Source organism: Anopheles arabiensis, chromosome 3 (assembly GCF_016920715.1).
Source record: "Anopheles arabiensis isolate DONGOLA chromosome 3, AaraD3, whole genome shotgun sequence".
NCBI lineage: Eukaryota > Metazoa > Arthropoda > Insecta > Diptera > Culicidae > Anopheles > Anopheles arabiensis.
Window position 1 is genome coordinate 83,246,058 of NC_053518.1, and position 72,089 is coordinate 83,318,146.

The 72,089-nt window shown below is 43.7% G+C and overlaps 1 protein-coding gene and 1 long non-coding RNA gene across 3 annotated transcripts; one reads left to right on the plus strand and one right to left on the minus strand.

Moving 5' to 3' along the window:
- Window positions 1-30,053: 30,053 nt before the first annotated feature.
- LOC120904292 lies at window positions 30,054-35,614 on the minus strand. Its single transcript, XR_005739737.1, has 4 exons — window positions 35,038-35,614; window positions 33,843-34,948; window positions 30,801-31,242; window positions 30,054-30,718 (listed from the first exon to the last, which is right to left on the minus strand). It is a non-coding gene; the product is annotated as an uncharacterized LOC120904292 (long non-coding RNA).
- Window positions 35,615-39,009: 3,395 nt separating this feature from the next.
- LOC120902699 (trithorax group protein osa-like) lies at window positions 39,010-42,951 on the plus strand. 2 transcript variants are annotated; one of them, XM_040311673.1, is made up of 3 exons: window positions 39,010-40,021; window positions 40,085-40,159; window positions 40,321-42,951. In XM_040311673.1, the coding sequence occupies exons 2-3, from the start codon at window positions 40,102-40,104 to the stop codon at window positions 42,759-42,761; spliced, it is 2,499 nt and encodes an 832-aa protein (XP_040167607.1). In that variant the 5' UTR covers window positions 39,010-40,021; window positions 40,085-40,101; the 3' UTR covers window positions 42,762-42,951. The 2 variants fall into 2 exon arrangements, with proteins under 2 accessions (XP_040167607.1, XP_040167606.1); XM_040311672.1 differs by having other exon boundaries at window positions 39,010-40,002.
- Window positions 42,952-72,089: the final 29,138 nt, after the last annotated feature.

Sequence of the window (72,089 nt, forward strand, 5' to 3'; positions counted from 1 at the left end):
TTCGTTGATCTCACAGCAGGATAGTCAATCTTGCAATTAAATGGATAGTTCACAAGTAATCCTTGAATCGTTCCTGATCAAATTCAAGTTAATAAAGCTAATAGTAAATAAGCACATTCCCGGGAAGGCAGTCAATATTCAACCATACAAAAAAACAAAACTTTACCCACTTCAATCCTTGTGCGATGAATACAGCACTGTAAGTCTCCAAATGGAGTACTATTGAATCAGAGTGAGTTGATCTCAGTTGATTAAATATGATCATGTTGGAGATTAATGTGTTGAATTTGTGTATCAATGAATTCGATGACAAGCACGCTGTCAACAGTTTAATAAGTTTTAGCAATAAGTTTCATTTGTAACTATCAAATTGCTGTTTTTAAAAGTGTTTTCTATTAAATTAATTACTCAATACAAACTCACAGTAAATTAATTCCTCTATTTATAAACTAAGCTTCAAAATGTCAGTCCGTTTCTGCTTATTCTAAAATCTAAATCCACCTAAACACTGCCAGCCACACAAATCTCGCAAGTCAGTCGCAAAAGCTGCCTCCCGCCCCCGGGAAAACTCCCCAGGCTGATGATTAAAACTTACCCTGGCCACGACGATGGCGCGGCAAATGAATTAATTTCACTGCAAGCACGAAACCCGAGGCAAAACGAAGTTACGGAGCCGCTGCCAGTGTGTCACACAGATTAAGTTAAGCGTGTTATCGCAGATAAACACCGAAACCCGAGAAAACCCACCGCACACAGGGCCACCGGGAATTTCCGGTAACGCCAGGAAACAGATCCATCTTCCTGCTGTCACCTGTCCCATCTCCCGGCGTGCAAGAGCAGTTCGTGTTCGACTTTATTTGTTTCTACCTTTGGCTGACCAAAGAACTCTCCTCGGCGAAGCAATCACACCACGTTTGTGTTGTACTGTTTCCTGGCTGCAAATTATCGCTACCGGCGATACCGATGTGTGTGTGTGTAAGTTGGTGACCTAGTCATTACCTCAAAGTAGTAGCTCGACCCCAGTGGAGTGTCCCGGCATGGAATGAAATTAACTCGTGCACAGGTTTGGCCGGAAAACGGTTGTGTCCACCACCAGTGGCGCTCCTGCGCTTGTTCTGGGTTCGGTCGCGTTAAGTTTGATTCATTTCCAGCACCAAAAGCACGTCCCACTTTGCAAGAGCTGGGGTGGAGAGCGGCGGTAGGGGGAACAGGCTGAAAGAACCACACACTCGACGACCGCACCGAAAAACCGCTATCGTTGACAACAATCTGGCAGCAACGAAATTAGCCAGTTGAGTAAACGACAAACGTTTTTCGGTGAATAAAAGCCGAGCAAAGGGATTGATAGAGAGTACGGGGTACGGGCAATGGGGTTGCCCATGCTCGGGCAGGCTCAGTGGCATTGCAAAAGACACGAAGTCTGCGTCCTCGGACCGGGCGAATGTGCATGCTGTGCTCCAAAAACTAACCGACCCGGGCGTCGTGTTTAATTAATAATTTAAACTTTGAAATGTTATGTTTGATATAATTTTTGCACCGTGTTTGCTTAGTTCGTGCCCGGCAACGCTCGCATCGGCAGGGCAGAGGTGTCCGGAGGTCAAATCTGCACCAGCAAAAGGAGCACACCTGGACCACGGTTCGACTGACGCCTGCCGGTATGGGTGTGAGTGTGTATGTGCTACGCTTCAATTAGAGAAAATTGCTCTGTTTGTACATTATCGTGCTTTATCCTTTATTTCACCTGCACATACCTGGATGTAGGACCTTTGCCGCCACCAAACGAAACATTCAGGGTCCCGTAGGGGTACTTTTTGGGGGAGATCTTTGAGGGTCTTTTTGGGTGAGGAGTCACAGGCAGCAACCGTTATGTGCAAGCGCAGGCATCAGTGTTGCGTGGTGGTTGCAGCTGCAGAAAAGGGAGCACAGTGAGTGCCATTCCACTAGCGTGACGTCCAAATAACGAAGGTAAAGCCATCGGTAAGAACACCGTAAGCAGGATGCTTACGGGTGCTGCTTTGCAGCAATAAATCAGAAAATAATTTGAATCCGCTAGCAAATGCTCAACTGTGCGCCAGCTTAAGAGGCGGGCAAAAGCGGCCCAAATGGAGACTGAACGGAGCCGAACAGGATTATGGCATTGTGCTGCGGTGTTTCCGCGGGGCCGGAAGTGGGGCCTAACTTTGTTCCACGTTGTCGTTGGTCAGTGTTGTAATGAACGGGTGGTTCGTCTCCTAAGTGGCATACACCACCACATGATTACAGCCGGTCGATGGACGACTTGCGTTTGTGCCGTGCTGCATGCAACCTGACGTAAGCAGCGTAAGCAACTGAGCCGTTTTAGCATCCTTTTGAACGGCCAAGTACAAACTGCATGCATGAACAATCAACACTCATCGACATTTTAATGAGCCGGTTGGGCTACTAACTTCTCCTGCGGGTTCATGGTTTGAGTGCACACAACAAACTTTGCCTACGAACACATCTCAAAATGGTACATTAGTTTCGACGGAAGAATTTCAACACACTAGGGATTATTGATGAGGCGTTATGCGTCTTGAGGGAATGCGAAATACAGCAGCAGCGCCATGGGTCTTCCGAAACACGTGACAAGGCAGAATTAATCACACACGCGCACTTGACTGCGGCGTCGCACTTTCGCGTGGCTCTAATTATTGGGCGAACAAATGGATTCGTGAGCGTGCGAAGCGTTTGGTTCTGCGCGACGGGGAGTAATTAAATTCAACAAATTAGTAACAAGTTTATTAAATTTACTAACGGGCGTATGTAAGGTGGGCTCGCAGTGGCAGACGCTTGCACTCATTACAAGTATTGATTTTGTAAAAAGAATTAGAAGAACGGTTGCTAACCGCCGATGATCATTTATTTCATTAATTTGATTTAAAAATAAAACCTATTGTTTCGTTTTTCGGCTGAATGGAAAAGAATTATTAGATTAAAGTTATTCAATTTAACAGTAAATGTGTCTTTTGTGTACTAATATCTAAAAACCTTGGCTTGTGGAGAGTATGTGTTGTATAGGTTCAAATAATTAACTAATTTGGAACTATTTCCTTGATTGTTGATGTACTTTGACAATCGTTTTTAAAGTAGTTGATTCCCTGGCTTTGTGCATACATCCTTCTTTGAAGCCAATCATTACAAAGGTACGAAGCTCACTGTACTCTTATTGGACTCCTATCGAACGGTTCGATAAAGTAAGCATCTGGGAAAATTAATAATTACGAAAAATTCCAATCAGCTTTCATAGGAAAGAGGTAAAATTTTGTTTTCACTTTAACCAATGTGGATTACATTAATTAGAGATTTTAATAATGAAATAGGTTAATCTCAATAAAAAAACAAGAAGTTCGGAGAACTGTTTACTTTTATGCAAAATGTGAAATCGGAGCAAAATCGCAGTCTGTCCTACTTATGGAGGGCACGAAGCCCACGGGGGCTGAACCCATGACGTGTATTGAATTTAAGATGATTCCTGCTGCTCTATTCTCCAGGCAAATTTCCCTTTTACTTTTTGATCTTAAGTTTTAAAAGCTGTTTGTTGGCGGCAATTATAAGCACCATTACGATCGATGTTGGATCGCTGTATGTGTTTAGAATCAGTTTGGTAGTATAATCAGCAACTCAATCAAAAAATATAAGATGAACTACATGTTTTGAATGCGTTTCAAATACGCCTTTAATTATGCAATGCGCATAGCAAAATATGAGTGTTATAATGCGGTAGGTAAGAACAATTCTGATAAGCATATAGTTTGGTGATACAGAGAATCACCATTTCGCCACTAGAGTATCTCAATCATTGCTATGCACTCACATTTTACGACACAATTCACTTCAAACTACTATCAAATAAACGCGCTCAACCCGCAGAACTATCGAACAAGTACTATTATCATTATTCTTCCATCGTTCATGTATCAAGTGTTCCGATGCACTAAGAGGGCCATCGGGAAGAACTGCAATTTCCTTCCAAGAACCTCCCTAATCACACTTCCTCTCCAGCTTTTGCATCGTTAGCGCTCGCTGGTCAAGCAACAATTGATCAACTCTCTTAGTCCACGAACGCACGGCTAAGGATCGACCGCACTGTCTGGACCCAGGCTTCGGGCAGTTTTTGTCCAGCTCGGGGTGACAGTGCGCTCATAATGCTTGGCGAAAATGCTGTCCGCTGTCCTTCTTGCTGCCCTGGACAGGAAACCACTCTGCGCCGACAAGCAAGGAAGTAGAAAAATGTAAATAAGGACGCAATTGTAAGAACGCGCGGACCCGTGCTTCAGAGGTCCTTCCCGAAGGCTCTCTCTTCTACTATTTTCTTTCGCTTCATTTTGTCCTATCCATCCCGAGACACTCTACACGCTTCGTTAGAAGTTGTGCATCATCATCGTCATCGTTTCGGAATTGCTTCCAGTGTGAGAGCAATTGCTTCAGAAAATCGCCCGCAGCTCGTAAACCACAACGCTCCCCTGCTGCTACTTGGTTAAGCCACACACAACCCTCTCTGTACCCCTTTTTAAGAGCAAAATCAGTCATCTGCAAAGAAGCAGATAATCTTCTTCCAACGACTTTCCTTATCCTGAAGGGATTGTGTGAGGGCATCCTTTTTTTTGTTGTACTTCGGACGCTAAAAACTTACGCGACCGACCTCCAACCGACTTTTTGTAAAAGATATCCCCCTGAACTTCTTGTTAACCTTCTTAAGAAAAAGGATACCCGGCCCGGCCATCGAACGGGGATCGTCTTCGTAACGCATCGAAGAGGCAGCAACGTCACACTCCACATGCTCACAGTGTGCGACTGGGGCGATGCACAATCTTGAAATCAATTTACATAAAACAAGAAATCCATTTTCCCATTCCCCAATGCGTGCCCCATTCGATACTGCAACCGCATCAGAGTTCCCTTCTTTTCCTCCCTTCCCTATTGCTTCTGCAAAAGGCCATCGAATGGGAGATAGGACGCAAGTGAAACTTCTCTACCCACCAGATAAAGCCACAGGTTTCTTTTTTGTGTGCTCAACTATCTTCTATTTCTGTAAGGAAAGTCCCTCAAAGCTGCCGCCACACACACAGACAGACAGCGTGTAGTGTGTGGCGCACGCTACGGGAGTAAATCTTTCCACTCTGGCCCCGTGGAGCAGAGTTTCTTCGGAAACATTCGAGGCAAAACTCATCCACCGTATGATCCACCGCCCGCAAGAGATATAAGACCCAATATAATCAAACGCGTGTGCATCGACGAACGGACGGACGGATGGCCGGATGGCATTCGAAATGGCTGAGCGCGCTCTTATCACTCCGAACCCTCCCGCTCACTATTGGAAGTGGTTTACTGGTGGAATTTCTAAACCATTTTGTTGATCCCATATCCATACACATACCCCTTGCTGGTCGCAAATAACTTCCAGAAGCTTTTACCCGTACGGAGCCGAGTAACGGATTTTTATTGGATGCATTTTAGCGCCAGGTTTGGGAAGAAAAGAACACCCTGGCCACACTCCCTTTGGCAGCCAACAGACATCTCGGAAAGCTTCTTCTGGGAGAGAATGAGAGAAAATGGGGAGAGAGTTTTCTTACAACGGATTTATTTTTTTCCGTCACTCACCGCCATACGTGCACGGGTATTGGTATCTAGGAGAAATATTGCAAACCCCATCCATCCCGGCGATAGGCAACGGACCTGGCCAAAGAGTGTACTGCAAAGTGAGTACTTTATCTAGCCATCAATTCAAATTTATTTCAAGCGGTAGGAATTGCTCCGCCCGCCTTCGGTGTGTCTCTGTACGAGGGCTTCTCACTCGCTGCGCATCGGCCACTCTGCTTTACACGGGTGGTAATAACCCGGGAGCGTATTATGCAATGCATACGAAAGTATGGTAACTAAATCACTTACGCCGCTGGATCGATCCCGATCTGATGAAATCGAGCCCGAAGATGAGATGCACAATCAGAGCGAATCGAGTTTGTGGTGCGCGCAGGGAGAGCGGAAGGATTTTTGACAGGTAAAGGGGGATATGGAGATTTTACGATCGACCGATACACTTGTCGGTTGAGGTAAGGGAAATGGGGGTGGAATATTTCAATTTATTTGATTGAAATAGGTAGTTGATGGGGTTTTCACTTAGTTTTAGAATAAAGTGATGAACGACAGAAAGTATGTTCAATGAAGTAAAGAGCTTTTGTGTTATTGCTATTGGTTTGCCTAATATTTTGGGACACTGATGTATTATTCGCAAAAACATCAAATCCAAAATTACGTTGCTTTGGAATTGCTTTCTTTTCTAGTTAAAACTGGCAAGAATATTACATTTAAAATAACTTGAAAACCAGTGTTGCATATTCCCTGAAGGTGTCAAATTATCAAATGTTGAATGTTCAAGGTAGCCCAAAATATCCTTAGCCAAGAGAAACTTTATTTGTATATAAAAGATAAATAAGTTAAATATTGCCTAAAACTGCTCCCAATGTTATCCTGGCCCAGAAACTGTAACTTATCCTGATGTTAATAAACGCTGTACGCTTGAAAGTTAGAGCCTAGAAAGTGTATACTATGCGAAGGATCTAGGCGTCCTCCTAGATGATAAACTCTACTTCTAAAAACAGATCGACCAAGTAGTTGCAATCGTCTTCTTGTTTTGGTCATAAACATGGCGCGTGAGCTTCTTGGTCCTATGTGTTTCAAGACACTGCGTACTACGCACTTATCAGACCGCTGCTGTAATACGCTAGCAATGTATGGTGGCCCGCATCTAATCGGACACTTGCGCGGCTAGAGCCCATTTAACAGAAGGCAACGCGCTTCGTCCTCCGTGATTGGCCGCATTGTTTCGACTACAGAACTGGGTGTTTGCTGCATGGGATCACACTCCTCGCCGAACATGTTGAGCACGCCAGGCTGGCATTTGTCACCGGAATCTTGAACGGAACCATGGACTATCCCGAGTTGCTTTCGCGAAACCCAAACAACCTTCGTAGCTCTCGCAACCCCTTTCTCAGTATGTGCAGTTTATTAAATTCAGCTGACGATCTCTATGAACCTGGAATGACGATAGCAGAGCTGACTTAACGTGTTCACAATGTGAACAATCATAACAACGTACAAATGCTCTGTTTAATATATGTTGTATATTGTGAACACAATTTGTCTCGAGAGGGCTTTGTAGTTCGAGAACGATTAATAAACACTAAACTAAACAAAAACATTCCGGCCAAACGTCAGAGTCAAACGTTAAACAAACTCATGCAATATATAGGGAAATTTTAAACGTGTATGAGACAAGGTTGTTGGCAAGGATTCAAGCCTCGTTGAATTTCTCTACCGTAGCATTTTAGTCGTTGCTTCCCAAAAAAATCTGTCAATGATTTTGCCTTTTTTTTTTTAACTAACACAAACGTGAAGCACAATCAGTGTTCTGTTTTTACTTGTTTTGTGGCTAGTTTATTTTGACTTACCGAATCTTACCGAAAGCTGTTTGACAGAAGCTGATATCCGTTTGAATCAGGCGAAGCAAACTTGTCACAAAATCTTACTTTCAGCTAGAGATGTCAAACGAGAGACAAATAGAGTCGCCTGAATACAAAATTTCGATCCATTTTCCCTCCAACATTTAAGTCACAGTCTTTATTGTTTACAATTCTGCAAACAAAAACTGGAACGTGAATGTTTTTAAACGAGCTTCGTTCGTATAAATACCAAGCAACTACTCATTTTCATTAAAACATGTAAAAACAACAGTTTCCTGAGCTTTCCCCGGTTGATAATAAACAAGCTGCGTTAGGCAAACCATGTACCCAAATCCCATCGACTAATGACCGACCGAGCTTGCGATACAGTATTAATGTTTCATCACGCACAAGCATCCGACCTCAGACCGCCCAGAGCCCTGACGCTTTTACCCTTTCACAAACCAGCACCAGCCAGCCGCCCAAGTAACGCTTGCTTCTAAAAGCACTATCTGTGCCCAGCCATTCCATTCCGGCGATAGTGACCAAGGTGTGCCGAATGTGCGGTCACGGGGGGAAATTCCCCGCGCGCAGGGTCACACGACGTTCACCAGGCACACGGAGCTTCAGTACGCTCCGGAAGGCACACACATCCACTCCGTCCATTTTGTCAAACCGTTTGATGTGCGCTAAATGTATGCTCCGGCACACAGCCTCATTAAAATAACAAAGAAGAAAAACATAAACAATGATGCGCGCACACACACTCACACACCCACCTGGTGCAACTGGACCTTACAGACGTCGCGCGCCGACCCCTATTACGACGGCCGTTCGCGGAATGATCCTTACATCTCATTATCTCCGGTACATGTGGCCACCGGTCGACGGGGACCGGCTTGCGAACGTCAGCGAAAATCGCTTCCTTGCGGAGCGCGAACGGCAGGCCCGGGTCGGGTCATAATCAAATCATCATTCGCGCGCGCGTCCGGGGATGGATTGTGCTGCCCCGTTGTGTGAGTGGGAGTGTGTCTGTTTTTTTCCTTCCTTCCTTCCTTTCTTTCGCCGTGCGGCTGAACCGTGCGGAAATTGTGCTCGCTGTGTCGTTTCATCGGATTCAATCAACAGTGCGGTCACGCTGACCGGCTGGTGTGCGCTGCTGGCTGGGCCGGAACAGCGATACTCTACAGGCACACTCGTTAGCACCGGTGGACCGGTGGACGATGTCAACGGACGGGAGGGAGCGTAGGGAGGTAGCTGCAAACAAGAGAAGATGCTATGCAAAATGTTTACAGAAAACAGGAGGGACGGAACTGAGGCAGCTCAAAGCGCAGCGTACGCTTACCCTGGCTGGCTGCGGTTCTGATGATGATGCTGGTGGATTTTCGGTTTGCTGTAGTTTATTTTCGTTTCTTCTCTACGCGGTGTGGCGTATCCGTATCCGCCCCTCGGGGAAGGGGCTGGCATGGAATGGAGATTTTACGGCTGGCTCAGTCAGTGTTGGGCAAGGATGGCCCGGTCAGCTAACCGGGATTGCCGTTGTTCCACGGTGTGGTTTATATGGTTATCATTTGCAAACGAGCTGGCCGCTATCTTTCTTGGTGCCGTTTGTGTGTTTGCGTGGTGGAAAAGTATGAGGCAAGCGAATGCGTGTCCACTGAGGGAAAGTGGATAATTTGTAATGATTGCGTAGAAAAATATAACATGAATGTGTTGTTTTTTATCATTTCAGTTTTTTTAATCAACGAAATTAAACATAGTAAGAATCAAACAAAGCTTCCAGGTTTATGTTGAACGACAAAAGAGAATTGAAAGTATTAAATAATCATAAAATACAAAATGTGGTCTAAACGTTGAAACATATTCAATGCGTAGAAACCCTAAAACACATGTTTAAAGATATCTTTGCAGCAAAACGTAAGACACATTAACAAAGTGGCGAAGAATGAGAACATAATAAAAAGCATTATACAAAAAAACACAAAAGAAATGACAAATTTAACAAAAAATATGAACTTACTTTAAAGAGACATAAAGCACAAATAAAAGGTTAAAAAACAAAATACAGACAGAATAATAAAAACAAACATGAAACAACAAAACCACGAGATATAACACCAATCAAGCAAAAGAAGAAGAATAAGAAGAAGAAAAAGAAGAAAAAGAAGAAGAAGAAGAAGAAAAAGAAAAAGAAGAAGAAAAAGAAAAAGAAGAAAGAGAAAAAGAAGAAGAAGAAGAAGAAGAAAAAGAAGAAGAAGAAGAAGGAGAAGAAGAAGAAGAAAAAGAAGAAGAAAAGGAAGAAGAAAAAGAAGAAGAATACGAAGAAGAAAAAGAAGAAGAAGAAGAAGAAAAAGAAAAAGAAGAAGAAGAAGAAGAAAAAGAAAAAGAAGAAGAAGAAGAAGAAAAAGAAGAAGAAAAAGAAAAATAAGAAGAAGAAGAAAAAGAAGAAGAAGAAGAAGAAGAAGAAGAAGAAGAAGAAGAAAAAAGAAGAAGAAGAAGAGGAGGAGGAGGAGGATAGGGAAGATGAAAGTATAATATTTAAAGATAATATTTAATAATAATATTTGTTTGTGATAAGTGAGGAACATATTTGCTTCAAACTATCAAAAAGCAGTGAATTCAAAATGTATTCAACGATAGCCTTTAGGGGGATAGGAATGCTCTCATTTTTGCGTACAATACCAACAATGCACCGACCTTTTTGTTTCCTTTCTTCTCAGTAGCAGCTCCCCAGTTATCCTTCTCCTCTCCCCACCCCACCACCAACTTCTTTTGCATTGTTTTGCTTTGCATGTGCAATTTATGCATGCCCTTCTCGGCTTAACAATGGCAGGGCTTATGATTTTACTCTCAAATACTGCGTCCAATCCACGCCAACTTCTAGCCGCCCTCCCCTGGGGGGACCAGGTAGATGAACACAGAGGCTTATCCCGAAAAAATAAAAGTTCTACTACCCCGTCCCTCCCAACAATCCGAAAGCTCATTGGCTACTAATGGGTTGACTGCAAGGGCGAGACTGGCAGGGACGGTGTTGAGGCTACACAGCATGCCTTATTATTATTTTATTTATAAATATGCTTATCGGCTTGGGACGACGCGAGTCGCTCTACCGTGTACCACACGGGGGAACGCTGGCGTGCGATGGCCTTGGTGGGTGGGCAACATAAAAGCAACCAGGCAGGGATGACATTTGCTCCATTCATATCACATGGCCCGTTGGTTGCTTATGCTTCCGTTTGCTCCCTTTTCGCACATTTTCGCTCGTGAGAAAAGAACCGCCCAAGACAGTGTTCTTTGCGCGGGGCAGCTGCGGACGAACAAAACCAAGCGAGCAGCGAGTAACGAGCATGCATCCTTACGACTCATGGAATGGCAGGGGCAGGAGAGAAACGCGCGCGTGAAAACCAGTGGCCAGCCAAAGCAGCCAAGGCGAGCGGGAATAAAAATGATATTATTAACGAGTTATGCAAATATTATGATTATAATTTAGCTTCTGGTTTGATTGTTTCGCTCTCGGGTTTGTGCATCTCTGTTTTTATGTGCTGCCGGTGCTGGAGCTTGTTTTCCATCCCGCTTTTTGCTCTTGTTTCTGTTGCTTGTTGTTGTTCATGTTCCACACTTTCCGCCTGCAGTCGTTTGCAGTCGCATTCGGTGCGGTAAGGTTTACCAATTGAAGAGAAGGTCCGCCGCGAATGCCATGCAAAACGAGCAGACTCGGCAAAACTCAAGGTTCGGTAGTGTGTCGCAGCAGCTCCCGGTTTGAAGCGATGCCACACTAGCATCAGAGGACGCATGCAAATGCAAGTCAAACAAACAGACGCACACACACACAGTCCCGGGTGGTACCAACTGGAGATGATAGCTTTTGAAGGGAAACCGATGCAAACGCACCGGGAGGGAAATGTCGTTTACACAGCTGGTGCCGCTGCTACGCTGGGGCGGTTTTCTTTGCGTTTGAATTTTTGCGCTTTCTACTTCCTCTATTTCCCGATGTGTGTATGTGTGGGTGTGCGTGTAAAAAGGGTTGCTTTTTCATAATTAAGGCACCCAAGCTTCTGTGAGCTCCGGATAATTGTTGCACCGGTGTGCAAACACGTTCGAGCGGGGCCAAATTTGTTCGGTTGTTGTTAAGATAGCTGTTCGCGATTGGCAGGCTGCTGGAGCTTACCTTGGTTGCGTTGGATTTAGAGGACTAAAAAGAAAGTGGTAGGGTGTTGTGCATTAGTAGGGCGATAAAATTGTAATAGTCCTTCATTATCGTAGCGCATCTCATGGGGGTGTAATGGCAAAAGTGAAGATAACTTTAGCAAAACGGGTTGAATCGAACATTTAACCAAAAAAGCGATTGAACCAATATAGTAATGAAAAGACAAAAAAATATTGTATAAATAGGAAAAAACTTCTGTCTAATTTTTGTTGACAAAATGTGAACAAAGTATGTTTAATTTTTTATATTTTATTAAAACATCCCTTTCTGCCATCTTGCCAGCGCTGAGTTTAAAGTTTTGTGCTACCGCTTGAAATAAAGTAGAAACAACAGCCAGCTGACGGGCAGCTTCCGTTGCTGTGTTACAAAAGCTTGTTCGTGTATATTCCACTCAAAACCACCCACTCACCACCGCTGATCATTAAGCGCGTCATTATTATTTCAGCGGCTGCGATTCCGAATGGAAATCTAATAACAACAACGCGCTCTCCCGGTCTCGGTACCCATCCAGTGACAAGTGACAATTTGCATGCACAGCGGAGGAAGGAAGGAAGAGACGGCGGACACACGGCGCACGACGGGCGGTACAAAGTTTCCACTCACGGTAAGAATTTTTCGAGCGGCTTTTCTTTTTATCATAAAATAATTAAAATATATGACGGAAGTATCAGCCGCGTTGCCGTCGGAGGTTTTCTTAGCCATTTTTACCACCCGGTCGATGTTACAGTGCTAGAACTTCTGAAACGGAAACGAGACCTTGGGCAAAATATTTCCCTCCCCCAAAGCCATCTGATTCAATTAACACTTGTCGCGGGGAGAGAGAGTTGTGTCTCCGGCTTCGACACGGAAGCGACAACTGCGACGACGATTTCGCATGGTGCTGACTGACTGACTGAGGCTGACTGTACGTTTGGCCCACAACTGAATACATTTTTCATCTAAGATTTTTGCCATCTTTCTCCGGAAGTGCTGCCCTGCTGCCTTATTCTTTGGCATTGCTCTCGCTACCGGAAGGGAAGTTCAGTAATTTAATTAAATTATTTCCACTGTCGAAATGTGACATGGCTTACCTGCGCTGGGGAGGGATGGAAGAAACTTTCTTGCATGGTTCCGTAGTTTGCATTTGCGATAAATTAAGGAATATTTCGTTCATTTCAGAATTTATTCTTTAGTCTCAGAAAGTATGTGTTGATGTTTAATTAACTATATCCTAAATATCATTGAATAATTATGAGTTTCTCATATTCACGTAATAACGTAGTAAACATGTGAATTATGCAATTGAATATGAGTCCATATGAAATATGTAAAACACAATAAAACCATTCAAAACACTTATATTACTCTTAAAGACCTCAAAGTGTATTTAGATAATTAATCATTTTAGCTTATTAAAGTACTTTTGCTATGGAATAAAAACACAAAAAATTTAAATTTTAAGCCAAATAAAATATGTAAAACACGATAAAAATATCTAAAACATTTAACTTTCTTATAAACACATTAAACGGTATTTAAACAATTAAAGGATCTTTCTCATGAAAAAAAAAACAATAAATTTAAACTACATCTCTTACCATATATGTACTTACCAAAAGATGCAAAACACCCAATACCATCTCGAACATGTTCAAAATTGCCTTATATGATTTGATTTAATTAAAATTATCTTAATAATGTAGGCAATGAAAGGAGGTATAAGATACTCAAGAATGTGTTTTTATTTCTCTATGATTTTGATTTTGTTTTCAATTATGATTGATTTTATAATACATTTGTGGAAGCTCAATTACTTTTGAGACCATCATTTTCGTCAAAAAACATTACAGATTAATGATCAAATGCAAGATTGAACTCATAACACTGCCTTGATTATATTACGAGAGGTTCGAAAAAATCCTTTTAATCGTGCAACTTAAGTGAATGATAGCATTTAACAGAAAAAAGTTAAATGTGACCATAAATTTATTGTTTGAAATTATTAGAAGCACATTTAACAACTTGTATTTCTCTGATTAAACCATGTATTAGGCAACTCTTTTCTTACAGAACCATTTTTGTAACTATAATTGCATACTTTGAGGCTGATAATAATAAACATACGTCACAGTAGCATCCACGCCTAAAGTTATGCTGAGTGTAATACAACAAAGTACATTCGGTATGCATGCCATCATCTTCCAAAGCACATAGAACGCTCGCAAGTCTTTTCATAGCTGCCTTTTCACACTGAGTGTACCATTAAGTGCAGTGAAACTGTTCAGCAGACAATTTGCATCCGAAAAGCATACCATCTCAACCAGTGCTGTATCACGCACACACAAACACACAACCACACTGTTCCATCAATAACCGCACACAAAAACTATCCATCCAGAGACGCCTGCCAAGCTGCGTGCGTGATTTGCGTCAAATAACTGCCACAAATCGCGCGATAGAAAAATCACCCAAATACAGAAATAAATTGAATTTGATACACTGAAGCAACGCCATAGCGAAATTAGATCGAGCGAGCACGTGAAACCAATTTGGTGACAAATGTGGCACCATTTTGGCAACCGAAATGGGTACAGCAGCAGCAGCACCAGCACGCAACAGCACACGGACGGGGCGTGCATTTTGGGTGCAACATTATTCGCTTCTCCCCTGTCTTATTCTTTCGTTGAATGAATCGTGCTGTGCTGTGGCTGTACGTGCGAAACTGAAAAGCTTTTACTGCTGAAAACAACCTGAGCTGATGAACCGCGCACTTGGCTGGTGGGACAGAACGGTAGTCTCAAAGTCTTAAGACAGCTCCCAGTAATGGCGGGCGGTGGCAAGCGATGCGAAACCGGGCTGTGAATGATTACGATCCTTTTACATCTGCACCACGAACGCAATCTTTCTGGTGCCCTGGGTTTCCCCCTCGCATCTCCCAACCAAGAGAGAGAAAGAGAGAGAGAGAGCTGAAACTTTTCACCGAGCTTCACCGTTGTGAGATGCTTCATCTGGTAAATGGTGTTGCCAGAACACGACACGAAATAAATCTGAAATATGTTCCAGGTGCACGAACATGCGCCTCCGCCAGCAGTGCCTCTGCTCGCAGGCGCTTCCCATTCTACTAGACGCGAATGGGTGAAGCTTAGGTTCGCGCCTTGGAGTTGAATTATTTAACGTTTCAATCATTTTCCCACCCCGTGATGGGTGGTAGATGCAACGCCAGAAAGAAAGCGCTCCCATCGCTCATCGTCCAGAAGCGAACGCAACTGCGAAAGCAGCTCCGAGAAGAAGGCACCGATCGCGTGTTCATTTAAGCTTCCGGGCTGCACCGAATCATTTATGAGCGTCATCATGGAAATGGGCTGAGCGGACGAAAAACTAATGCACTTTGGCTACAGGAGATAGGGTGACCGGGTTGGACGGTTGCGACTCGCAACAGTTGGCCATCCCAGGACTGTTTGCTGTCCTTTTTCCGGCCCAACCGGATTACACATTTTCTCGCGTTAGTTTATCAAAAACCGGGCGTCGAATCGCTTTTTTCCCCGTTCGTTTTGGGGGTTTTCACACAATTTTATGGCTATGTTGCGCTGTGTTTTCCGATTTCCATTTTGCCCCATTTTGTTTTTCCACTTTGATTGTAAGCAATCGGCCACTGTAATTGTTTCCCTATCGAGGCAGCATAAAACGCTCGTTTATCAACCGCTGCTTTTAGTACCAAATCGGCAATAATCGTTTATTTGCACCGACCTAGGGAAGCCGTTTGGGGGAAAGACAAAAACACCGGGCAAATAAATACAACAATCTACTGCTGTGTTCCCATTCAGGATTCCTCACCATCAAACGAAATGAATGAGTGGCGATCGAAAAAAGAAAGAAACTTGATTCTCAAATATTGTACCGCGGTCCGCCGTGCAAAGTTTCACAGTTTGCTCGGGGTTTTTATTACAAGTGCCATTTTTTTTTTTGGTTTGGTTTGGTTCCCCTCCAGTGGTGGTTTTGTTGATTTTTTGATACATCGATCAACACATACACGCACACCGTTTTATTTACCTTGGTTCAATACGTTTGTATGAGAGTGTATATTTTTCTTTTGCCAAAGCCTTCCGTTTGCTTATATTCTGGCGCCCAAACTCCAACTCTGGAAAGGAATACAACTGAACTGAACGGTGGACGGGCGAGGGATGATGTTTATCCGTTGGTTTGGTAATTTATTTAATTTCAGTCAACAGGCTGGTATTGCACAAACAGCCACACACACACACACTTGGGTTTGGAAAATATTGCACCGTGGATATTGGAGCTCAGTACGCCCTGGCGTCGAGGATACGAGCTTTATTTGACGGGTGAATGCGAAAAAAAAAGGAAATATCTATCCCCATGACAACGACTGGGGTCCCACACTTGTTGGAGTTCGGTCAGCCTGATCGATAGTTTGTAACGATGGTCGGGTTGGGGAGATAACAGCTATAAAAAGTAGGATGCAAAATGGTACACTTTTTGAGTTTAGCTTTTTTTCTAGGGACTCTGTTATTAAAATGGAAAATGATTGCATTTCGGGCAGTGCAGCTCAACTGTTTCTGAGGCCAAAACAATGTTTTATGTTAAGTTTTTCCTTCTTTTCATTTCCTTAGCATGAAGATATTATAGAACTTTAGTGCAACTTAGGATGAGAAAACTATTATAAAAAAATAATTTTATTGGAGTTACGATGGACTCTCCTATGACAAGAATCTCTTATAACATATTTTTTGCAAAACGAGCTGAAAGTCTGAAAGCTCCTCAAATACCACTTTTAATGGAGAAAATCTCACACAACAAGCTACATTTATTTGTCAAAAGGTAGTATTAATTAGAAGAATTATTAGAACGAATATGAGATTTGCAAACAAAAGTGTTTTTGAAGAGACGCTAGGTAATTTCACATCTCAAATACTGTGCATAGCTCAAAGTTTGTTTTTTTAATTATGTTTTTTACCCATTTACGTGTTGATTCTCCAATAGCAAGACTGTCCCAGGCCTCACTTCCTATTTCATCAGCCTGAAAGTATGCAATTTTCGTATCAAAATGATCTTCTTGGCAGATTTTCAACATACTATTTAAGTTTGTGACTATATCATGTAAATACCTTGTAAAGCTCTATGCACAGCCTGTAAAAAAAATCAAGTAGAAAAATTCTGCAATCTTGCATTAATGCACTTTTTTTAGTATCGAATTTATTAATTTGTAAAAAATATACACAAAATTCCAAAAATTGGTTTCTCTGCTTGTGTACCTCTGACCAGCTTCCAAATTTGGCTGACGATGTGATGATGCGGACAGTTTGCGCATCGATAAATTCAAACTACAGCTTGTGGGCATCTCCACAGGCACGCACACACACACATATCCAAAATTTGAATCAATTTTTGCAATCCTTGCTCAATATACACACCAAATGCGTTACATTGCAAACACAATCGCTTTTTCCCGCGCAAAAACACACACACGCTCCACCGAAGCTCCATCGTTACTGGCAGGGGGCAGTGTGCGAACGTCAATCCTTTCATGTTGTGCAATGTGTTTAACAAACTTGGCTTTTTTTTGTTCGTTTATCTCCAGACCCTGGCGGGCAAAAATTGAAACTTTTTACGCGCAAGCACCATGCAAAGCGTGCGCGCCCGGTAGCCAAAGTAATTTTAATACATTTGCTACAACCACTTTGGGAAAACTGTACTACTACAGAAGCAATAAGCGGAAAGCTCTGCATTCGAGTGGATGCTGCGTGCGTTGAGAAGCGGCTAGTGAAGGAAGGAGCGCCACACAAAAAAGCGCTGCACGAGCACCTCGTGATTAGCAAAGTTTTCTTCAAGCGTTTTCTGAACCTCCGCGGGAGTTAGGGAAGAAGAAGGGGGACGGGAGAGGATGGGAGTCAAAAGTGCAAGGTGCAAGGTGCAGAAACGTTTACCTCCATTACGGTGGAACTATTTCATGAACTATGTTCATTAATTATTCTTACGCTCATAACCATCCACGAAAAGCGTATCCCCGAGGATCGCTGCACCAGCGTCGTCCCAGGCAATCGGGCCTTGGGTGTAGAATTTTGTTCCGTGTTATTTTGCAGTGAAGGGCTACATTTTTTTTTTTTCCTGTTGGCGTCTGAGTGTGTAGGTGTGTTTTTTTTTTCAACCCCTTGGCCAGAGTTTTCGCTGCCAAAGCGATGCGATTTTTAAGCGAACACAAGCGTTGTTTTATGCTACTTGAAGATGCATAAAATATTTTTTCCCCGCATGTTTCCATCACAAAGCCGGAACGGGATCGGGATCAAGGGGAAGTGAAATTAAGGACAAGCTAAGATTATGAATTTCAAAAATGCAATCTCTTAGAAGCTCGAGACGGGAATATAAGTGAGCGGGGGGAGGTTGAGATTTTCTCAGCTGCTTGCTAATATCGAGCTGCTGCACTTGGTGGAAGTTTTTCCTCAAGTTGATGCACAGTGAGGGAGTGTGTAAGGGAAAGAGGTGGTGGGTGTTTTCAAACGGAAGGAATATCTTCCAGAAGGAATAACTGTCTAAATAACAGTCAATCATGGAAGGTGCAAGAACGGTAGGAATGTTGCTCGAGTTTCATTAAATTACGGTATGAATCTTTCGGGATATAATATTAAATTCACAGAAGAAAAGGATGTTTTTTTACAATAAGTTACCTACTTCAAATGCCGAGTGAGTATGTAAATAACTACAGCAGTCGGCGAGAGAGCAATTATATTGGTGAAAAATTCAATTATAATAAATATGTTTCAAAAATGTATTTGCAATTCCATGAAAACTACATGAAAGTTCGATTTCACACAACAAACAGAACATAACCTGTGTGCTGTTTTGCAATAATCTTGCACACAAAAAATCTTGGAAGACCACCGGTGTGGCTGCTATCATATATGCTTCCTCAAAATCCAATAAAGATGAAATACTCGAGTATAGCATTTTAAAATTTTGAGCCAAAATTACTAAGAATAACAAAACGGAATAAAACCCGAAGTATATCTGAAAAATGTATAAGCAAAATAACACACATTTATTTAAAAATAAATGAAACATTACACAAGGATCTCATTGGAACAGTATTGCTTTAAATCACGGTGACTTAGGGTAGTTTTGTCATTTGATATTTTCTTACTAATTCAATTTTCATCAGTCAAACTTTTGTTTAACTCACAAGCAACTTTCAACATTTGAGAAAAAATAAAAATTTCCAATAATTTTACTCGAAACAATGCCAACAAAAAATAATTTTTAATGATATCTGGTCCTTGGCGGTGTACTTATCGCCAGAAAATACTTATTTCATTTTTATATTAATTGATCCCAGTACCTCATGTCAATCATGTAAAATTCAAAAGCGGTGTGACCAGGGACTTGATATGAGGAAATTTATTTGAAAACTGTTGAATGTGCGGAATTTGAAGCTGTCTGGAATTTGAATCATAATGGTAAATCAAACATACGCACCATGCAAACATGAAAAGACAGTGAATGTTTTAGTAGTGTGGTAATAATGACATGTAATATTATTAAATAAATATGTAAATAACAATAAATCGTTGTGGAATCAGTTTCTGAATTCTTCTTCTTCTTCTTCTTTGGCTCAACAACCGATGTCGGTCAAGGCCTGCCTGTACCCACTCGTGGGCTTGGCTTTCAGTGACTAATTGATTCCCCCCCATAGCAGGATAGTCAATCCTACGTATGGCGGCGCGGTCTATTTGGGGATTGAACCCATGACGGGCATGTTGTTAAGTCGTACGAGCTGACGACTGTACTACGAGACCGGCTTATCAAAGTAAATACTTTATCAGATTCTGAACCAAGATAGGTTTGCAATAAGATAACAGAGACACACCCAGGAGCAGTTATTGGACCAGTACAAGAAGAGAGCTGTTTCCCGGCTTGAATTCGGATTTGGAATCAAGACTGGTATAAGTACCATTATGCGTTCAGTATCAGTTCCAAAAGTGGTAAGAGATTATGAACAGTTCCACAACAGATAATGCATAATTTCATCTTCATGTACTCTTTTTATTAATGGAACAACTGAAAGTCGATACGTTATCCTGCATGCGGGTCATAACGGGTCAGTATAAACGTTATTTTATGAACAAAAGGAAGAACGATACATGCAAAGTTAAGAATAATGTTAAAGTAACATAAGTTTAATAAGCAGTTTGTAATAATAAAACATAAATAAGAAACAGATGTAGAAGAAATCAGAAAAAAATTAAATCAGTGCGGATTGAAATGGAAACAAGAAATACATGTACAAATTACTAAAATACACGAACAAAAACATAAACGAAAGTTCGGTTATGTCCTACTACAAACAATAATAAAAACTGTAATCAATATTGCTTGTCTTAGTAATCTTAATCATCTGCAAATGGTCTCTCATAGCTGGTTACAAATGGTTACAACCTAGATTACTCGTAACAACCGACCACCGTTCACCAGGTTCATTTCACTTGAACTCCCCATTAAATGTAGATTACACAAAACGATTCCCTAATCAACTGGCAGAGGAAAATATTGCTCCCTCAAAAGAATTACACCCTCCGGACGCATAACTCATTCATTAACAGCGTATAAAAGCGACACAAATTAACGTTCGATACCTCTAACACCGCCACCACAATCACCATACCACCAGCAACAAAAGCATGCCGAGCCGTGCTCGCGTAAACTACACGATGAAAAATGAAGTGTCGTGTAAGTTTAATTTGTTTTGGAAACGGCGCACACACGCCACCACTCACTGATTCGCGCACCAAGGCACAGGACCGGCGGCCGCTGCTCCATGTACCGACCCAGTACCGTACCATACACGTCCATTGTGCTCGAACTTTGATTGAATTAATCTGATACAATTTACCAAACTGTCGACCCGCATAAGGACGGGGGCTCGAACCAGCCGACTGCCCGTACCAACCGCCGGCATACTCTCCACGACTCTCGACTTGATTTTCTTCGCTTACGCGAAAACAAACAACACAAGTCCGGGAAAGATCGGGAAAGAAAGCCTGTCCGGCCGGGACGCAGGGCCATAAATTAGAGGGAAAAATGAATTCCTCATTGTTGTTTCCGATCGACCGCAGCGAGCATTTTCCTCCGCGCCGTTTGCCGTTGATGTTTTGCGCGGTGGAGAAGGAGGAGGAGGAAAAACTTTCACACAAACTGTGGTTGATGCTGTGTGTGAGTACTTCGGGAGTTCCAGAGCGATGGAGAAGGAGAGACTGTGTGTATGTGTGCAATACGGGGTGAAGCTGACACGTCCGTAACACTACGGCACAATAATTTATAGTTCGTAATTACAACGTGACATCACACCAGCAGCCAGTAGCAGCAGCAGCAGCAGTAGAGTTAGTCAGCGAACACCCGGTAGCGTTTGGAAGGTTTTTTCTGCGGTTTTGTTGCGGGGTAAGAATTTTGACTTGGAACTGCTGCTGCTGTGGCGAAGGTTTCCGAGAGATGCTGCCACACACGCCCAGCTGACGTCGGGGCAAAAGTTGTGTCACCGACACCGGAGGCATTTCTGGAACAAGGCAAAAAGCATTCCTTTCTACTTCCTGCTCCCTGCCCTGGGTCATAAGAGGACCTGCCACAAAATTAACAGTGTGACAGGCCAGTCCCACACACCGATCTGATGGTCAGATGCTTGAACAGTAAAGAGGGAGAGAAAATTCTGGAGTGGTATGGCGTGCTATTTAAAACACATAATCAACTACACTTCGCGCCGTTGATCGTTGCTCGTTGTGAATATTTAATTTAAATTTATCGACTTCCGGAGCTGACGTTTTTCAAACTTCCGGATGGACGAGCGATCCATGCCAAGTCTCGTTTAGTTATGTGACGATTCTCGCTTTTGACCAGTGTGTCTTGGCGCTAGACCAGTAACACTTGCAGCATCAATTACGATCCAATAAACAAACAACACCTCAGTATTGGACAAGTGGCGCTTTACAACCGTTTTGAGGTTAACTCTCCCGATGCTGCTCACCGAACCAAACACGAAAACAGATGTTTTCTGTACCCAGCAGCGTCAGTGGGGAATCGCGCGCACCGCAACGCAAATAATAAATCAATTAATTATTAATAAATAAGACCAGTCGCTGCTTAATTGGTTTTCAATTGAAACAAATTGATGTTTATCGGGTACCGCTTAGACATCATAGGGCCGAGGCGGCCAGCAGCAATGCGCCCGCCTTTTAGGATGGTGAATTGGAAGGAACGACGATCGGTTGCCGTTCCGCCGCTCGAACGGAGCGAAGAATAAATCAAACCCAGTGTATTACACGCTGGCTGGGAGGAATGTTCCCTTCGTTCTCTCCGTTTGAAAGTTATGAACCTAAAGACGATAAACTTTGGTACGTCACCGGCAGAGACAGTTTCATGTGCGTGTGTATGTGTGTGTTTTTTTATTGTTAGCCAATAAACCTTTAGCCGATCTTGTCCAATGCCGATCCAGCTGCAAGGGGAACGTGCTGGGACTAATAAAAAAACGATTTGTTAGTTTTTGTAACGACAAGCTGTCAAATAGGAGCCACATTTTGGGTATCTTAAAATGTTGTCAGCTTCTTAAATTAAGAAGTATTTCTGGAAGTTAAGAAAAATACGTTTTATGTGTACGCTATTGTAAAATAAATTTCCAATTGATATTTCAAAACGGTACCTAAATAACGATGTTAGAATTACTAATTTAACTTATCCTATCACCTATCATCATAGTCAGGTTTCATCGGTTTCAGCGCGAGATGTTTGTCCACACTTGCCATATGTTTGTGGCAGCTATGCTGTGGTGTAACATCTCGCGAGCGATGAGCTCACAATGGAAATTAACTCTGAGAACAATGCGGATTTGAAGAACATTTCTTCTCGCTTGGTGTTACAAATTATGGGCCTGCTTGGCTCTGTATGACTCATTGGTAAACCCATAAATTTATTTTTATAAGTAAATAATAAAGAATGTTTGAACAGCTTAATGTAAAAGAAAATAACATAATATTGTTTTGCATTCTTTGAGGCGCCTGAGGACTCGTACTTAACGGACGCAGAAGTCCTTGGGAAGCTTCATTATACAAATATCCTCCTAGGAACTTTAAAACCCTGGCTTGCTAGGCCCTGTGTGGATTTTTTAACAAAACAATCAACAAAGTTAGGTGAATATTACTTAATCAGCTATTTTTCCGGTCACTTCCAAAGTACCTTAAGACTTTTACATTCACAGAGATCTTATTTCAATCCATGAAAACGTAAAAAAGGCACCCTATTAACGCTCGGGATTTAATCCTCGAGATCTAGTATATTTTGTCAGGAAGTTAGTATACTAAACAGTTGTGAGGCAAAACAACAAGATCTTCAGTTAATCAGGTAATATCACCTGTCCATAAAGCATGGAAAATGGACTATTGTCCTAATGATCCCTTCCACTTATACATAGTTCAATGTTAGCTCATAGTACCTGAACCCATAAAACAAAGGTCAATCCATACGCTTCACACAGACAAATTGAGGACAGAATAAGCACGAAAAGACTAAATTTTATTCCCAAAGGATGGAAAAAAAAGATCTGAGCAAGTACTTCAAGTTAATGTAAAAATACCACCTATATTTCTAAATTCTTGCAACACTTTCATAACAACCTAACGGTAGGCAAACGTCTGCATCTCTTCCCTCGATCGAGGCACGACCATTCAATAGCAGTTTTAATCGAATAGTTGGTTTACCAACCGAGCCAAACGTTTTACGATTTATGTTCGCGACCCTATCCATATCCCCCTTCATTCGCAGTTCGAAGTTTTGTTGGGTCATAAAAACTGCTCAAAAACCGTCTAGCAGTGACTTCTTGTGACAAGTGCTTAACCGGGTAGCGAGTGCTGTTGGTAGTAATTTTCACTTCCAAACAAACAAACAAAAAAGCCCACCCATTCGACGAAATTCCCCCATTTAAGCCCAAGCACCAATTGGACTGGCCCAAAGCCGGGGACAAAAACGGGCCAAAATGTTCAGGAAGCGCAAGTTATTGCACATTAAAATCTTCGCCAAATCATCACAGCTTCAGTAAAAGTAAAAAAAAACACGGGAAAACTGAACAGAAAACAGCCCTACCGCTATTACCACCACCGGGGCTGCAGGTTCATTACGCGAGTGCTAGGAGCTTTGTGCGCTTGTTACACTCTGGATCTCTTCTTTGCGTTAACTTCAACAAAACTATACCAGCAGAAAATTCGCTCTGAAGAGGTCGCATTGCAGTGGGGTTTTATGCTTTTTCATCGACTTTTCTTTGCCAATTTTGTTTTTTGCTTTCTTTCTTCCTTTTATCACTCACCCGGGCGGTGTACTGCTGCGCACTGCACTGTTGTGATGAGATGCTGCAGATTTGCAGGAAGAAATAATAAAATCTTTATTGCAGACACTCGTGCCACTAGACGAGAGGTCGGATCTGACCGGAGGACTATGACTCAGGGTGTGAGGTATGAAAAGTAATAAATTTTTGTTTTATTCTCGCTGAATAAACTTATTATAATTCTCATTACGCGTTACTTCGTTGGAGGGACGCTACTAGCGCGCAGCAATACAAGCTTTTCGTTTCGTTCTCCGCAAGACAAGCCGATGTCAAAGGACGATGTGGATGAAAGATTTGTCTTTATTTGTCGACGCGATTAACCTGGAATTTGCAAGGCTACGCTATGTTTCTGGTCTTTCAGGAAAGGGAGAATGTAAACCTTGAACATCTAATTTGGTAATGTTCATGAAGACATCAATATTATAAAAAAATGAATCTACTTCGATAAAACCAAAATCAAATCAATTATTAAAGAAACATTTTTTGTTCAAATTGTTTTATTCATTCAAATATAATTATCTTTCCATTAAAAATAACATTACAAGACAAATTACACAAACAATCAACGTGTCAGTTGCAATTTAAAGTACCACAAACAGAGGCAAACAAAAACAAACAAAAAACTGGGCAAATTAAACCGAATCATTCACCGAATCAGTACCTGTGTGTGATTGCAGTTGAAATCAATCTTCGTTAAATTACATCGCATTCGCTACCTAGCCCGTGCACATTCGTCGAAAAATTAAACCAATAAAAACATCATCAATGACATCCGATACATACACGCAAAAAAAAAAAAAAATGCACAACATACCATCACACACATCCACAAACCAATACAAACCGATTGGCGCAAAAATCAAATAACAAATTGCAATTAATGATATTTTATTTCACGTTTCACTTGCGATCGTGGCCGCGCGCGAGGCTGAACGTGATTGAAACAAAACGGCGGAAAACAGCGGTAGCTTTACACACAGTAATCAATTCCGTTCGCGTTGCGCACTGTGTTCTCACTGTTTCACCAACCTCAACCCGAACCCTTTCCTTCGGGGTTAATTTCATTTATTCCATGTTTTGTGCTTGGTCCCGGGTGCAGAACCGTTTTCGATTATGGTTCGACGATACACCCCTCCCCCGCTCGGGGTGGTGGAAAAATCAGAAAAATTACATCAAGTTGATGGAAGAATCAGCATTCAGAAGAAGAGAGGGCACAAAAAAAGGAAAAAAAAGGAAAAACAAACCGAAAATGGTCTCGCACGATTGACGGAAGCGCATCGAAAAAGAGTTCCAAACGCTCTCACTATTTCTTCTTTTTTTTTTGACTCTGTTTGGTATCATTTGAATGAAGGCATCCGGTAGGTAGTGTAATGCGTAATAGTAGGTATTCGGGAAAATTACACCCAAACGTGTTTATTCCCGAGCGCCGGTTGTTACTGTAGGCGGATGAATGAAAACGCGGCAAAAAACATAAACCCAACGCGCGGAAGGAAGAGCCTGTGTGTGTGTGTGTGTGTGTGTGTGTGTGTGCAAGTGATATTATTTTTAACGAAACGGAAAAATCATTAAAATTCAATAACAACATTACCAAAACAGTGGTTCGATTCGAGCAAAAAGCATAAACGACGGACGGGCACACACGCATCCACCAGTGAACAAAAAGAAATAAATGGTGATTTTTCCGGTGACTTCCCAGTTTTTTTTTTTTCCTTTCCATTCTACCATCGGCATCATCATCATTTATTTATCGCAGAAATTGGTCGTTTTTCGCCGCCTTTTTTCCAGCAAGCCGCACGCGTGTGAGTGAGTGGATTGAGTTAATTCAAACCGTTTAATTGGGAAAATATTAAGGTCGTCATGGATTGACGACTGCTGGTGCATTTGTGTGCAATTGTACGGTATGTAGTGTGAGAATTATATTATTTTCTGTTCGTCCGTTTTTGTTCTGATGGGTGACATCGCACGAGTGATTATAAAAATTGCAAATTATGGAGGTTGGAATAGATTTGATCAGTATTAATTTAAGTTAATTTAAGTATGGACAAGATTAAAACAATGATAAAAAATATCCAACAAATATATGAAAGACTTAAACAAACACAATAAATCGAAGGATATAACCTTATTGCTGGATGTAATAGTTAAAATAGGTGACCTAGAATTGATAAAATAGATCAACACAGATGTCTTTAGATAAAGCCGATGCTAAGCAAACAAAACACAATTACCTGGAAATTATTTTAACTTTACACATTTCTTAACTAGCAGTTTATATTATATTTATTTATGATATGAATATTTTTAACAATCATTTAGTTTCAAAAATGAAAAGGCTCTGTTGATTAAATTTAACGAAAACTTTCACCCACCAAAGAACTTTTTGCACTAGGAAACAACGTTGCACCAGACTTCAATCAACGTGCACCATCGATGAAAAGCCGTGCATCAGGCCGTTGTTTGATGCGATTTCCCCCCAAATGTTCCTCCCCATGGTGCGTTGCTTTTCGTGGGGCTTTAATGATGTTGCCGAATTGATGTTTCTCACTCATCCCGCGATAGACACATGAGTTGCATTCAGTGGGATGGCTTTTTATACTGCTTGATGGATACGTCCACTGTGTGAAGGGGGGAGGTGGGGGAAAATGCGCGGGAAAAGAGATTATCCACGCTGCAGCTCATCATTGACGCGCTGGCGGGCTGGCAACAAAGTGAGAAGACAGACAATTTACGCAGAAATTCATTCATCGTTGTAAAATCACCGTGAACCTTTTGCAAGGACACACAATGGTGGAGCGACTCGTTATTTTTTTTTGGCATAGTAGTGACGAGCGGTTTAAAATCAAAATGCAATAATACACACATCGTGGCGAGGAATGATGAGGAACGCGACGGTGCACACACAGGGGCACACAAAATCCGTTGGTCCGAGAATGGGGAATAAAAGAAAGCCCGCCCTGTACGATATGTTAAATTGCTTACAATAATAGAGTTTAATTAAAAATATTCATAATGCATGAGCTTCGCGCACAATTTTCACAGCATTAAGCCGCGGGTGGCGTTGTGGTGGAAGCCACGCGGAAATGAATCTGGATTTTCGGTGAAATAAAATGCAATCAGGGATAACCGAAACGAAAGAAAAAAAAAACAAAATGGTTACGGACGCGCGGCCCATTGTTACCTGTGTCCCGTACCTGGAAGAGTGGTATTGAAAATGTAATTTTCACCAGACTGCTTCAAAAACGAATCCTTACTGAATTTTGTGCAACATGGCACAGGGAGGAGAGAACACAAAGGATGAGCACAAACATCCTACAGGATGGTGCTGCGATTTTCGCTTGACTTTCTTTTGCTGCAACTGTGCTTTATTGTTATTATCATAATCATTCCCCCGAACGTTGAGGTACAGGGAAAACAAACACACACCCAACGGCTTCCACGTATTAATGGTCGAACACGGGCAAATGTTTCCATCCGGCTTTTGCATAATGAATGCTCCAAACTCATACTGCTTTGGTTGCTGGTTTTTGGGGTAAATTTGGGTAAAAGGTGGTGAATATGTTGGTGGAAATTTTGTTTTATGCCAATGCTGAGCTGTCTGTACAGAGGTGGCATTTGTAAAACACATGTTACTGTGCAACTATCAAGAATACATCACAAAACTGAGGAATAACGTTTTCAATTGCAGTACATTGTACAAAAATGTGGAGTATTTTTAATTTTTCGAATTTTACTTTTTCATGCAAACAGTGTTTTGGCCAAGAAAGAAACAAATCCATTGAAGATTAGATTCCAGTTTCTCAACTTTAAATGATCTACATTAACGAAATTTTTAAAACCGTTACAAGCTGAAAATCGATCTGTTAAATAGCACAAGAAGGAGGTCGCTTTCAGTATAATTGATCATCGTGTTTGTCAACAAAATACAAACGTTACTAACTTAATGGAGACAATCATTTTTAAACATATAACCCGGAACCAAACTTACGAAACCCACATCTTCATTTGAGTATAAATAAAACCGACTCCGACCATGGCAAGTCAGATTCGTTCGGACTGTCAGGAAATGACTATACCTTTTCTGCATCTATTGACTTCTCATTTGAAAAGTTTAGTTATGTCTCCATACTCAAGGTATAGCCTCTATACTCTAACGTTTCCAGTAAGGAAACCTCTTAAGGTTTTCCATGATCGGCTGGACGATCAAGAGGCGAAAAGTCCGCTTCGGCTCATGTAAGTGAAACTCTGACCTACTCCGATATGTAGGTGCAATCATCATGCCACATGACGTCCGTATCCATTGACTGTAAAGAAAGCTTTTCCAACAGACCTCAGTAGTATTTACTAATTTTTTGGCAAAATACATTCCTTTGAGAATATTGAACCAGTTATTTTAAACCTTTAATTAAGGACTTCAGAATATTACTTTTCATAATGATGAATATAGATTAATTATGAGGTATGGGCAAGGTCAGACAATGCAACAAAATAAACCAACCATCTTTTGACATTTTGTACAACAAAACAAAGTTATACACAAAGCTGAATCTAAAATTTGAACAATGCTTTCTTTCTTGAAATGAATTATTAAAATGAATTAAATGAATGGAAAATGATTAAATGAAGGCAATAATACAAAAAATATAAAAAAATAGCTAATAAAATGAACCTAAACCAAAAAGTACCAAAACAATAATAAAATAATGCCATAACAATTTTAAAAGCAAGTCCAATTGTTTTTATCGTATGGCATACCTTCAGGCGTAAGGCACGAAAAAAGGTCGTTAAAATAAGTGAATGAATAAAAAGCCTCCACAGATTACATCCAATGAATGAGCTATGTAAATAAACAACACACAAACGCTGTAACAACGCTGACTGAACGTACAAATTGAATTAAACTCAAACAATTCATTAAGAGTCCAGTCCAACTTAGTAGTACATCGTCAGTTGTGCACAGTTTATTTCCATTCCATCATACCCGCAAATCATAATTCATTCTGTAAATATTGCTTATCGGCTGGCCGGGCATGGCTTTGAATTCGTCCGATGAGCCGCAAAATGCGCCCATCCATATCGCGCGCTAATTGGCGTCAAGAAAAGTTGCTCCAGATTTGCCCAACGCAAACGCCATCGAACTTTTCACGCACAAACAAATCGCCGCGTTTGTTTTCAATTTATCTTTGATTTTCGTGACCAACTTGGCTGCTGGAACTGGTCGTAAACTTTTGACTGTCCAAATTTCTCCCCCCAGAGTGAAGGAACTTTGTGTGGCGCTGTGTTGATGTTCTAATCTTGCAAAAGCTGTCCGAAACTTGGCCACACGGGACACACGCACATACGGTGGAGCAACTTTCATGTGGTTTGCTGTCGATAGCTTCAAGTCAGCTAGTTAGCCTAGTTCTGCACTTTGGTCACCGCAAACGTCAGTATGACGACCACGACGACGACGACGACGACGACGACCGGGTCGTCCGCTAATTGGTAAGCCAGTCTATTTGTTCACAATTAGAAGATTTTCTTCTGCTTAACGTTGGACGCGATTGCAGGCTCCGTTGGAAGCGGCAAATGCCCGTGGGGGAATGTGGAACGTTTCTTCATTAGCATCAATTAGAAATCCGTACGTCTGAAAAGTCATTCACGAAAACAGACAGCCCAGCAATCGCAAACAGCAGCACCACGCGGTAAGAAGTCCAAGAATTGAGCTCCACCAAGGCAAAAATGTTGATTTAATGCCAAGAATTGGCCCACTGGACAAAAGCTAAGCGAACACATCGCGGCTTTTGTCACGACCGAAGACGAAAAGGTTAGCTCATGAACCATTGAACTTGGTACATTCCTTTGCCCTCGGATCGCTGATCACGATGAAAGTGGTTCAGATAGCAGAGAACCACCAAACGACAGTGCAACAATGCAAACCAGTATGCATAACATTGTCACGTTCCATCTTCGTTTTTTTTTTACATTCGTTTCAAATAAATTTTTCATATTAAAATGATTTACGAGACGGCAACGCGAGGGCCGACGCGCGTGCAAATCCGGCTCGAAGGACCAGCAGCAAACAAAGCGCGAGGCCATATATTTATTTTATTTACTACTGCAAAGTGACAACATAATAAAGCGTCGGTGATTCCTCTGCAATGAGGCGCAAAGCGGCGCAAAACGGAGCGAAAGAAGCTGTTGTTGTGCGGGAGATAAGCCTTTCGTACTGCGCTGTGCTCTTGTGCTGTTCTTAATCTTTTTACCGCAGGTTACCACCAGGCCAGGGATAATACCTTGAGACACTGTCCTGTGCACGAGAAAGGTGAGCAGCGCATAATGAAGCAGTAGCACACTTTAAACGGTGTGTATCAATTGCGTGCCCATTCGCTATTTGTTGCCTCTGCTCGGTTGCAGAAGGTTTTGGAGTGCGGGAAAGTGTGCGCGAGGTGTCGAGAAGCGGTAAGTTGACACGCACCCACCGCTGGGTGTGGGTTTGCATTCTTTGCGGTGTAGTGCATGCTGCGAATGCATTTAATAAGCTATTTAAACTCCATCAAGTGCAGATCCGGGGCCAGGCAGTGGAAAAGAAGCGCAGAAATGAGCGTGAAGGACGACTCCGGCAACAAACTCGCTATAAATAATCGCACGGCAAAGCAGTGTTGTCACCATTAATTATGGGGCCTGTTAGGGCCGTACACCACAAGAGAAGATGAACCTCACCTGGAGCGAGAGAAAGAGAGAGAGAGAGAGGATACGTGTACCGTACTATGTGTGGGATGTCCGTGTTCGTGAAATGCGATACCTTTAAAGTACGGGGTTGGTGTGTGCAAACTTCTTGCAAGCGCATAAATCTCGGCCCATCACAGAATGCATCCTCCCGCATTGGGAGGAGTCTTTGGGAGTTGAAAATAGCTTCACCGGTGGGGATCGGAGGAGAATGGACTTTCGGATATATCACGCATCATTAGACTAATTTGCTTCGCTTCATTCGCACCCGCCAGCGTTACGGTTTCCCAGCACTACGCCACACCGTGGAGTTGGTGGACTTCAAAATGGGGACCTTATGAGATGATGTCATAACTGTTAACACGTCGAAGAGGTCTCCTCTCATTCTCTTACTGTCAGTGTGCCCCCGGACGAAATGGATGATTTGTTTGCATATGCGAAGAAAGCAAAACAGCAGCGCACATCTTCGTCGTTAGAAATTCAATCCATTTTCGGTGTGTGCGGGAGTGAGAAAGAAACTGAAAGAAAATGGAAAGAAAAAAAAAACATACATCTCAACTATGATGGAATAGTGAATGAATAGAGCACTGTTAGGTGCGATCCGTTGCGAAGACCGTGGCTCCGATGACAGCATTTGCTCGGGAGAAGATTGAGACATTCTTAAGCAAACAACGGCATCGCAGCACTACTGCTACCGTTTCTCGATCGTTTGACGCTTCGCTACTGCTAAGGCCGTGTGTGTGTGTGTGTCTTCTCGTCCGTGTGTTTGAAAAGCACTCGTTTGCCAGTACCGTCACATCACACCATACCGTCCTGAGACTATCGGCAGGGCAAGGAATAATATCTAGAACGGTGGGAAACGGCATGGGAAATGTAGAGCGTCTCACTTACAGCAGCGCACTGATGATGGTTGGCGATGTTTGAAATGTGAGAAATTGTGAAAGCAAAACCGATGGGAGCCGCTGGATTGTCTGTGTGTGTTTCCAGACCCGGTGTGTCACAAACGGGACAGTTCTAATGATTACCGTTTAGACGATCTGCAGCTGTATCAATAGTACTAAACCATCATCCTGTACCGTGGTGGCTGCTATGTCGTTTCATAATCAGCAGTCGTTTGTTTTTACCAGTTTTTGGGAAAACTATAGTTTGAAGAAACGCTCGTTGCGTGGCTGTGTTTATTTTGTTGGAACTTTTCTCACAGTAAACATGTGGGAGGAATTATGCTTAAGTTTGAGGCGAGGAGGCCGAATGAAAACGGACTGAATGAGTGTGGTAAAGATAATAAAACCTGCTCAACAATAAAACTGTAAGGAAATATCTCAGCAATATACTACCAAAAAATTGGTCTAAATATACATTGATGTGAATATGGTTCTTCAATTCCCAAGCCTTTACATTCATCCATAGCCTTGTGATATGAAAGAGGAAATGCTACGCAATATGCATTGGATATTCACTCTAGTATGTTTTATCAATTTTGTTTCATTACACTAAAAACATTGAGAGCATTTATAAGAACAATGTTTAGAAGGATCACCTTAAGTTGCTTAAACGATTATTTGAAATAAAAAAGGTGTGAATAGCAGCAATGTTTAATAAAATCTCCACACCGGGTTAACCTAGCCGATTCGGTATCGTAATAGCGTTATTAGGCACCTTAAATACTCATTCGAGCGGTCGCAAAAGTCTTGGTAGCAAAAATCTTGTTCACATAATTGAATCATTTTTATTTGTAATTACACTTAAAAAATAAAATATTTTCTTACAAATCAGTTAAAATAGACACAAAAAAGCTTAGTTTTACAGCTATAAAATAATAAAAACCCAGAGTAAGCCACTTTCATTCTTTCTCTTGCCCGGCCAATACTTCACAAGGCTCGAGTAGGAATGAGAGTGCCCAATTGAGGGTTTGTTTCGCTCGAATGAGTATTTACGGTGACTGATAACGCTTTTGCAATGTCGGATTGGCTAGTTAAACCCTGTAAGTTGCTAAACAAGTACAAAAAAAAACGCAAATAACGAAAAAACGTAAAAAAAAATCATAATCCAACATTACAGACAACAACATCGATATCACAAAACGAAACAAAAGATGTATAAAAAAGTCAATTTTGTCGCATAAGAAAAATAAAAGGGTCAATAGCTTTGCATTATAATCGTATAAATAAGTATAGATAATTAATTCAAACATCAATCAATCGGTTCTTTCAATAAATGCAGGATACTTTTGTGGCTAAAAACGTTACTTTTGAAATAAATGTAAAGTGCCCAATTGATTCTGCCCTCTCCGATAAGCCAAAACTAATCATATAAAAACCCTCGTCATTTAAGGCGCGTTCGCCGTTTACATCGGTACACTTGGCACATACCGTCAAGAGTAGTTAGAATGTTAAAATTAGCATAAATCTCATACAGCCGTTCAATGCCACTAGCCCGAGAGGGGGCGCGTTCATTTGTTCGCGGCAGTCTTTGCTCCACAGATGACCTTTTGGGAATTTAATTCCCAGTGTCTCTCCCGTAAGGTACTTCAACGCGAACCAGTCACAGTCGCCCGATATGCAGATAACCTTACCTCTAGTGCGACTCGAAAAGGAAACGGCAACCCAAAAGAAGCACAGAAAAACACAGAAAATCTATTCCCAGTCGGTAGCGCAACAGAATAGAAGTAAACGACACTTTTAATTATGCCATGAACTAACGCAAATCGGTTCGATTGACTGGTGAATTGGCCACGTATGCTTAGAAACACATACCCGAAGGCGGCCGGCACCAATCCCGTCGAAAACCAAGCCTCTTTATTGCACCCAGCCTTCATTCCATTTCGGTGACAAAACCATCCAGGCGAGGGGGAAACGAAAAGTCCTTCGAGTTGTGCAATTAGCTACCTCGTGTAGGCTTTTTTTTGTAGCTCCATTACTCTCCATGCCGTTCACATCGTTCCCTATTCTTCGTTGCCATTTCATTAGCCGTGCCACCGCGGCCCAACGATTTAAGCATAATTATTTGCATAAACTCAAAGCGCCAAGTCGACTGATAGCGGCTGAATGGTGGAATCGCGCGCTTTTCTTTGCGGCTTGCAAATGCATGCTTGGGATGGAATGAAAATCAGAAAACCAACCTGGGAGTGACATTGTTTCGTCGAGCTGTTGACAAAACTGCTGCAGTGCGCCGAGTTGCCGAGAGGTCGCACTCGCTATCGCGTTGGACTACATCTTGCTTAAAGGGTGAGGTTGTGATCAACCCAAAAAAAAAAAGTATAGAGGAGCTTGGGTCCCCTGGAACTCCGAATAGCTGCTGGAGAGTTGTTTTGAAGGCTCGTCACAAACCGCAGCCACTATCCACAGCATTAATGTCCTCTGGAGTATGTCGCTTGACTGCATCTCCCCGCGTGCCTCGTATGCTTTGTAACCACGACAACAAACCCGGCGGAGAAGATTTACTGCGCTCGATACCGCGCGACAACGGCGAGTTTTCAGAAGTCACGAAGTAACTGCAACGAGAAGTACTAATTAGTCGAAGAATTCGAAAATAGGGAGCAACTGGAACTGGAACTGTGCCAAATCAACCGTAAACTTCAACCAGCTGTTCGGGGCCCGTTGCCGCATCATCTCTTCTCTCCCAAGGGTGCTGCCGTTGGGCCGCCGTTCCACTCCTTGGCAGTGGAAGCGTTTATTTGTTGCACCGGAGGCTACCGGAACCGGTCGAACCTTCGCACCCGAAACACGCTGGCTTTATGTTGTGGAGGAGTTCCAAAAAAACGCACAAAAGAATGCCGCCAACAGTAGGTTCATCGAGCGTAGCTAGGCCTCGGGTAGGCAAACACAACCAGAGTCCGGGTGCAACCTACCGAAAATAAAGGTGTCAAAATACACACCGAGACTTCGTTTCGCACCTTCAAGACGCGGGTTCATCTCTCTTGGGACTTGCGCACAAAGCGGGGATCAGTTGCGTCGACACGATACTGTATTGATCGGTAGTTGCCAAAAAAGAAAACGGGAACCTTAAATTACATACAAACAACACAGTTTGCTGATGTTTGCTTTCTTTTCGAACGGATCAGTCCCCGCTGTGCCGATGTCCACGCTTGTCCTTTTTGTCGCTGTTAACCTTCTCGTTGTGCTTTGTGCTTTTCGCTTCATCTTCTTATCCTTGGTTTGTGATGGAATGTTTACCGTAATCACTTTTACTGCACCTTCTCGCATGTCATAATCCACGGTCATAATCCTACAAACGAGTACAAGAAAAAATCTCATGAAAATGTTCACCCAGACGCAAGAGCAAGAGTGTCGGGCCGCATGCGGGACGCAACTCACTTTAGTGCGACGCTCATTTCCGGATGCTTTTTTCTTATTTCTTCACACACACACAACACACCATCGTCGTGAGGGTTTCATCTTTCCAGGGAAACGCGTTTGCTACCCTCCACGATCATCCCCGAGGGCGCGTTTGTTGGTGCGTGATGATCGGTTTTCGGGGCGGATATTACACCGGGCAACCGTTTATGGTAATCGACAATTCGAGTATCATATTTGGTGTCATATACGAATCGAAGATGGGCGCAGATTATTGCATTTTGATGCTGGCCGGGCTGGTCGGTTTCGGCATTTCCGTGCCCCATAAACGTGCGTATCCTGTGTTGGTGTTCTTTAATCTCCCACCGGCTCGGTGTCGGGTGAACAGCTGGGAAACGGTATTGCGCCAACCGCCGGGTGGGGAAAACATCTCTATTTATTATTGCACCATTTAGTGCTAGCATGCCGGCTATGATTGCGTGGACGTGCTGCGGTACAGAAAGAGCCGATTGGTAGACAAATGGGTTTCGAATTTCAAACAAACTATCAAGAAAGCAGTTTCCCAAAAAAAAAAAAAGAGACAAAAACATTAAGTACAACACAAATCATGCAATAAATCAATGAGATGTTATTTTTCAAATAAAAAAAAAACAGGACATCTAATAAGATTATACAATAAGATCACACAAATCATCATTATGAATTAACGAATTGATGTAAAATAATCGATAAAATGTAAATAAAGACTTATAATTGATGTAAATAAAAGACAAAAGAATAAATAAATAAAATGAGAAACAAAGAAGAACAAGAGAAATTGAAATGAAAAACAAATGAAGGAACATTATAAAAAATTGCAGGTCATATATATCCAATAAAGTAAAGTTAAAAAAAAAAAACAAAGAAAGATAATGAAATGTAAAACAAGGCTTTTCAACATTTTTTTATTCTAACAGAATAGACCACAAAACAAAATATGCTACAAAAGTGTATAATTGAATTGTAAAAGAGGCAATGAACAAAAACAGGCATACTCTCATAAATGTAACAAAAAAGCATGGAATAAAGTTTAAAATAATTTAAAATAGAGAAATATTAACGAAAACAGAAAAACCTCAACAGACATTGTAATGTGACAAAATTATACATAATCTATAAATGATACTTTCGATTAATACTTAACAAAATAAAAAAGCAACTTCAAAAACAATAAAACACAAAAAGATAGCTTTAGAGAAGAAACAAAACATGCAAAGCAAATTCCATCAAAGAACAAATAAGTAACTGCCAAATCCTATGAAAATCTTGCCAATAAGTAAAAAGTCACTACCATTAGTTACAATAACAATTAACTGTGACAAAAGAAAAGCGATCCCCCCAAAGGAGAAATGAAATGAAAAGCATTAGTGTACAATGAAAGGGCAATGAAGTCAACGCCTTTAATCGCGCGTAACCATGTCTTCTCCCAGCAAGCACGCGTAGGCCTCGTGTGTTTCTAAAATTATTTAACTTGTTGATAAATTATCTCACCCATCATGACTCACAAGCTAAATCTCGCCATCCATTCCCGGAAAAACCCATTCACAATGATTCCTTTTCCACCCGTAGGCGCGTACATAATTAGAAGGATCTTCAATCTTCAAACGAAAGGATAGCAACCGTCGCGGCATAGACCGGGTCTGTACGCCACTTGTCGGGAGCGGATTAGCTTCCAAAATGTGCGATGATGAGACCGCAGCAGCACTCATCACATCGAAGCACCCCTTCGGCAAACACTCCACAAACAATGAGACGCACTGAAGATGGTCGATGGCTTGTCATCTGTACGGAAAAGCAGTGCGCGCGTCAACCGAGCTGTCGACAGTGGTTCAAGATGGACTTTTTTCTTCGCTTTCGGGGGAAGGTTAAACCAAATCTTGTTTAAACTCTGTACTACACCGGATTCTTCAGCTCGGAAGGCTCGTAATCGAAGCCGGGGAATAATGACTTCAATTGCCATGGTACGCGGGCGCTACGGGCACGGGCAGGACGTTTGTCAACGAAACATCAACTGGCTAATCGTGACCTCGGAAATACTGACAGCAGCACCATCCCGTGCCAACAGTGAAACAGTTGGAAACGATTTCCATCATCATGATTTGTCGGGGAAAGATGCTGCTTCGTGACACTCAACCCACCGTCTCTTGAAGAGGATGTGTGTCTTACTTCCAAGGTTTACTTCCCTCCCACGAATTTGAAGTAGGATTAAACTGACAGCTGAGCGGAGCAACCACAAACGAGCTCCGAAATGAGGGAGAGGAAGAGTTTCCAATTCTAAAACAAAAAAAACTACCCTCTAGCGTCGCTGGAAGCTGGATTAACTCCATGTGACCCCGGGAGCACTGTTGTTTGGCTGTATTAAATGGGAACCACACGGATTTTTTTGTTTATTCAGGCAGCGGAGTCTCCACGATACCCGATCGATCAGGCTTTCGACACCACAAATCATCCAGAATGTAACAATGTGTTTTCTGGGTATAAAAACTCTCCCCAACGAAGACGGAATCCGGATCGAACATTCTGATTGTCAAGCGTAAATAAAAATAAATATTACTGTACACACGCGGTGCGAAGAATTACCCACACACAGTCACGCTCGCTAACGATAACCTTGTGAGGACGCTTTAATCGCATCCATACGGGGGACCTGGACGTGCGTCGAACGTTGTTTTGGTTGGTTATTCCCGACCTCATTTCTTGTTCATGCTCTATCACCCTTGCAGTAGACCTGGGCTGATAATCGCACTCCTCAAATTGACGGCTGGGCCCCAAAAATAAAGCACCATTTAACTTGCACTTAACAATCACGTCTTTATTATAGAGCTATAAACCTAGACATAGAGCAACATTGAGAGGAACTGCACGCTTATCCACCGAACGACTGCGAAAATGTTTGCGCCATCGAGGACGCTTTCGTGTTGCCGCTAACCTGAAAGCTTGATGACGATCCGAACGACTTGGTGATGACCGTCCCGTCCGCTAGTACGATCTTCTCCGATCCGGTATTCGCGTTGGACGTTGACCCCGTCCCATCCATCCCAATCTGTTGGCTCTGGGCCGATCCGGTCGTGCGGCTTCCCTCCTTGCCCGGCTCCTTGAACGATTCCGAGTTCGTCTGGGCCTGGCTGGCCTGGCTGCCCTGTGCCGTCTTGATCGATGAGCCCGCCCCACCGGACGTTTGCTCCCGCACATTCGCTCCCTCTCGCACTACGTTCGTGTTGGTGTTGGCATTGGCCAGCGCCTGCTTCTCCTTGTCGAACGCGGCCGACTGACCTTGGGCTGCATTTTGGCTCTGGTACTTGTCACCGGACTGGAACGATTGCTGCTGCGTGTTGGTTGCGCTCAGCTGTCCGCTGCTCAGGTCGGACGCAATGTTGGCCGACTGGCTGCTGCCGAACGTTTGCTGCTGCACACTGCCATCCTTGCCGACGACCGTCTGCGAGCCCGTGTTGGAGGCGGCCGACTGTTCAAACACCGGCATCGAGTGCTCCTCGTGGTCGTCCGGCGGGAAGTAGATGGCATCGCTGGAAGTGGGCCGTCCGGACACTAGCGCCACGGCGGAAAGGATTATCACGGCCACTACACATTTCACTAGCTTGTGGCCCATCTCTTGAATTACAGTACTCAGCTTCAGGCTCGAGTTACGATCGTGTACTGAGCTGCAAGCAAAGCTGCAAGTACACACATCGTAATTGTTGAGATTGGCTCTCCCCTCCACGCGGGAGAGAGAGAGCAAAGCCTGACCCCATGGTGATAAGCGGCGAAGATCCCAATGAAAGAGTACTGGTTTTTACGAGAGCAGTGGTTCACGTTTCTACTAGCTCCAGCTAACATCCACAGCGTGCGATTGTGTAAGACACTTGGGTGAGTAAGTTTCGTGGAGTTGGAACACGGTGGGAATTCCCCGTTCGAGTACCTTCAGTGCCATCCTGCTCTACTACGCTAACAGGCCTATGCGTAGAGGGGTCGGGTAAACACCAAGTGATCTAATTGGGATTTTACCATATCTGCTAGATCCTGTCAAACGGGTCGCTGACTTTTACTTCTTTTTGCTTTTGCAGACATTCAGGTTCTTTCGCTGCTCGCCTCCTAAAATCCGCTTTCCCCTTTGTGACGTTGTGGGGCTTTTCCAGTCCAACATCCCGGCGATATCCAATCATGAAATGTTGAATCCAAAATGGTTCCAATGGTGTCGCCAATCGCTTCCTTCCCGCGGGTGACAAACGTTTGCGCTGCTTCGATGGGAGACCGTTACTATAATGCGAGGTGTAGCGGCGCTGCCTTGGCATTGCAAAACCTTGCCGGACCGACGGATGCCTTGGGATTCCCCCCGTCGATACCTGGGGTTGGCCCCCATCGCAATTCGTTATCGTCGTCGACGTCGTTGTTTTGGGGTCGGTAGCACGCAAACTCACACAACTACAGATCCGCTTGTAGAGCCACAATCTGTCACACGAAACAACCGTAACCGCGCTCGGCAGTGATCGCCGATCGCCGGGGCTGCGTCATCGAAACCTTGGCGCTACAGTGTGGTGCTCGTGTCCGTGAGGAGAGCGAGCGCACACGCGCGAAGACAACGCGAAAAGCGAAACCAGTTCTTTGCGCACCTTTGGCGGGGTACGGCGAAGACACCGAAGACACAGAAGACATACGCACACGTCTCGCGCCTCGCTTCCGCCTGGCGCGTGCTACACCGATGCGAAATCAATGTTCCGAGAGCTGTTTTGTTGATTTCAATGTCGAAGAACCGCCGCTGAGGACGGCACTGGCATTATGGGGCAGGGAAAAAAACCAGTTCTCGCTCTCGTCCCATGGCTGCGGAGGGTGATGATGATTTGGACAAACCTGCGCGATGTTGATATCTAGCAGAGGTGATCAGTTCTGCGTGGTACCGTCTTCCGGACAGAGTGAATTCTCTTCAGCGGTGTCGTCGCCATCGGCTGCGTGGTGTGTAGCGCTATTTTAGGTCAAACTGTTCCCCAAAACTAGGTGTTAATATCAGTGCTAAATGATACACTTTGCTTCACAGACATCACTTCACCAACGATGATGCTACGTACGGTTGTTTTGTGTGCGTTGTTACTGCTCTCGACCGAATATCCAGGTACGTGTGCCATTTTTCGGAGATTGCGTGTGCTCTAGGTGCACCTGAAATGTTCTAGATGCGCAACAAAGTTCACGGCTTATAACAAAAAAGACGACACTCTTCTGCTGCGCGTTTGTGTATTAATTTGCGTGCGTCTGTTTTCTCCACTCCGCTTGTAGGTGCTAACGGTCAACGTCGTTACGGACAGCAAGATAACGGCGGACTGGATGAAGATCAGGCGCGCGGCTACGGATACAGACAGGGGCAGCAGGGAGCGCTAGCGGGCGTTGGAGCCGGTTTTGGATACAACCCATACTACGGCACGCAGCAGCAGCAGTATGGGTTAGGCGCACAGCCTAACCTGTTTGAGGTGGTGACGAAGAATACGGCCGCCGTGTTTGATAGCGTTAACAAACAGATCGGGCAAACGTTCAATGCCGTGTCGCGTCCGTTCGGTGCCGGATTTGGATTTGTGCCCGGAATGTTCATGCCTGGCAGTGGAGGAGCAGTGGGTACCGGTGCGTATGCTGGCAACTTCGGACAGTTTGGATTGCCAGGTGCATCCGGTTCGTTTGGGTTTGTGCCACCCGGTCAACACGGTGGATTTCCCCCCGGTCAGCCTGGTGGATTTCCTCCAGGACATCATGATCATGGTCATGGCCATGGTCATGGTCATGGTCATGGTTATGGTCATGGTCATGATCATCATCATCACGGTCCTCCACCGAACGGTTTCCAGGATAATAAGAAGCCGCACGGTGGCGATTGGTCTCAAGGTGGTCGTCCGCAGCATGGAGATTGGCCACATCAAGGTGGATATCAACCAACGGCACCTGGTGCTCCCACTAAGCCAGTAAAGCCAGTCCCACCAACACAACCACCGACAGGACTTCCAGTAATTCCACCGGCACCGCAGCCAACTCCACCACCACCAGCAGTTGATCCTAATCCACCACGTGTGAATCCTGTCCCGCCATCCGACAACAAGGTTCCACCAGTAGCTCCTCCACCACCACCTCCAGTGGCACCTGCGCCACCTCCACCACCGTCCAGCGGCAACAATCTTCCTCCAGTGGCTCCTCCACCACCTCCACCACCATCACCCCCATCGGACAATAACTGGTCATCGAACAATGTTCCTCCGGTAGCACCACCACCTCCTCCACCACCGCCACCACCACCAGCAGGCAATCCTCCACCGGTGCCACCGCCACCACCGGCCCCGAAAGAGGGCGTCCCACAGGAAGGCGAGGAGGACGAAAAGAACCCCGTGTATAACATTGACATACGCGGTGAGTTTGAAGAGCCGAAGCCACGCGCCAAGCGACAGTTTTTCCCGAATCTGTTCAACCAAATCGGTGGTCTGGTAAATACCGCTGTCAACTCGGCCGGCACCATTGCGCAGGGTGCGCTGAATGCGGGCCAGCAGCAGGGCGCCGGTTTCCCGAACTTCTTCGCCCCGGGACGACCTCCACGGCCGCAGCAACCGACTCAGCAGTCGCCACAGTTCCCTCAGCAAGCTCCAAACAATCCACCGCAACCACCAACGCCGTCACCGCCCCAGAATCCGCCAACACCCCAAGATACGAAAACACCTGAGCTGAACCTACAAAACCTTGGACAGGACGGCATGTACTGGACGTACGAAACGCTCGGTGTAACGCCTCCGCCAGCCGGCCGTGTGCGCCGTAACTCCGATGCTATCTTCTTCCCGGAGGATGAGGATGAGGACCGTTTCGCCAACTACAAACCGCGCCCGACAGCTCCCCCGCAAGTGCGTCCACCAGCAGCCATTGGCTCGAATGCCGGCTCCCACAGTCAATCGCAGAACGTGGCGAACGGGTTCGAGCAGAGCAGCGGATCCAACAGCCAGTCGCAAACCGTCCAAAACCAGCACGGAATCTTCAACCAGAATGCGGCCGGCAGCACGTCGGGCAATGTGGCGGTCGATGGGTCGTCCGGGCAGCTGAGCGCGGCCAACACGCAGCAGCAAAGCTTCCAGACGGCGCACGGTTCCGGCAGCCAGAATCAGGCCAACAGCCAGTCGGCAAACTTTGACAAGAACGGCAACCTGCAGCTGTCCAACTCGAACGCGAACACGATGTCGATCCGGGAGAAGGATAAGTACAAGGAGCAGGCCAATGCGGGCTCGTCCTCGGTCGTGCAGAACCAGTTCGGCCAATCGTCCAGCAACGCGCAGACCAACTCGGAAACGTTCTTCGAGAACGGGGTGCAGGGTAACAAGAACACTGCGTCCAGCCAGAGCTTGCAGACGAACAAGGACGGTTCGGTGTCGGGCTCGCACAGTAACACCATGTCCAACACGTTCACTGGACCGGGCGGGTTGACGGGCTCTTCGTCCTCCAGCCAGTCGTCTTCGTTTAACCAAGGAGCTAACGGTGGCTTCAGCGGAGCTACCAGTGGCGCTTCGTCAGGTGCTGGCGGTGGCGGTACATCGTCTAGCAGCTCTTCGGCAAGCTCGTCCGCGTCTGGGCCGCTTTCGTTTAGCATTAGTGGATCGTTCGCTGGGCTCCCTGTTGGGCAGGGTCCGTTGGCCAACTTTCTGCCCAATCTGTTCCCCAAGCTGACGGGGCAGCAGCAAGTATATCGGGGTGTGTAACGATAAGCATCCGGACCGTGTGAGCGTAAGAGTTTAGTGTGTAAGAAGCGGAGGGAGGAAGAATACAAGGGCACGCGAACTTCAAGTCCACCGCTTTATAGCAGGCCCACGTAAAAGACGTAATTATATTTACTAAAAAAAGAGAACACACACACTCAAAATAAGAATATTTGACCGTGACGGTTTCTTAGTGCCGTGTCGTTCGTTGTTTAATCATCGTTCCGAAATGTTTCGTTCTAATTATTCTTTCACGTTTTGTTTTTCCTGAGTTGTCCAAGAGGGTTAGTGTTCGCTTTTGATAAGAGTCGGGGTTTCGCCAGTTCATCTTTCAATGCCACATCATTCAAGCGCGTGCGTGTCAGTTGCGGGTGGAACAACGTCAGGCACGCAATGCATTTGCTGAATGATTGATTTCCGTTTCACTTTTATTTCCTTCGAGTCAAGAGTTGGGGGAGAAACAGATTCGAAGCAGCAGCGTGTCCCCGCGTGTGCCGCTTGACTGCTAATCACTGCTAATCAGATGTCTAAACATTATTCCATCATAAGTCATTTTTGGATGATATTCCAAATTTCGCCGAACAAAGGCTTTCGTTTGCTTTGCCTGATTTAAAAACACACACACACACGGAGCTGTTGAAGTCCTTGTTTTAAAGGGGAAAGCAACTAAAAATCAATAAAAAGAAAAATCTCCCCTTTTTATTCGTTGCCCCTCTATAATGCTAGGACCAAATAGACACTCCGCTGTAACTGGAGTAAAAGAAATGTAAATGTGTTGCTGTCAACAAGGCAACGCCGTGAAAGGAGTAAAGCCGTGCTGGTAAAATTCAATAAAAAAATCATTTCGCTTCAAATATTCGGCCCAAAAAACACTTTGCCACCTGCACAAAGTGTGCTCGTGATGTTTCCCGTTTATCAGATTTTGGAACGTGTGTGTGCTCAGAAAAAAAAGACGGCGTGTACCAAGTACCCAGAGGTGTACATATCCACGCAGAGGCGGTTATTTGTCTTTAAGGCTGTGCAGGAGTTGGAGGTAGGAATTGCTCCTCAATCTACCAACGTGTCATCGTATGTCAATGAGATGTTGGAACGTTATTAAAGATGTCGTCGCGTTCGCAATGTTTCCGTGGTAGCAACAGCAGCAGCAGCAGCGCGTCAAACGAGCTAGCCATGTTGTGTTGTGTAGGTGTTTAGAGACGCAACGGCTCCAATATCTTTACCCAAGCCACCCGCAAGTGCACAAGTGAGAGTAAATATTTTCCCAATAAACCTTCACCTGACGATTGCTGATTTTGCCTAAGAGACACCCCTTTTTTTGGGGACGGGGGGACGAGCCAAGAAAGTGTGTCCCAACCGCTCGAGGCGTATCCCAGGTGTTGGCGTAGCTTGGCGACTGAACCTACGGAACTCCAACGCACACCAACGTCTCTGCAGATCTCCCCTCCGGGTGAGCTTGAAGTGGTGATTTCCTAATATTGAATCAATCCACACGCACAGAGGCACACATACACGTCAATAATGGCGCGTGGGTTGTTGAGGATTGAGCTTTGACAGGGCACACGCACGACGGAATTACCCAATCTTATCAGGCTCTCGTGTAGGCTCTTTTTACGTGATGGAATATATTTGATTTCGGAAGAAAATGGAAGGCTCAGAGATACTTCCTTTGTAAAGAGCATCCAACACTACACCCCCCTTATTGGTGGAGGATTGTTTGACGCTTCTAGAATTGATCGAGTGCGGACCTGCGACTGCAGTTATGGTCGGGCCCCGTCCTCTCCATCATCCATTTTAGGGTTGGAGTCTTCATTTGTTGGAAAATAATAAACGAACGAACGCTCACCCACGTTAACTGCTCAACACCTAATCAAATATCGTTCAACAACATTACGCAATTATTTTGCATTCTCGGGAGTTGGACGTCGGTAACACACCGAGAGATCTTGCTGCTCCGTTGCTATTGTTTCTTGCCGATCCAAATTGGATTCAGTGTAACGTACGTGCGCAATGTTATCATAATCAAATTGAAAGTCGTTGTAAAATTGCACTCCGTCAACATCTCTTCCCGGTGCCGGGACAGCATTCTTCCCAGTTTCAGTACGTATGCAGTCATGATGCAACTCAAGACACTTCATCTGCCTTCTCTGCCTTTCGCTGGCTTTCCCACCCGAAGCAGTCAATCGATCATCGTTCGGTGAGAATGTGATTTATTGATTTTGAATTCCTTCACCGAACCCATTTGGGTGTGCTCCGGACCTCTCGGGTGTTGATGAGAAAGCATTTGCATTTCTGCCTCTACCCTACCGCCTGGTCTTTCACCTCCGCAAAGAATCCCCCCAGCAGGGGCGAGTGGATTCGAGGTGGACAGCAAGCGTTAGTGAAGCGAAGATAAATGCATTCAATAAGGAACCTGCACTGAGAGAATGGGTGTGTGTGTGTGTTTTGTGTTGTGGGGCGAGGAGACGTCGAAAAGTCAGGAGCCTTTACTGTCCGTTTCGAGTGCACTCTCAATCACACTAGAGTGTGTGGGGAAGCTCAATGCACCCCAAAGGTCCGCTGGACTGCCGTACTGTGCAAAAGGTCTGAAGGCGAAGGATCTCGATTGGATGCAATGATCTGAAGGAATCGAGATCTCCTCGGTAAGTTGAGGTTATTGCTTCTTCGAAACGCCAATCAATAGCGTCAGGTAACGTTCCAAAACGTATTTGGAAACCCTGAGTACGGGGAGAAAGAGAGAGCGAGCCTGTGTGTGCAATGTTTGTTTTTACTGTCCTTTCTGCTTCTAAACGATTCTCGGAATGGACCGAACCGGGGGCACATGATGTCGATGATGATATGCAGCATTAACGCTACCTTCCCAGCGCTAGGTATTACATATTCATCTTTTCATCCCATAAAACTCTTTCAAAAACACTTGAAACGCGTCCGCACACGAAGAACTGCTGTGCAAGCTCTTGGGTGCGCGTCAATATTCAAACGCCGGTCGCAATCGATAGCCCACTCTGAAGAGGATCATCATCATCATCATCACCATCAATGCCATTCTCGATCGAGGGTGATTGGTTTCGACAGTTAGAGAAGCCCAGAAGTTAGAGAGCGAATGAAGCGCACACCGAAAAAAAAAACCCGGAATGAGAAAGAGCTTACCGAAGTGTATTAAAAAGTGCACTAAATATTTATCAAACGAACCATAAACGTGATGGATGGAGTGGGTAAGCTCACCAAAAAACGGGCTACCACCAGCCTGGAATCGAAAATGCTTGTAAAGAGCTAAGTGCAATTGAGAAATCAATCTACCGCAGAGAGAGAGGGTATCCGAGATCCGTTTTTTGGGGTCCCAACCCCGGAGTCGTGGATTCGGAGGACGGCAATGCAATGCACACTCCCGGAAATGCAATGCCCGAGAGTTTCAGCGCGATTTCCTTAATGCATACACACGTGCGCCCCGGAGGCGGCCGGAGCGGACATATTAATGGAGTTTTATTTTTCCGCGACGCTTCCTCGGAACCGATGGAGTTTTAGGATTTTAGGGGCACAGCTAGAGGAAGCGAAGGCAGTGAATGGTTTGTGCGCGGTATTGCAATAAAACAATAAAATCCATATCCCAAAATGCACTTACCGAAACGCCGGTACGCTGAAATTGGCCCTCGGCCCTCGGCCCGGGAATCGTAAATTGGGAAATTGAGAGAAACTACTCCAGCCCGTGGGCACACAGAAAGTCAAACTGGTGTGCGCTCTCGGGGGCGCCTTTTTTTGGGTTGTTTTTGTTGTTGCTGGTGCAGATTGAAGTGATGGGATTCATGGTTGCGGCTTTGGATCGGTTGATGCACCGTTGATTGAATTTTGAGCCATATCCCTGCTGATGCTGCTGTGCGATGCAACATACTCCATCCGGATGTCATACAGTCGTTGGATGATGCATGGACGATTGATTGAAGTGAGGTATTTGATATGGGACAGTTTCGAAAGAGCTTGGGATTAATGTTTCATATGTAATGTTTCACGAAGATATTTTAATTAATATTTGCATTTTTTTTAGTACTCGACGAGGTATAAGAAATTGAGGTACTTTTTTTACTCTGAAATTTGACATTTTCATATATTAATCAAACATTCAAAATGTTGATTCATTGTGACATATTAAAGAGGATTTAAGATGGATTTAATTTATGAAAAAATAAAATAAATGTTGTGATGTAATGTTGGTTTGAATAATCATTGTTCAAGAATTCATGGAATCAATGTTTTAGATATTTACTCAAATTATGTGTGTATGGTTTTTCTTCAGTTTTCACTTGAAGGTAATACACATTTAAATGTGAGAAACATATTTTTACATACATTTACTGATATGTATCTCAATAGCTCAAAAGTAGTTTAAAAATATGCTCATTGATTTTTCCATGCTACCCAAGTAGAGCGATGCTTTTAATGGCTCTCTTCTATTGTGTATAAATGAGTAACAAAGTAAACAAACTAGTCGGTAAAGCCTGTTTTATCGTGTATCGTGTATAATGTAATCAATTCACAGAATCAGCTGAATTATAAAAAAAACTGAATTGTGAAAGATTATTATTATTATTATTTCTCCCGAAAGTTATCCAGCTGGCGTAAGCTTACATAACATACTTATTTCTATAATTAATGCTATAGAAAAGTGCTAACAAAAACGCATAAAAACATAACTAGTTTAACTGTCAATTAACCAAATAAATAAATATATAACATAAACTGTGGATGCGTCATACTAAGCTATGTAAAAAGGTCTGTGAATTGTTTAAGTTTAAGTTCAAGTTGACTTTGTTTCCTAGTGAGTTATAGGCACTTATCATTTTTAATAAAGGATCTGAATTCTATGTTGATTGTTCTATGTCCTAGTTCTTAACATTCTACTGGGGGCCTGAAGGTTCAATTTACTAAGAATTGACGGGGCGTCTTATGCTCAAGATAAGATAATATAGAAAATTGAAGAGAACAATAGAATATAGAAAATAGAGCGAACTCATTGTACTAATTATCAAAAATAAATTTCAAAAATATAATTAAAAATCAAGTTACATTTGAAATTAGATTAAAATAGTCTGAAGTAAGCAATGATAACGCAAAAACACAATTAAAAAAAATTAAAGTTCAAACAAAAACAAAATAACAAATACATATAAAAAAAATTCTAAAACTATGTTGAAACATACACTTTAAGCAAGAATAATGCTTATGTAGATTAAATTGTAATGGATTCCTCAACAATCCTTTCAGCTCAAAATGAAAAAAAAAAAAACAATTTTCTGCAGCAGCATACGGTAGTCGTTTGTGTGTGTGTGTTTGTTTTTTTTTTTTGCAATACATGACCCTTAACCTACATTTTACGGCAACTATTAAAAAACTGCTCTCCACTACGCATGACTTGACGGGGCGGAATACCTTAAAGCAACAACAGACAGAAAAAAATCTAATTTTTATTAATGTTTGCTAAGTAGACGCATTAACCAATCGATTCCTTTCCGGTTTTTTTTACCGAGGGGTTTCTTTTGTTTGGTACGGTTGGTAAACCTCAAGAGCCTCGTTGCTTTATTGGCGTTGCCTCTTGTCCATATGTTTCGAAAGTAAATTCTAACTTTATTACCGGTCCAATCGAGTCGGCAAGCAAGGAAGGGACAACAGCAAAACGATGGATAGAGGAGCGAAATAGATAAAGTGGGAAACAGTTGAGTGCATTTTGAAAGCAAACGGAGGAACTCCGAAGGGAATATATTTTTTGGTTTCGTTTCTGTTTCGTACGTTGTAAGTCTGTCCGGAATAATTTATAAGTGCCCAACGAAACTACGAATGGTTCATCCGTACGGAGCAGAAGGCAGCAAAACAGTTGCAAAAAACGTAAACCATTACGGGCAAACGGTGATGATGGTGGCTTGCGAGCAATTATTGAATTTCCACCCGGTTTCCCTAGCTCGAACGCATCGTGGAAGCAATCTATCGGGTGGTGCATCATCATGGTGCATAAATGTTTATCAATTACACTGAACCGCAATAAAGAAAGCGGAACCACAACCATCACCCGAAATGAATGTCGCCCCCGGTGGGACCGAGAGCCGACACCCTTACACACGCTAATGCCATTTTCGTGTGAGTCGATTTTCCGGACAAACCATTCCCGTGCCGGGACCTTCCTCCCGATTCGGCAAAGGTGACAGATGTGCCCGATGGTCTATTTTATGCACTTCGCGATCGACCGGTACGGGTTTCGAGCTCGCCGTGTCTCACCCCATGGGGTAGGAAACCGAGACAAGACAATCCATCAATTATGTCATTCCGGAGAATAGAAATTTTGCGGTCAATTTCAATTGACATCCGGAAACGCGCGCACACGCGGGGAGTAGTGAACGGTTCTACCGCAAACCTGGAGCGAAGGCTCTTTCTCTCGCTCCCTCTGGTTCACTGTCTGCTGTGCGGACGCTCGGTCACTGCTTTGGGTGACATTTAGGAAAAAGCGAACACACCACAAGGACGTTCATGGTTTGTGTCGTAGAAAAGGGAGAAAAAACCACAACAATCCCACAACTCCATAGGCCCGAGAGTCCAACAGCGGTACCGACAGGGTCACTTCTACGCACCACGCAGAACCCGGGCTAAATTAATTCTCCTCAGAGGTGGCAGTTTATTGGATGGAAAATATTTATTACACGAATAATTCACACTGTGTACGAGAACCTACCCTGTGGTAACAACGGCAAAACGAAACGGGAGAGCAGCAGCCTGTCATTTATGCCACTAATCGATCGGTTGATCTCGGTGTGGTCATGTCCGTTTTCGGACCTTCGGTTCCGGTCATAAACTGTCCACGGCATGTCCAGGGTGCACTGGAACGAAGGGAATGCGTGCCAGAAATACTCGAATGCGGGTGCAAGTAGATCGTTTGCTGATACTGGGGACAGGGGACATACTGGTGTACCGGGACATGTAGAAACAGATGCAGACATTGGAGATTGTCCAAGTAACCCAGAGAGTTCCCGCATATGCTGGTTAGTTAGAGAACCAATGACGAATGACCTTCTGGAGAGAGAGAGAGAGAGCCGAGATGCAACTTTCTCTGCAGTTCGTAGAATAACTTTCTCGAAGCGGAAATGGACAAATGTTTGGATGCTGGTGCCTAAAAAAGAAAGCTACACCAGATTTTCAGTCCTTACCTGGTTTAGAAAAAAATTGTTTTTTTTTGCAACACTTTTCATGTCAAACAGATACCACGCAGTGTCTTGTCTTTAGTTTGGGAGTTAAGACTCCATAAAACTCCCAAAGAATGACTGTCAACACACGTGGTCCTAATGGCAGAAAAATGAGCTCAAACTTCAATGGAAACGAAAGTTCTTGCCCGAGATAAAAAGGCATCCATGAACCGCACGAGGGTGGTCTAGTTCTAGCTCGGTGTCTAAAATCCATCCATCCACTTTCCATCCCTTATCGACACACCTCACCAGCTCAGCTGGACATCTTACCCAGGGCGAACAAAACACACAAAGAACTGCAGCACCGGAGATTATGTTGTCTCGTCGCTGTACGAACGAAAGCATAAGCCCAGCGGTCAACGAAAAGCACAGTCGGATGTCGTCATCGCTGAAGAACTGGACACGGGTGTCCCTGCTGCGTCTTTTTCTTCCTTTTGCGTATCGTGCGATCCGTGCGATCCATTCAGGCAGACAGGTCCCGCATTGATCCGATCGCACCGGGACCGGGTCGTCCATTGCACATTGACAGTTAACACCTTCATAAATACCCATGGGCCACTTAACGCGGGACACCGGGAACAGCGTCGATTTTGGGTAAAATCTCACTTTTATGATTGCGTCTCTGGGCCGCCACCGCCGTTGTCGTCGTCATTCCTCAATCAATCTCAATAAACCCGTGGTGAGTCATGCGACCCTGGCGTCGATTAGGTTTGGCAGATTTTGATGATGGAATTTTGTGCAATAAAACGCATTACTACCTTGCCGTCCTGCGTTGGTAGGGAAGTGGTTCCAGTGCTGCAGTAAAGCAATAAAAATTGTTTTTAGCGTGTCGCCCCCATAAAGTTATCTAAGCAATGGAATTTTTTCCAACTAAAGCACAACGTTCTTTTAATTTTCGAATCTTTGTAGGGGAGTTGGTTGTTTTTTTTTTTTTGTTTGGGACATAATGGGACAAAACAAAACGGATCTGAGGGCGTATTTTAACCACCATTAGAGCAGAAGAATTTGTCAGCTGAATGTCAACCACAAAGTGCGTGGTTTTTTTTTTGTTCGGGGTTTTGTTTCGTTTCCGGATCCCAGTCCCGAATTCTACGCCTACGCCGGCTTATCTGTCAGTTGTCACCCGTGTCCCTAGAACGAGCGTTCTGGAGCACGGAACATCTAAAATTGAAAGTGACACGAGTCAGTGATGAAAAACCGATCCGACACCACGGACACCACGCGGGCAACCACATGTTCCACGCCGATAGTGCGTCGTAACGGGAAAAAGGGGAAGTCACCGCGATAACCATCGGGGAACCATGTGTGTAGGGATGGCGGATGGCGGATGGCGGGTGGACTCCGTTCACGCGTTGACAACAAACAAACACGCGGTACATAATCTTCCCTCCGGCCCGAGCTCACGTTCCGTTCGTCCGTTTGCCCACAGATGCATCTGCATAATGGATTGCGGGCGCACGCACTTCCCGTACGGCGTCCCACACCGTTCCTGAAGACACACCGGCATTAGATAAGAAATTTATGATGACACAGTCTTTGCAGGCTCTCCTTTGCGGTCACCTGCCACAAGGGTTTGCTGCCTTTGCTTGGCGGTGCGCACACACACTCTAAGCTCTCCCTGTTTGTTTATCCAACTTCGCTCCAGCATGACATCGGCACTAATCTATTGCTTGTTGTGTGTGTCATTAAAATGGTCACCAGGAGAGTCAGCAGCAAGGAGAAGTACAAAAAAATATCTACCCCAAGTCAAACTAATCATTGTAACAAACCTAGACAAACCCGAACACGCTCGATACGAATCAGTTAACAAAATTAATTGATTTCCAACTGCGTCCAACGTTAAGAGCGCGCGCGCACACGCGGCTTAAGCGAAACGATCGTAGTCTCACAACATCAACATGAACAACAACAACAGTCGCTGTAGCAAAAAAAGGCCCAAAAGGTTCCAACTAAACGGCAGCTGATGATGATGAACAAATGAGAAAAGGTAAGCATGGCAGCATACCGGACAGCAACAGAAAACCAGCGAACCCCCCCGGCAGGCGCATTTAAATGTGCTCCCGGCTTTGATGTACCGAACGTGTGCGCGCTCGTCTGGGAACGCATTTCCTTCCCTTTTTTTTCTGCACCATTGTTTAGTGTCACGCACGGAATCGAACGGCTTACATCCTGTTCCGTTTTGTTGTGTGATGTTTTACAGCGAAATTACCCATCCCGCCCTTTGCCCCGTCCGACCGGTGCTCTATTGTTTGGTGCGTCGGTGCGTAGGAAATGCAAAGAACACCTGCCTGCGCCGGGTGAATGGGAGCCGCCGGTGTAAGGCTTTTGTTGCAGAATTAGTTACAAGGATGTGCGTGCGGTTTTTGGGCTTTTCGGGTGTGAATTCGTTGGTCTATAATTGGAAAATTCTATGGAATTCTATGGAAAAAGTGGAGTGATGATTGGGTTATGTAGTGCTTCTGCTTTACAGTGAAATGCTTAAAGCCTAGTATAATGTATCAAATCGAGCAGCATTCAAATTTTAATTAAAATGAAAGTATATTCGAAGGGTTTCATTCTGGTTTAAAATGTACCACATAAATAGAAATCAACCGTGAAACATCATCCAATACATTATTTAAGATGCAAGTTAAAAAATAAACAGGTGTAATCGTCATCGTTTAAGGTCGTTTGAAATCATTGAATGTTCAATGAATGGTAGCAATGATACCGCTAATCCCCAATAGTTCTCCATAATATGAATGGTGGATTCAGTCAGAGTTTTAAGCTAAGCACGAGTGTTTTGTTTCACTTTGTGGGCTGTAGAAAACAAGAAACATGCCTTCATACATAATGTTCATAATAGGATCTGAACTAAGGATATCTCACACAAGACATTTTTGTTCCATTCCATAAATAAGTTACTACATCAAGGCAGAAACTGTATCGGATCCACGACCAAGACCGGTTCGCGATCCGCTTCTAGATGATATTTTGTTTCAGGTACTAATTTTGTACCAGAATGAAAAAAAGAAACATTGATAGGACCCATACGGTTTTGAGGACAGTTCTACAAATGGGTTGAATACGATATTCTTACAAAAGCGGTGTTTCCAGATTCGTCAGGTATGGAATCACCAGATCAGGTATGGAATCATTTTCAAAATAATTTTACAATAGAAATTTAATATAAGTTCATGAAATTATAAAGGCTGGCGAGCTCATTACCAGTTCCAGGCATGGTATGGGTCCAGAATTTGTTCCCGTACTAGCACGGATTTAATATTGGTTCCAGGATCGTGAGTTTCGGGAGCTGTTTCTAGGCGAATACGGGAATCAGGTACAGATCTGGTATCGTTTGAGGATTAATTCCAGGGCAGGTTATAGATAAAAGTTAAGTATCAGTTACTGGAATAGTATTGGTCAAGGATCAGTGTAAGGATCTTTATGAATTCGACATCAGTTTGACTTCCAATGATGGGTCAGATATTGTCCCTCCTGATGTTTCCTATACATCACAAAGGGCCCAAGTTATTTCAAAAAATACTGACCGCGCCCATACTTTATTTTGGAGCGGCGTGTTTGGAATTTTCTTTTTCTATAAATGATGATTACTTCCTGCTTTTTGTCTAAGGGTCAATTTTTGCTAGATGCACATGATTGATGAAACACTCTCCAGCCCATTTTCAAACCTTTTGACCATTAAACATATTTGTACGTACCTTGACATGCACTACGAAAGGCATCTTCTACTCGGATTTGATTACGCAACACAACTAAACGCAGAAGTTTGGCAGTTCATAAGTGACAGATGCTAATATTGCTCAACAACAAAGAAAGCAAATATGGTGCCTACTGCTCATCAATATTGGCATATTATTAGGTCATCTCTCGGGAGGGTTGTACTGAATCTCGACCCCTTTTACTGATTTTTTTTGGCTCACTTTCTATCTCCCGAACCAAGTGGCCAGCTGCAGCTCAATATTTAGTTCAGAAAGTCGCGCGTGAAAACATTGTCACTCAATCGTGCAAATAGTCAAAGAGTGTGTGTTGTCCTCTGAACTTCTCTCTCGATTATACATCCCCCAGCACAAACAGAACGCAAACTCAGGCCAGTTAGTCACTCGTAAACGCATCACTTCCGAAACTGCTTCCCGCCTAATCGAAACTTCTGCACATACACCCCCTACCTAAGCATCCCTGTGCCGGGGCAGCTAACCTTCGGTAATCGAACCGTAACGCGCGTTACGCATCGTCAAGCCCGTAGAAGTAGTCCGCACCGTCCGTACAAATCCGGACCACTGTTTGGAGGCAAAAGTGCTGATTCCTCTGAATGTGATGGCGGCTTGTGTAAAAGGGTAAAAACTTCCACACTGCACAAGGGCACAAAAAAAAACTCATCCCATTATCGGCCGGAATGTGCCATCTGGGACTTTTCGGAGCAATTGTTCTGTGGGGGGGGCGGTTCTAGCACACACAGACACACACTGGGGTAGCCTTACGGAGCAACAACTACGCCCCCGAACAGCGTGGCCGATCGATCGCCGGGACTAACTTGCGAGCGAGCGAATGAACAACCGTAAACAGCTTAATAAGCGGCAGCTTAACCACTTAATTACGCAGCATTCCGATTGATCGTCCCGGTACCGTGATTGGGAAAAGGTCAGCGACGCGCCGGCGGTGGTCCATCGAAGGAAAAACCCCGTTCTCGGCACAGAATTCCGTTCAATCATCCAGCCTAATCGAATTCGGCCGAAACACTCATTTCCGGGTTTCCGGGCTCCGGGCACAACCTTCCGGAAGTGGCCGGTACGTTGCGCTGCTCGGCACGGATTAATTACGCCATCGGTTGTTGATAGGACAAAAGTTTCCTGTAAATCACCACTAACTGTCTTGGGGGAAATGAATGTAAACGACTTTCGGTGGGTCAGGTTCAGTTGGCAGCATCTCGGGGACGGACGGGCTTGCTCCATGCTCCATTCGTGGTACGGCTGGTAACAGCCAAACGTTCACCGCGTCCCCAACCCTCCCACCCTCTCGAGCAGATGTTAATGTGAATGGTTTTTGCCGGCCAGAACTAGCGACACACGACGTTTCCCGGGGCTGGCACGTCTCTCGCGGGACCTGGAAGATGCTTAAAGTTTTTCGGTCGAAAGGACCGTCATTTTCTAAACGCACCGTGACTTGAGTGGCCCATCCACGAACGACGAGCTCGAACAGATGTCGCACGGAAGCACGGAACCCGACAGGTACCCGGCCAACACCTAATGTGTGTGTGTGTAGAAGCAAACCCTCCCCATTCACCTACTTTTAGGTGAGGCTTCTTTTAGCCCATCATGACCGCAAAGGATGATGATGGCCCTTCAGTGGCGCGGCTCTATTTTCCGCCCTGTTTCTCTGTTTCGGTATGTGTCTGTGTGTAGGCAATAAGACGAACGGGAAGGGAAAGGGATAGTATTAATAACACCGTGTAATTACACCTTAAACAGGGCTTGTAAATGCGCTTACCGCGCGGGAAGATGTCCTTTCCCGAAAATGGGGAATGACTCCGCTTTGATCCGGACGATGTGAGGATGTCAGCCGAACAGCGGGGCAGCATTATCCTTGAAATTATAACCGCAAAAAAAGGTAATAAAATCCTCGCAAGAGCCACTTCTGACGCGGCGAGCCATGGGAGATGCTACACAATATGGCGCGTTTCTTTAATCTTTGTTTTTTTTCTACACGCTTTCCCACAACCCTAAGGATGTTTAATTTTCCTCACCGGTTTTCTACCCATTCCCGAGGAGCTCGAAGGATTCAACGCAACGAGAGCAGCACGCTACACGCCGCCCGGTTGAAGTGTGAAGGTCGCACCGGATGCTCTTTGACCATTGGCGTACTTCTTACGGCAACACACCGAGGGAAAGGAAGCAAACGTTTAATGGTAAGGTGTTTTATTGTATTAATATTTCAGTAGTCAAATGAAGATCCCCTGTTTAACCTCGAAGGCAGCAGCAAAGCGGGCGGAAGAAGAAAGATTAAGTTAGGTTACCCCTTTTTAAAAGGAACAGGAATGCGTAGAACCCGTAGCGTAATGTATGTAATTATGGCAACCAGACACATGGCACACACAGTCACACATCCATTCAGGAAATAGGGGAGCTAGATAGGCAGCCGGGAACGTCTTTAACAGCGGGAACGATTTAATTAGTTTGATAGTGATGAATGTCCCACGGGGAACTGTCGAGCTCAAAAAACGTACCGAGACGTTGGGTGTGGAGGTTGTATGTTTAGAGGTGTGATTTGGAGGCTGTGTGGCAAGTTAATATGTGTAGTTTAGCTCGTATTTTAAGGCGAGGGCGTGGAAGAAAGGGAACATGTTATTGTTGAAAGGGATGACTTTAATTAGATTGTAAGTATTGGCGCTTTGGAGGTGGAGGTTGTAATATGAATTTATTTTAAATTTACTTTTATGCTGATCATAAATCGTCCAACACATTCGTTACAGTTTGTTGATTTTGGAGTGAGTTCTGCTTAATTAAATTATTTTATTATTAAGCAAAGGATAACGTCGAACGTGAGGATGTAGCGTATTTACGAAATTTGTGACAATGTAATGCACTTCGATGGAATGTTGTAATACTCGAAAAATATGAAAAATGTATTTTCCACCTTTCAGAATTATATTTACTCAGAAATACTCTAAAGCACTCGCAGGTTGCATATTTTCTTCGGGTCTTATTCCTCGGGTATGAATAGTGAAAGAGTACATTTCTATTGGTTGAGATATACAAATGGGCAACGGAAGAGTCATACACTTTGCTTATATAATAACCTTAAAATCATATTTTATTTATCTGTGCAATCGATGTCTGCAACATCAAGTCGTAAAATTACATTGTTTTTAGTTGAGTTTGATTCTTTCTACTTTGTATTTGATAACGGGTCGTTGGCGCTTTTCGTAGTCATTGTAAGTCATTCAGGTCATTCTTGAACCTAACTCAAATGCTAAACGCCGTCGAGCTTTCCTAACATATACCCCAAAATACTCAAGTAAAATCGAAAAACCTGGAAAACTACAGATAATTCTGATGAGCTGATGACATAAGGCAAATATTCCGTACGCTATTCGTGAACAACTGAAGCCTTATGTACTGGAGCTGAATCTTTTCGTTTTACGCCTCTGTCAATCAATCAATAATGACAATTGCCCTTTGTTTGATATAACTCTCCAAACTAGCCTAGGTGATGTAGTTTGATATATTTCAACTGTGTGTATAACTTAACGCAAAACTTCATTTTCTGATTAAATAGTGCAAGACGCATATTGGCATTAGAAGTCACAATTTTTTGTCCACTAACGATGTCAAAGCTCTGGAAACCATTGCCTGTCATCAATGAACCATTCCCAACGACCCCAGGACACAACAATGCATCTATATTAGCGCCTGATTAGTGCGCCGCTAATGATGCGATCACGATATCACTCTTCTCCATTACGTTACAGCTGAAACCATGAGGGGTTGAAAGTCAAAACGCTACAAAATTGACCCAGATAGCGTTACGGCAAGGTAATCTTTATTATTTATTCTCCCCCGCACCACCGTTCCTTAATCCTCTAACATCATCATATCAATTACCATCTCCAATCGCGCATCATTTGTATTTGTGTGCTATTTATTTTTGCAGGATCTCTCACCCTCATCGGGCAGCAGAGCAGATCGGCACGGTGCTCACTGCGGCCTGCACTTGCTCATCAACGATCATATCATTATGGTAATCATGATTAATTCATCCGGCGCTCTTTTGCACTCCAGGTCCGCACCGAAAGCCGCCCTCTACCTGTAAAAGCTCATTCCTTTACATCAAAAGTGCATTTGAAAGTCATCGTGCAGTGCGGCGTGATGGTTGCATCTTTGTGGCTATGTGTGTGTGTGTGTGTGTGTGTGTTTATGTTCTACCGGTAGTTTTTTTCCCGTAATTAAAATATCATTAACTTACGTCTCTTTTAGCGATGATGGCGAGAAGGTATCCCTCGATCGAACCTGGCCGTCCGGGCCAGCCCGCCCGCCCCGTTCGGTCATTATGGAAACACGGAAACGCAAACTGCATATCACGGACAAACGGACGGACGGACGGACCTTCCGTGCACCTTTCGTGTCCGCCGCCGCCCCCGCCCCACCGGTCGAATCGGTGCATTTCGTCAGCATTTTGTCATTCGCAGGGTAATCAGTCTGCACCTCCTACGCTCGCTTCCACTATACGCTGCCCGTCGGTGGTGGTCTTCCCGGGTTGGCTGGTGTGTCTTCTGATGTGGTGTGCCGGAACTTCCCAAACACCCGGGGTGTAGTGGTGAGCTGCCCGGTGGTCGTTTCAGTTGCAATGGAGTGTTTGTTGTTGTTGTTTTTGTTCTTGCCATTCCTTCTATTTCAACTCGCACGCGTGACTCCAAAGGGAAATCATACCTGAGCCCTTCGGGTGGCCCGGTCTCGAACCGCCCGAACGGTCGAATGGAATGGTAATTAGTATTTTTTGTCTGTTTGCCCGCTGTTTGCGCTGGAAGCAAGTTTGAAGTTGCGTTGCGAAAAAAAAATGTAAGCCAGCACAGACACAAAACCACATGTATTGACTTTGACGCAATGGTCGCATGGGCAGCTCTTGCGCCAGGGGTCCCCGGCAACAGAAAGGTTGTTTTTACGAGCTTATGTTGGAATGCTTGTTTTCCATTTTTTTATGTTTTTTTGCTTGTTTTTACCAGGCCAAGACACGAACATGATGGAACTTTTTTATCAAACAGTTTTGCTGTTGCTGCCCAGTGTCTCTGTCGATCCCTTAGCAGATTTGGTTTTTGTGACTGTGTCTGAGTGCGTGTGTGTATGTGTTTGCATCGGACAAGTGCATGATGAATGCACGACTGTTGGTAATACCTCTGGCTAGTCATCAGCAAAGCTTTAATGTTTTTTTTCGCCCGGTTGTGAGTTTTTATGCTCTTCCGTAGCATTACTTTTGCTTTTTTTTTTGTTTTTGCTTCAAATCCATCACGCTCTGGACGAGGTTTCTCATACCGAGAAGTAACCCCGTTGGGTTTGACCCTCTTTCCACCCCTTCACCTCGAACTACGGCACACGGTAATGAATTGTGAGCTAATAAATTAGCTCATTTGTTTCATCGAGTACGGCGCGAGGAGTGCACCGAGAAGAATGGAAACAACCATATAAAAAACGCACCAGAACACCAGAACGAACGTCTGAGCAGTCTGATTGACTGAGCATTGAATAATTTCTGTAAATAATTGATTTCACGTGCGCTGTACGACGGTGTGTGTGTGTGTGTCCTGATGAGTCCACCGTCACGGACAAACGGACGCGGTAAATCAATTTTCCCGTCTGGAATCGCGTGTCACAAATCAGGTCAGTAATAAATCAGCAAAAGTCAACTATGTACGATCGCACACGCAGCTCCGACCGTTACTAACAGGCGTGGATTAGGGGAAGATTCGGCGGACAGTCACAAGGACACAAATTTAGTTTGACCATCACATTTGTCGTTGAAATTAGAATTTGTTATCACGCTCAGGGCTGCAATTATCTGGCAAAGGAGTTGTCTGTGTTCAAGCTGAAGGTGATGCTCTCTAATTGGTACAGCGCCTGCTGCCTCTAATTACAAACATTCCTAGTGGATCAGTTTTCGGGGGAGTTGGAACCATTTCATTCAACCCCCTTTGAAAGTGTACTTTTAATAGAGTAATTTTCGGGCGCCTAAGCGTGTCTTGGAGCAGATCTGTGGCGGGATGGCTCGGGTTACACCTCGGGTGTGCGGGTTAAAATTTAAAAACCCTCGACCTTTACCACATGGGACAGGAAATGGGCCAATTATACGGTCTCGTATTCTAACCATCACCAGTCGTGGAATAGAGCAATTTTTAACCGCGCCAGCTAGAACCTCGATCGGGAATCGGCAAAAAGGGGGTTTTGAAAGTCGAAATTGTTGTCTCATTATGATGGTTGTTGGTGGCGTTGTTTCGTGCCTAACCTACAATAATTAACATGTCCGGAGTAATTTGATGTGCGTTTTGTAAGGATGGTGAACTGGTAGGCCTCGTAGCATGAGGGTGTCAAAACTGTAGGGCTAATTAATAGTAACTTAAACGCCGTCGATGGAAGGCACAGATAAAGGTGTAGGCTGTTATTAAACAATATTGCTGGTGACGTGGATGCATCTTGACGTGAAAGACATTTTAATGAAGTGGAGAAATTAAGTGCACGCGTCCATGCAAGCGATCACGCCGATAAGGTTATCCAAAACGATGATCTATTTACCATTAGAGTTTGAGCTGAATATTCCAACTCACAAATATCCTCTCACTCCAACATCTCCAAGGCTGTAAAATGGAAACTAGAAAGTAAATACCGCTTCAATCGTTTTTGATATCGCTTGCCAAGCCGTGAGGGCAATATTTATAACCACTTTTTATCACTTATCGAACATCGGAATAGAAATTTTTAATTCAAAATAGACTTTTTTTACTTCCTCGCCCAGCAACGAACATCCCATTAAGCTGCCCCGAAACAATGGGAAAATCAATCGCTTACGGACGAGGGACGCACGGGCACATTTTCTATTTAGCCATGTGTCATCGAGACGAGCAAAAGTTACAACCAAATAAAAATCTCATTTTTCATTAAGAACCCCAATGGGGGGTGCTCACAGTGCCGTATTTTGACATCGGCGCACAGTAAATCAAACCAAACCCATAAACCATAAACAACGCAGGCAACAAGTGTACCGTGCCCTGGTTGATGAGAAACGCCACACATTCTGGCGAACGCAGAGAAATATGGGGCTTTTGCTCTCGCTAGGCCACTAGGCATCATTAAAAATGCGTTTTCTCAAACCGAATCGATACGTTATGGGACGGGGTTTTTGATTATTTTAAAATTCATTTTTGAAAGCGTTATACAAAAAAACGACAAACCAATAGCAAACGCGATCCCAAACAAAGGAGGAAACTGTTTAATTTTCTCAGCCCTCACGCGAGGAATGGAGATGATGGTTCTTCTCTTTTTTTTTCAATTCAAACATAAAATAATAAAGTCATAAATGTCCATCCGTTTTGTGCGCCAGTGAGCTCACGAGCTGGCGTGCTGCAAGCATGCTAGAGGCACGGGATACACGGTTAGCTTTTTCGACTATCAGTTCGCGCCATTCAAGCACGTAGGACCCCGGAGGTTCGGCACTTGTCCTTCGGAGAGCTTTTGTTTGTTTGTTGGGGCTAGAGGCTGAAGAACGCCCCATTTGCTGCGGTGTGGGGTTTAGGTTTTTATTGCCCTGGGGCAACCCTGGCGAGAAAATGGCTGTTCGCACTCTTTGAAGCTCATTTTTGAAACATGCTCTAACGCGTTTAGGAGGGAAGGAAAAAGGAGCAGTTGGTGTGGTAGAAATAAAACAAATACTAAAATAGAAATAAAGTTCGCTTCGCTCCCAAAGCATTTACATATTATTCAAATTATTAACATATAGTTTGGTGTGCCGGTTGCTGCTTAGAAGGAGCATCATTAACGCAAAGGGACACACAGCCGCACACCGTGGGAGAAAAATGATGTTTTAAGTGGTCATCTTGTGATTGACCGTAAAGTCGTAAAAATGAAAGCATTGCATTTGATGAGGTTTTCGTTTTCTTTTTTTTCTCTCACTTTTTTTGAGCACAGTTGCAGTTAAATGATCTTGATGATATGTGAAATGTACCGAAAATGAATCATACATCGTCAAACTCTACACACATCCCTTGTAACCGACCGGCAGCTCTGGACACACGAAACAAACCATCCAAAACCATGTAACCGCCGTTGGTGTAGCTAAATTGAAAATTATGAAGGCAGGAAGCAACGGCAGTGTAGAACCACCCGTTGGAATGTGCTCAACATATGATAATTAGACTAATTTACGGCGATCTTATCGCCGCTTTTCATTCCGTCCCGGGACACACTATTTATGATTATTTCGCTCTCTGTTGTTTCTTGCCTGTTTTGTTTCTTCTTCTTTTTGTTGCTCAAACTCCAATCGTGCATGTTGTTCTTTTTTTGTGTTTGCTCCTTTTTGTTTCGTGTTAATTTCTCCCCCTGTTTCGTGTTCTTGTATATACTTGTAGGTCATTCGTTATGACGCTCGAGGTTTCATCTCGAGGCTGGCTGGCTGGCAAGCATACAATGTGTGTGTGTGTGTCTGTTTGCGCGCGCGGAAGGCGATAAATTAAATTCGAACAAGTGACCAGTGTCCGTGGCGACACCATAAAAATAGGATAAATGAACCACCTATAGAGCTGGCTCGACTACCAGCCAGGGAGTGAGTGAAGGAGCGGCTGAGGAGTGAACATGCACCAGGGTGGAGGAGAATTCCAGGATCGGAACATGGCTGGGTGGTTGTTTTCGTGCTGCTTATGAGATGTAAAAAGAGGGGTAAATGGAGCTGATATATTGGATGCAATTGTATCAGCGCGCTGCACTGTGGGGATAGTATCGAACAGGTCAGTTTTAGGGGATATATTGCAAACAAATAGATCTGTAAATCTGTGATCTGTAAAAAAAATCTATTTATCAAGCTAGTATTTGCTTCGAAAGATCGCATCATTGCTGCATTTATAGTTTTAACAATGATGAAAGGACTGCTGAATAAAACGGACCCGGATAAATGGCGTTCTTTTGTACTGTATCCATTTTTGTCAATTTTTCTCTAAGTTTAGGTACCAAAAATACATAAAGCAATAGTTCAAAATATTTAAAAGAAAATAATGAATTTCTGGAGCTTATTTTGAATACGGTTTCTGTGGTTTCTGGATCAAGGCTGAGGTACTAATCCCGAATTCAACAAGATCTTGTAGCTGATCAAACTGATCTCGATTTCAGTCCAGAAACTAGTTTGTAATTCTTCTTGGTATCGGAAGTGGTAATAAACCTAGTTGAGATATCGACAGATACCAAGAAACCTAATGCGTTAGTTGATCTATGCTCTAATCTCTAATGATATATGAACTAAAATTGATCCTTTGTCGGATCAGAAATTCATCAGCAACCTTAGCAGGTCCTTCTGCTTGGTTGATTGTAATTGGAACTTCGAGTATTGGAATTGATAGCCAATCTTCTCTGATATAAGCAATTGATTATGATTTGGTCCTGGAACTTACACAAAATCTACTCATACCTTCAGGAATGGATGATTTCAACCGTCTTTAACGTGTACAATTTTAGGATCAATTCTGGTAATTTTATTTTTATTTTTATTAAATAAAAAAATTAATGTCACAGGCACTCCAAAACTCCTCAGAACATTTTGCGTTAAAGTTTGGAGCATTCATTCTTTTAAAAATTGGTCATTTCAATTTACAACTCCTATAAAAATATCCTTTTGACCACCCGTACACCTATCGTGCAGCTCCCACAGTGTCATTGCATCAGCTTGTACCGACACGAATGACAAGAAATGATTACCCCGTGTACCGAACTAATTTCAAGGTGCGAACTCTAGATCGCAGAATAACACGCAAAGAGCAACTACGGCGACGAACAAACCCTGCAATATGCAACTAAAAACGCTAACGCGCGTCACCGTCGCCACGCTAACGTGTTTTATATCTGCAACCGCCTCACTCCCAGCTAGGTTACTTTGTGTTGAAATTTATCCGCTCAAGTGCTTGTTTTGAATGTTTAATTTCATACTCTATATGGGCCACCTTGATGCCCGTGAAGCTCGCGCACAAAAGCACCGAAAAGAGCACCCACAAAAAATGCTCTCCAAATGAGCCATCCGTAAAAATCGAAATCGCGCGGTTGAATTAAACGAACGCGTCACGAACAACTCCTTCCACCTCTTTCAGCCAGCAGGAGCAACCAACCAGCCAGTACAATAAAAGCTTACCACCACGCGCGACTCAAATGTTCCTCCCATTGGATCCGCGTGCGCGTGATGAAATAGCCATCAGAATGCAATTTGAATGCATCGACGGAGCTATCATAAAAATGAGTACAAAGATGAAAAAAAAAACACAAATGGATGTTTTATGCTATGGCCGAATGGGATTACGTTATTGCTCATTTCATTAGTGCATCGGCCGGAGCTACCGGACGAGCTGTACGCTGCTGCCCGCGTGGAACAGAATTGATATTTTATGTCCGATTCGGTTTGCTGTTGCGCTCCACGGCTTCGGTTTTGGTGGAGGAAGAAGGTGCAATCATGTTGCCCATTTTGCCCCCCATACGAGGTACCGGTACGAGGTCACCGCTCAGGTGCAATGGTAGCGCGTAATGGATGCAATAAAACTAATTCTGGAGTGTGGTATAAATTTGGCTTCATTTCTCACACTTGCCGCCATTTGTGCCGCCAACGTGTGTAAAAGCCGAAATGAATAATGCATGCAGCCCGATGCAGCCTTTCTCTCTTTCTCTCGATGGCCTTGTTTAACGCCTTCCAAAATGCAGCTACTGCCACTCTATAGCGATAAAAATCTAATCAGAGCCAGTAGCTTTTTTGTTTTCTACCTCTCTGCCACTGCGAGGGAAAGGTGTAACAGATTTCCTATGAAATCGGGACGTAGGTGCCCACCTTTTTCACTTACCACTTACAGCAGGATGTGGATCATCCTCGAAGAAGGAGAGGAGCGCAACCTTCCACAAGGCAAGGCATGAAATCACCTCTCATCATGCAACGGTTTTTGTGCAATGCTTTGGATTTGCATGAGCATTTACAATTCCTAGGTACCGACCACGTCGAATCGTTCTTCACAGTTTGCGATTCTGCGAACGATTCAAGAAGTTCCTGGAGGTGGAGGTGGCTGTGGCGATTCGAGTGTCCTGACAGGTTACAACAAAGCTGAATTTGTTAGCTGCATCCCGGGAGACAGAACGAGATAGCGCTTTAGTTCCAAGGAATTCAAGTGAAGAAGCTCCTAGGATTTCCTATTTTTTTAGCGCCTCCCGTTACCGATGTGGACTCGTAACTGGAGTAAAAAATGTATGCAGTGCCGTTTGAATCCTTTTGTAACACCTTCTGAAACATACAGTGAGAAGGCCCAGACAAGGTACAAGGACGCTGGACAGATTCCACCATTGGACCCGTTGGAACGGAGAAAGTCAATAAGCGAAAACGAAGTTGTACGTTTGTCTGGTCTGGTCCGAGTGCTTCTGCCAGGCATCGCTCCTAAAGGAGTGAATTGAAATTCACATTTATCTGGAAATTTTGTCCGTCTCCAATAAATTATTCAAATTTGATCTCGATGCACTTGGGAGCGAAAGCGTAACCGAGAGCATTTGCAGCAAGACATTCGGGCACGAGCCGAGCCACATTCCGGGCACAGTTTGATTTGCACCGTTGTGCGAGCTTGATTACTTCAAAACCGAGCCCTTCTTTCGGCCCCAGAGCTGTCCCGGGGGAAGGAGCAACAAAATGAGAGATAGAAAATTAAATTATTTAACTTACACTGACGCGGTACGGTACGCGTCTGTACTGCGGCATTATTGATATGACAATTTAAACACACCAGTACGCCGGCACCGAACTATTTGCTGCGCTGTGGGACACACTTTGGTCGTGTTTGTTGTCGGTCGCTCTGGAGGGAATTCCTGCACACGGCTGCATCTTGCTCTCCGGTTGCTCAAAACGGTTTGACGGTTTTCTCAAACAAGCCAATCTCCTTAAACGTCCACCGAGAGACGGTTTTGTAGTTTGCATTGCAAGCGTTGGAGCAAGATTTATGCACTTTTCTGCCCTCCAGCCCGGTTGCCGCTTCGTGATCTTTTCCATCTCACGTGGAAGGTGGATAGATTATGGATTTTTCTTCACGTGGGTGGCAAAAAAGCCATTCTAGGAGAAGAAAAATAGCCTAACACGGTTCATAAACGAACCGGGCCGGTCTGGCCATGTCACGATGTGTCATTAGCGATAAATTAAAACCTCCCCCCCAGTGTTGGTTGTTGCTGCCAAAACCACTTGAAGAGATTGAAATGCACGGAGCATAAGGCGCAGATGAAACGAATGCCTTGGAGGTTGGACAACAACAAAAATAAAACCCTCCGGGGAGAGAGAGAGGACACAACACAGCTCGGGAGATTTAGTAGCTGTCTTATGAAGAAACCCCCGCCACCATGCCGGCTGACCGTTGCACAATACGGTGCAATATTTATTTTTATCGCCCGCTAATGGGACAAAGGGTTTTCTAGCCGATATGATGGAACAAGATCGAGTTAAGTGACAGATCGCAGGCTGCCGTTTGCGGGTGTTCTTTGACGTTTGTTTGGGCGAAGAGGGTTAAAGTATATGTGGAACAGAAGCAGAGTGCAGCGTGATTCATAACTCTGTCGATGCAGCGGGTTTGATAGATAGACAGCGGGTGTAGAGTTGTGCAAGGGAAAATTTTTTTGGGAGGAGTGTAGTCAAAACAGAGGATTAACTCTAATCGAGTGAAATAATACTCCTGGTGTTTGATGTTATTTAGCGAATCCTTAAATAGATATAGCTCATCAAGACCTTTATACGTAGTGAACAACTTCTTATGTACATGTCTTATTGATAATGCCTTTTTCCAATAAACCTGCTATCCATAGAATATATCGGTTTATTATACAGGTTTTTCAAAATGAACTAGTACAGTTGGAATTCATTAAAACTCTGTCAGTCTATTAGTAATATTACTTTCAAACCTAAGTTTTGATTGGATACATAATGACATAAAACCGCGAGGAATTTAGATATTAAAGCTAAGAAGAAATCCTGTTTTATTACTAATGAAGCAATTAAAAACCTCTTAATTTTATTCTTGTCGGTGTTGGATTCCCTGTGAGGCTGAATTTGGTTGAAAGTGTGGATGCAGATAAATCTTAAAATCTTGCCTAATCATATTGTAACTAAACACCTCTTATATCCTCTAAGATGCAGTATTTCCAAAATAATGGAGAAGAAAAACCAAAATATAACAGATGTTTTATGCTTTAAATTGACAGTTATCCTGCTATCGGTAATCAATAAGTCACTGAAAGCTCCAAGTAGTACAGATAGGCCTTGACTGACATTGGTTTTTGTGTTAAAAAAATAAAATAAAATAAAATAATCAGTAGCTAAGTAATTCATAATATTATTAAGCACAATCCTACAAATCCTACAGATCCTGCAAATCTATTTCAGTCATTTATTCACTGTTCGCAAATTTAATTGCGATAATCAATGGAAAGATTGGAAAGATCAGATGGAAAGATGAATACAATGTAGAAAATGATTTTGCAATCGATTGGTTTTTCAACAAAATATATTCTTCTTCGTATATAACAAAATATATACTTCAAATGTTTCATTAGTATTATTTAGCAGTATTAGCAGTTAGTATTTTTCAAAAAAATAGAGCCTGACTTTTTCTCCAGAATTGAAAGCAAATAATTTTATTTTAATTTAATCGAAATAGATGTGCAGCAACCATTTTGGATACTAAAAGGTATCTGTTAACCTCTAGGTAGAATAAAAAAAATACACACTCAATCGTAAACACTCATTGAAACCGACCGAACCGCTCACCATCAATATCGATTAGTTAGAAATAACCTAATGCTTCCCCATTAAGTCCCTGCGCCATTCGTTCAATTATTGACCATCCTCATAACCTTGAATAAATGAACAACAATACCATTCCTTCCTACCACTGTCGGCAAATGTGACAAAGCGAACTCTGAAAAAAGTGCAACAAAACCCATTCACAGTGAGCATCTAGTGTACAGGATGTATGATTTATGCTGTCCGCTTGTTATAATTCGCTTCATTTTTGTATCTTTTTTTAAGCTTTATTATCCTACCCAGCAACATGCTGCCCAGGAAGTGTCGAGCTTATGTGTGAGTAACAACTGAAAAATTGTGTCCTTTTTTTTTTGGTTGGCTCAGTTTCTGCTCTGCTACAGCACACGCACAGCGAGTTTCGGCTTCCGCTTCCGACACACCGCCCTCACAGGCGCACGCTTTTATGCAGGATGTGTTGTGATGTGTGTGATGGTACAACGATGAAAAGGAGAGGAAAGGAAGCTGTAGGAAAAAGGATGCAGTGTGTGAGTGTGCAGGAAGCAACAGACAACAAAACCCAAAACAACAGCAACCAAAAAAAAAAGCCCAAAGCCACGCCACAACCCAAGCGCATATCAACAGCTTCATTTTTGTGCCATAAATTATGCAGATTGTTTAAACAACTCTTGAAACCCTGCTGCTGCGCCCCGGATGGCAAAAACTCTCCCTATCTCTGAACGGTGGCGTGGTGGCGGTGATGTTTGGTGGAATTTATAATCAATGCTCATAATTCATGAAGCGCATGTGGCGCTCGGCTGCACTGGCGCGTCCCGGCTGCATATCAGTCATATCACGTCAAAAAGAGGCGAACTGCACGGGCCCGATGTGACAATGGCACCGCTGGATAATGATAGCTTCCGGCCGGTGGCGGATTGTGTAAGTCATAAAATCAACGGAGATCACCTCTTCTGCCCCTTGCTTGGGATTCCGGGAGATATCATTGATACACGGTGCGTGTGATGTTGATACTGTCGATGTAGAGAGCAAGACAGGAGGCAATAACACATGCACACCAATGGCACCAACTTCAAAGTGTGTTACTATGTTGCAAGTAAGATATCACCGCGTAAGGATGTCATCGTCATCCTTCCCGACAACTGACACAGCTTAACCTATCTGACCCGAAGCTGGGTTGTGCTGGGCTTTCGGTATAATCTCCCCAAGATGCATCTTCATTAGCCCGTTTGGTTTCGTAGAATCAAGAAAACGGGGGCCAAAGGAACACCATCCCCATATCAAAACGAACGACATTTACTTGATGTCACAAAGCACCCTACTGCAACGTTCCGTTGATTTCTGGGGGATTGGTAGATATTGGAATAAATTGATACAAAGCCACTGTCAATGTGTGCGCGCCCTGAGCAGAAATCCCGATGATGCTTCTAACCTCTGCGTTTTATCCACTTGACGATGACGCCCAGCGGAGGAAGCGCCTAATTGATGAGGTACCGGTCCGGCCCGAGATATCGGTCGCTCCATGTTCTCGGACGCTGATTAATTGCATCTGACCAGCTCCCCCCGATGGACGATGGCTTCTGTAAAGGATGCTTGCCAGCCTGTAAATCATTCAATTAATTGCAGAATCTCGGGTTTACATCCGCGGTGATTGAGGCAAACCTGAGATCGGGCGAGATTTGTACGATTTGTATGATTGTGGGCAACTTGTTGTTGTGGTTGAATTGGTAAATTGATTTCGAATTCTATCGTAATTCCATGTGCATACAAGAAACATTTCTGGCTTTGGTCGTGGCAGGTTTGACTAAGCAAAAGCACCCAATTGTTTCGGTTCAAGCCACTCAAAACACAAAATAGCACATAAATCATTCCAATTATTCACGCCTCATTTCTTCTTTAGGGTTCTTTTTTTTTGTCTTTTAGAGCATCTTGCACCTTATGCCGTGTGGAAAACGGCAGAAGGGAAAAAGCGCATCTCCTAAAAATACAAAACAAAAATGTATTAAATTCCTAAACAAGAACCAAACCTGAAAGCTTTGAACCCTTTTCTCCGGACGAAGAATGATTTAACGCCGGATCTAGTTACACGATCACTCTCGATCGGAACGTCGCAACGCTGCTGCGTCTACCTGTGGCGTCTTCGGTTGCGCCGTTCTGGAATCGATTTAATGCGTCTTACGCAACCGTGACTGATGAAACTACGAATCAACAAGGGCCGGGGAGTTTTTGTTTTCATGCTCACTCCAGTAAGTGTGCGCATCGAATGCGTAGGGTTTCCGTTCCGTTCCGACTTTTCCCGGGGTCCGATTATGCGCTCGATTCATTAACGAAGCTGCGATGTGTTTTATGTAGCGCTTAGCCTAGAGGCGCCCGTTCGGGGTGGCTTAGCAAGGTTGTCTGGCAGTAGGACTGGAAGTTTTGGGATTCGGGGGCTTTGCTTAATTGATTACGGCACTAATGAATCGTAAAGGAATTATGAAGTTATTATTGATTTCTTGAAGGTTTTATGTACATGGAGGGCATTCGTTGGAGCCTTGATTTGGGGTTTGACGGACGTCTTCTTATGGGGGGTAACTTAAATCGCATCACATTCCTAATTTTAAATCAACGTGATGTAAATATGGTCTAATTTAAATTAGATGATAGTGGTTGAAATTCAACGACCCTTTACACAGGCCTGTAACATATGCTCAATATTTCTTCTCAACAGGGTTTTTCTTCGACAAAACTATTTTATGTTTTCGATCGATTAACCAAACCTGGTAATTGTGGGTATTCTTGGATGCTTTTCAAAGATATTTCAAGGTTTCCTTATTTTTTATAAACATATTTCAACTTAACTACTGCTACTAAAATATTAGATATCTGACTAGTGTTCGAGCTCGTCCGAGTACTCCCGGGATAAAATGCCCTTATATCCCTGTCTCGCAACCTTATGATTTTTTTTATTTTACCCAAAATCTTGAAAATTAATCTCATTAGTATTAAGCTTCTTTACCTTCGACGATCTCTTAGACTGCTACAAAAGCGCCCGAGATATGTTATTTATATTTTTGACGATTTTTAAAAGCTTTACTTGGTAATAGTATTTGGCCGGCTACTGTTTACACTATATTATACTGCAGCAATTTCCTTCGTCGACAATTTTCCGCCACGCATACGAAGGAAATGAAATCATCTCCCTGCTTCCCGCCCTGTTCATGACAGGACAACAATTTTCACTCGCTCTTATAATACCAAATTGCCCGCACCTCACCTATTATGCATTGCCGGCAGAGAATCATTATCACTGCAATCGCCTTAATGCCGCGCCGGACTCAATGCACATGACTCATTCACTTTTACGCAGTAGGCTCAATCAAAAGTCACCCTTCCGACCTTCCCTGCCTAAGCGTCAACCACTAAACGCCATGCAGGCTGCAGTACGCATGATTGCTCCTTGGAGACCACGGCACAAGCGGCGATTTTCCATCCGCGATGTGCAATCATCAATCGTCGTTTCCAATTCCGGAACGGGTGCCGGGTGCAGGCCAAATCGCGCGCGTTGCTGATTGCACAACACAGACACACACACGCGGGAGCACAACCGTCACCGCCGAACAATTACCGTCGTGGTGGCCGTGGCCACTGTGTATGCCGCATTGCTAATTAGGTCAGTGATCGCACACACAGAACCGCGCGCCGAATGTCCTGAGCGGCTTTATACGGCGTACGGAAGTGGCCATTAGAGGGTGGCCTACACTCAATCACACAAAACGCACACACACACACACACACTGTTGACTTTTCAGAGGCGCCACCAAGGCATGGAGACATTGTTTGCCGGGGCATTCCATACGTACGTGTGTGTGTGTGTCCCTTTTGCCGGGCAAATATTTATAATGAGCGATCAATTTCCATCTTAATCATAATAATGATTGATAAACACTGAAAGTCAATTTATTCCACGCTGTGCCACGGTGCCCGATTCGTTGACCGCTGCACTTGCTGCTGCTGCTGCTGCTGCTGTGATTTGCAACCTGATATGTTGTACCACCTCCCATGAGTACAAAACCCAGAGTGGCAGCATTTACGGGGAAAGCGGTTGAGAACGAATTTTGTTGCGACGGAGAAGAAGGAGCAGTACGCAGAAGGAGCAGCAAGGGCAGCCGTCCGTCTTGTGCAAACCATTCTCCCAACTCTGGCAGATTGTGTTCGCCTGCCTGCGTATGTGTGTGTGTGTGGCTATGACGCGCATATAAAGTAAATGCAAATTGATATGTTAATTACTATGCAAATAAAACGCCACTGTCATCGTGGTGGCGTCTTCCATCGGGTGTGGGGGAATTCGTCTTGCAAGCGCTTAATTTGTACAAACAACGATAAACAAATGGCTGCCGGGATTGTGCATCGTGCCAAAGGGTTGCATTGACATTCAAGGAAGGGTCTTGTGAGGCGGTCATTTCTGTGTTTCCATCCTGAAGAGTCTAAAGCACATATTGGATTATATTGTAATGTGCAAAAAGGGTAAAAGTTTAAGTAATATTACCCTTTATGCAGTAAGTTTCATTCAATTGTTGTAAAAATGTTTGCATTTTTTCATTACTCATGTTCCTTTCTATTGTTT

Coding starts and splice junctions, on each gene's coding strand:
- LOC120902699 (XM_040311673.1), top strand. CDS start 40,102: ATGATGCTACGTACGGTTGTTTTGTGTGCGTTGTTACTGCTCTCGACC. Junction 40,160..40,320: donor GCTCTCGACCGAATATCCAG/GTACGTGTGCCA, acceptor CTCCGCTTGTAG/GTGCTAACGGTCAACGTCGT.